This window comes from Myotis daubentonii, chromosome 5, assembly GCF_963259705.1.
Source record: "Myotis daubentonii chromosome 5, mMyoDau2.1, whole genome shotgun sequence".
In the NCBI taxonomy this organism is placed as follows: Eukaryota; Metazoa; Chordata; class Mammalia; order Chiroptera; family Vespertilionidae; genus Myotis; species Myotis daubentonii.
The window spans coordinates 86,436,601-86,508,689 of NC_081844.1; positions in this window are offsets into that span (position 1 = coordinate 86,436,601).

Here is a 72,089-nt window from a genome sequence, read left to right on the forward strand (position 1 = left end):
CAGTGAATGCCACAACATCAGCCCAGCATCACGTGTCTCACTCGTTCACTTTAAGATTTGACATACGAGTAATTTGAGTTACGAGCTCCGTCACGGAACGAATTAAACTCATAAGTCAAGGCCCCATGGTATTAGGCTTTTATTATATAGGATAATTAAAAGTTTGAGAGAAGAGTTACAAAAATACAGAGTTCTTATATACCTTTCACCCAGCTTCCCTTAGTATTACTATCTTACATAACTGTTGTGCAATGATCAAAATGAAGAAATTAATATTGGTGTCATACTAAGTTCATCCACTAAGTCCCCCTTTACTGTTCCAGGATCCAGCCCAGGTGACCAGATTGCATTTAGTTGCCATATGTCCTTGGTCCTCTCCCATCTGCAACAGTTCCTTCCTTAGACTTTCTATATCTTTCAAGACCTTGAAAGAGGTTTTAAAAGTCATGCCCAAATATCGTGTAAAGTGTCCTCCAATTTGCATACTAGGTATTTCTTGGATCTACTTATTACTACTACACTCCGTTCAGGTTGTTACCTGATAATTTCCCACTGATGCCTTTTCTGATCATTTTATTTTTTTTAATATATTTTATTGATTTTTCACAGAGAGGAAGGGAGAGGGATAGGGAGTTATAAACATCGATGAGAGAGAAATATCAATCAGCTGCCTCCTGCACATCTCCTACTAGGGATGTGCCCTCAACAACGGGACATGCCCCAAACCTGGGACCCTTCAGTCCGTAGGCCAACGCTCTATCCACTGAGCCAAACCAGTCAGGGCTGATCATTTTATTTTAAAAAGTAATTCCCTTTCCTTCTACACCATAGGTTTTTTCCCCAACATTCCAGCTTTGTTTCTCTCTACTTCCAAATATCAAATATTTTTTTATTCCCTAATACCTATTTGTTTATTGTCAGATTCCCTCCACTAGAATGCCAAGATTTTTGTGTGTTTTTTTCATTGCTGTTTACCTAATGTCTAAGATACTTCTTAACACATAGGTGCTACTCAAAAAGAGCTTGAATGAATTCAGTGAATGAGCTGGATCTTTTGCTGTTCTTAGGGATCCAGAAAGAAAAATGAGCTTAGAGATGCTGTACATCATGACATAATTCCAAGAAGTTGGATAACTTTTATAAGACACCTCACACATAGTGGAACTATTATTTAAAATATATTTCCTGCTTAGTTGTGAAGGTCCAAATGTCTAAGCTCAGTTTTCTACTGCTTCCTGAAAAAAAATAATTGATAGAATTATGGAAATGAAAACCTCTTAGCCTTTATGACTTCTGTACTTTGCTCAGTAAAATGGATTTCAAATGCAGAAACATTTCACCCTCAGACGGGGCCTTTCAGAACCATTCCCTGACATTTTCCCTCGTGCAAGTGAAAATGCCTTCTGATTCATGGAGATTGGAAACCTGTTAAAAACCCAGGCTGTTCTCAATTACACCAGGAGTTCCATTACATCAGCAAATTATGCAAGACTGTTTTTTACTCCTCTTTTTCATTCTACTTCTTGTCCTTAAAATAGTATTAGAATTTCTACCCAATGTGGGAAAAGGTGAAAGTAGGTAAAACTTGAATCTGATAATTTTATTGGCTGTGTTCATAAGAAGGTGAGAGATGATGTGAGTTAGGAGCCTTGAATATTATCTAGAACTTTACTGCCTAGGGCCAAGAAGAAGAAGGTACAGGGAGAAAGAAGTGAAAAGATTTCGAAATTTAATGTCAGAGAGTCTACAAATTATCTAACTTCCTTGAGCCTTGATTTCTTTACCTACAAAATTACATATCAGCATAATTTACTAACTTGTTCACTTAACAAACCTTTGTTGAGTCCTCACTGTAACATACCATAGGCATGTGTATACGATAGTATCTACCAGGTAGATGCAATTCCTCTCCTCAAATAAAAACATGATAATATGATAATATTTACAAAATAGGAAAATAGAGTCATAGAAGCACAGACGTGGGGTGTCTGGGGACAACAGGGAAGACTTTCTGAATGAGTGGTGTCTGAGGTATCTTAAAAGACTAGAACAGTGGTTCTCAATCTTCCTAATGCCACGACCCTTTAATACAGTTCCTCATGTTGTGGTGACCCCCAACCATAAAATTATTTTCGTTGCTACTTTATAACTGTAAATTTGCTACTGTTATGAATCGTAATGTAAATATCTGATATGCAGGATGTATTTAGGAGACCCCTGTGAAAGGGTCATTTGACCCCCAGGTTGAGAACCGCTGGACTAGAAGTCTTGGCTAAGTGAAGGGACCCTGGTAGACAATAGTAGAGGATATTAATTGCAAAATAATTTAGCAAACATTTACTGTTATATAGCATGTGCCAAGTCCTGAGCTAAGGGCTGGAAATAGAACAGAAAAGTAGTAAGACATGATGATTCGCTTCTTTAAACTGGAATCCCAACTGGGTAGAGACATTAAACAAGTAGTTTCAAAATTATTCCACAGCATTGTGAAAAGGAGCATAAAGAAGGGGTGGAGTCTCTTTTTTTTTAAAATATATTTTTTATTGATTTTTTACAGAGAGAAAGGGGGGGAGAGAGAGAGTCAGAAATATCGATGAGAGAGAAACATCGATCAGCCGCCTCCTGCACATCCCCCGCCGGGGATGTGCCCGCAACCCAGGTACATGCCCTTGACCGGAATCAAACCTGGGACCTTTCAGTCCGCAGGCCGATGCTCTATCCACTGAGCCAAAGCGGTTTCGGCAGTCTCTTAAAGAAGATTAAAAGGAGAAGAACCAGGCTAGGAGGTCAAGAAGGAATTATTTGGCATTTCCTTTACATTTTGACGAATTAGTACAAGTTAATAAGAAATTAACTTGAATATGAAATTATGGAACAAAAAGAGGAGAAACATTTCAGGGATGAGAGAAGATCTGACTTGCTTTTAAAGAAGATGACTGTTGTTACTATGCAGTGAATGGATTGGTGACCAGTTAGAAGATGCAATAGTCCAGGAGGAGGTAACAGAACATTCAACCAAATGCCAGAGGGATTTATGAGGTATATGGAGAGAGAGAGAGAGAGAGAGAGAGAGAGAGAGAGAGAGAGAGAGAGAGAGAGAGAGAGAGAGAGAGAGAGAGAGAAGAGTCTTGGATGACTTCGGTAGATATGACATTGAGCTAAGGAGGAGTAAGTTGAGGTATTGCCAGCACAAAGATTATGAGCTCAGTTATGAATGTATTGAGAATGAGGCATCTGTGAGAGATGTCCAAATGGAAATTTGAGTAGGAAGTTAAATATGCAGGTCTGACCTTTGGAAAAAATATCCAGAAGGAAATATGAACTTGAGGGGCATCGAGGTATAGATGATTGATCTTTCTCATGAAGAGATTATTGAGTGAAAAGAACACAAAGTGTAGGACCTATCCTTGAACAATGCCAACTTTTAAAGGTTACGTAGAGGTAGATGAGCCTAAAAAGGACTTAAGCAAAGCATCTTGAAATGGAGGAGGGAAATTATGGAACATTAAGGTATTTTAAGTAAGAGGTTGTCATCACTGGAGACTAAAAAGGATCCGCTGGATATGGCCAAGTAGATGGTATTGGTGATTCAAGATAGTTAGACTCATGGTTGTTGGTAGGGTATTTGTCATATTAAAATAAACATAAAATAGTGTGTTTAAACTGATCAGAAAATAGGGCATAGGAGAAAAAATAGAAGGCTACTCATTGAGACAGTGTATATAATAGTCTCTTTCTATATTACTATGATTGTATTAACCTACTCTCTCTCATTCTCTTTGAATATATATGATTATAGTATTCTAGTGGCACAGTGCACGGATTCATGCACATTGAAAGGAAATTAATTAGAAGGTGGCAGGCAGGGCGGGACGAGCCCTCCCAGGTTCCCTCCCCTACTGGCCACACCTGGGGCAGTGCCATGGCTCAAAGGGCATCTGCTGAGTGAGCAGGGTCCCTCCAGCAGGTGGGGTTCTTCGGCCTGGCCTGCGGGAATCAGGCTGAAACTGGCTTTCCGACATCCCCTGAGGGGTCCCAGAGTGCGAGAGGGCACTCTGCAAATGCAAGTGTGCAATAAACCAGATGCAGGGCTGACAGTACCCTAACAACAACATAACCCACAGCCGACGGTGGAAGGTGGAATCGCACTCCCTCCTCTCTAGTTCCAGGGTGCATCACCCGAGAATTGCTGCTGCTAAGTCACTGCAGCTCGGCAGTTCCTACGTTGAGCGTCTGCCTCTGGTGGTCAGTATGTATCATACCTACTGGCCAGTTGGATGGTCACTTAGCCTTTTATATAGATACTAGAGGCCTGGTGCACGAATTCGTGCACAGGTGGGGTCCCCCAGGGGGGTGGGAAGGCCAGGATGTGATTGGCTCTCCAGGCAGGACGAGGGATGCCCTTGCCAGCCTGGGATCTGGATCCATTCCACTGACATTTGCGCTGGTTGTCGGGAACCACCTGGTAGCCGCTTTTATATGCTTCCTTGCGGAGCATCTAGGGAAGGGAAGTGGACACAGTGCCCAAGGCCGACTTCCAGCAGGCCAGTGGTGCTGGTCTATCGGTGCCTGGCCCATTCTCCGGAGATTAGACCTGCAGGACTACTGAAGGAGTGAGTGGCTGCCACTGGGCTGGTGGACTGCTGGGATGAGTCTGTCAGCTGAGTGGTGCTCTGGCTGTGGGAATGCACTGACCACCAGGGGGCAGCTGCTTTGTTGTGTCTGTCCCCTGGTGGTCAGTGTGTGTCATAGGTTGTTCAGTCCTGAGGTCGCTTAGGCTTTTATATATGTAGATGTACATATGTGTAACATTTGTGAGATATACGATAGAGTGATAGATATCATTCAACCAATTTGGACCCTGAATTATAACTTGAAAATGCAAACAATCCTATTACTTTAGGTTTCTCTTTCTTATAGAAATAGGTACATTTCTTTGATATCTACATTCTGCACTTACCAAGCAGCATTTGAAAGGATCTTCATTTATACTCAGCAGAAACATTCTTAATGAATGAAGGCAAAAGAGAGATATTCTCAGATGAAGAAAAATTAAGAGAAATGTCAGCTTCAGAGTTGGGAATATCCTTGTAGAATCTTTTGTTCAAGGTAATTAATGAGTTGGAACAAAGGAGTAGCGTCTTGAAAAGAACTGGTGCTTGCAAGAAGGAATGAGATGTGACGACTCCCAGGCAGTACCTTTCCTCACACAGCAAATATCTGCCTGGCCACCTTCAGATTCCCTCAGTTGAGATTTCTCCTTGACTCTTTTTATTAAACTGAAAATAGCCCTGGCTGATGTGCTAAGTGGTTAGAGTGTCAGCCCGCACACCAAAGGGTTGTGGGTCCTACTGTGGTCAAGGGCATGTACCTGGGTTTCAGGTTCAATCCCAGGCCCCGGTTGGGGTGCGTGCAGGAGGCAACCAATCAATGTGTCTCTCTCACCTAGTTTCTGTCTCTCCCCATCCCTCCCTTCAACTCTTTTTAAAAATCAATGGGAAAAATATCCTTGGGTAAGGATTAACAGTAACAACTGAAAATAAACTAAGTACCAGCATGAAAGGAGATGAGCTAAATTAGTTAGAGTACATTTTTCAGCTATTAAGATAATACTGAGGATTAACATATATGTATATGTTTATGCATATTAACCATATATGAATACATAATATTGCAGCATGTACACAAACATAAGTGTGTGTGTTTGGTGAGATTATGGGTATCTTTTTGTCCTTTCAATTATACCATTTTCAAATTTTTTATCAATGGAGAAATACTTTTAAGTATTAAGAAGTAAAACTAGTTTTTAATGTAAAAAAGCTTACTTAAGTCAGTAGGGGACTGAACAGAAGCTCAGAGCCAGAAGATGGTGGGAGAGGGAAAATGTGTCAAAGCCCACAATGAGCTACATAGAAATTTCAGGAACCGAGCTCTGCCTGCCTCTGCCAGGACTCGAGGAAGGCCTGCGATCCCCTAACCTTCAGTCAGAAGCCAGGTTACCCAGCAGCCCTCCTGGTTTGAATTACCGTGCTTGAAGCTGAGTCTTCCCTCAGCCACACTGCTTCTGGCAAGCTTTCATAACACAATAACAGGCTTCGAAGACAACTCTCCCATGTGGGAAAGGTTGTCAGGAAGAATCTATTTACACAGTCACCTGAACATCTTTCCAACTCGCTGGAGCCTTCCCCCAAACAGCATTCTCATTCTTTTCCAGCTCACAGTGGACTGCTTGCTAAGAAAGGATTTACTTTTTTTTTTCAGCTAGAGGCAAACAAGAAACCTTTTCATTAATGTTGATCAAGGTACACTAATCAGGGCCAAGTATTTTGGGAGATGGCTTTAATTTTCTGTTTGAAATATTTTGAAAATTTACTTGGAAAGAGAAAGCAATTAAACCTTGCAAGCCCTGGAAGAGCTGGTTAATAATTAGTAAAGTAATTCAGGTTAATTTAGTTTGACAAGTACTAATTGAGGGCCTACTATGTGCAAGTACTGCTAGGTTCTGTGGGGGACAGTGTACCAATAATATATCCTGGTCCCCAAGAGTTCCTAACCCAACCTCCTGCCTGCATCCCCTTCCTCTGGCGCTGTGTACTTAAAGGACACCATCTGCAGGTTTCAGGACCAGCACCCTGTTTGTGGCATCATACGCGGGTGAAATCATTCCCACAGGTGTAATGGTGATGTCTAACAGTTCTCTGAAGGATGGATACAGAGAGGAGGACGGTGGTGGCAGGTGAACAGAGACATGGCAGTTACTATTACTAAAAAGAGAAGGAGCCATGGAATGAAAACTGCTTAGAGAATAAAGTAACTCATTTCACCCCGATCCTTTCAGGTCCCCGATTTGCTTCAACTTCTAGCACTAACACAACTCTTCATCATTTACATTTGAACACTTTTCACCCAAGGAATCTAAACACCAGTGTATTCAAATATGAACCTATACACATGCAATTACACCCACATGCCATCCTGTATGAAGACAATATATAGCATAAAAATGCAAGGAAGGAGGATTTTTACAGTAATATACCTGTGTGTAAAATAAACATAATTTTAAATAAAAATGAGCTGAACAACATCGCTATTGTAGACCACAACTAATACTATTTGGGGAACATTTTTGGAAGGATCTGAATGTACTCTGGTATAAAAGGAGCCAGCTGAAATAGATCTTAGGTTGCAAAAGGCATATTTCCTATTTATTAATATGAATAATCACAGTCCCACAAATATTTGTTGAAAAAATTAACAAAATCTCAGACATATGCCGAAGCAATTTCTTCACTGATACAGCTCCTAGGGCATTGGGAACTAAAGAGAAAATAAACAAAAGGGACTACATCAAAATAAAAAGGTTCTGCACAGCAAAAGAAACCATCAACAAAACAACAAGAATGCCCACTGCGTGGGAAAACATATTTGCCAGTGTTATCACCAATAAGGGATTACTCTCCAACATTTATAGGGAACTCATACAACTTAACAAAAGATAAACAATCTAATCAAAAAATGGGCAAAGGACCTAAATAGACACTTTACAAAAGAGGACATTCAGAAAGCCAAGAGACATATGAAAACATGCTCAAAGTCACTAATCATCTGAGAGATACAAATCAAAACAACAATGAGGTACCATCTCACACCTGTCAGAATGGCTATCATCAACAAATCCACAAACGACAAGTGCTGGAGAGGATGCGGAGAAAAAGGAACACTCGTGCACTGCTGCTGGTGGGAATGCAGACTGGTGCAGCCACTATGGAAGACAGTATGGAGTTTCCTCAAAAAGTTAAAAATGGAACTCCCATTTGACCCAGTGATCCCACTGCTAGGAATATATCCCAAGAAACCAGAAACACCAATCAGAAAGGATATATGCACCCCTATGTTCATAGCAGCACAATTTACCATACCTAAGATCTGGAAACAGCTTAAGTGCCCATCAGCAGATGAATGGATTAGAAAACTGTGGTACATCTACACAATGGAATACTACACTGCTGTAAAAAAGAAGGAATTCTGCCCTAGCTGGTTTGGCTCAGTGGATAGAGCGTTGGCCTGCGGACTGAAGGGTCCCAGGTTCGATTCCGGTCCGATTCCAGTCACGGGCATGTACCTTGGTTGCGGACACATCCCCAGTGGGGGGTGTGCAGGAGGCAGCTGATCGATGTTTCTCTCTCATCGATGTTTCTAACTTTCTGTCCCTCTCCCTTCCTCTCTGTAAAAAATCATATATATATATATATATATATATATATATATATATATATATGTGTGTGTATATATATATATATATATATATATATATATATATATATATATATATATATGAAATTCTTACCATTGGCAACAGCATGGATGGAACTGGAGAGCATTATGCTAAGTGAAATAAGCCAGTCAATGAAAGAAAAATACCACATGATCTCACTCATTTATGGATAATAAAGTCCATTATAAACTGATGAACAAAAATCAATACACAGGCAGAGCAGCATGGAACAGACTGTCAAACTACAGTGGGAAGGCTGGGGAGGGTTGGGGTGGGGGGGTAAGAGATTAACTGAAGGATTTGTATGTATGCATATAAGCATAACCAATGGACACAAGACACGGGGGGGGGGGGGGGGTAGGGGAGGCCAGGGGAAGGTCAAGGGGAGAAAAAAAAGGTGACATATGTAATACTCTTTGTAATACTTCAAGCAATAAAACAAAATTAAAAAAAATTCTGAGACTACATCAAGACTCAATTTTTGTAAAAAAAAAAAAAAAGGGTGCCATATTTTGAGCATCAAAGCAGGAGCCTATGGTGGCATGTGATCATTATTTTGTTAACCCTGTATTTACTGAGTCCACAGATCTAAAAAGGGTGCTAAAAGTTCATTTCTATATTTGAGTTATATTTCGGTGTCTAGGGCCCCAAAAGGAAATAAAAGAAGCTACAGGTTAGTAATGTGTTAACAGCATAAGCTTTAAACTTTGACAAACTAAGTTCTTGTTCTGTTACTATTGTTATTTTATGAAACTTAAGCAAATTATTTGTTTTCTCAATTCCTCACTTACCTCATAGGTTTTTATTGAAATGAAATGAAATGATGTATATAAAAAGTTTAGCACAAAATCTGCCCCATGGAAAGTATTACACATATGGCAGAAAGCTTGTAGTTAGCATCAGGAAGAACACTGAGTGTAAGAGCAGATGGGTGAGTGAGCTCTTGAGGAATTATCCATACACATGGCTTGTGGATGGAGAATTGAGGAGCTTAGTAGTACCTATAAATAACATGAATTTCATATCATCTCGCCCAATTCTCCATTAATTAAATATTCTAGTTATAACCAGTTTTACCCTCTGCCAAGCCATAATTTCCTTTTCTGTAAAATGAGGATAACAAGTTATAACTTCCTTTCCGTGACCAAGTACTATGTAGCAGGCGTTGTGTTAGGATCTTTACATTCATTGTTTTACAGGACCCTGAGATGAGCCCAGGAAGTGAGATTTATTAGCCCATGATAAAATGGAGCTTATTGTGCACAGCTAGAAGGTAGTAGAGCTGAGATTGGAACTGCACCTCACCTGAGTCAATCACCCAATTTTAAATACCCCCATGTTACTAAGAGCCTCATGAGAAGGATTAAGTAATGGAAAATACTCAGTGCAGTGACTAGTAAGCACTAGTTATCTTTTCTCACCCTGACTCTTAGCAAAGCTTTCAAGCCACCTCCAAGGGTGTCCATGTGAACATCTTGCCTTAATGCTGGGACCTCAATCATCAGATCCTCATGCTGTTTCCTACTAAATTTACTTTTGTAGATCCACTAAAAGCTAAATTTTGTGAAGCATTTTAGTCATCTTACACTCCCATGCTATCCTCTTAAACTTTTTCAGCATTGTACAGTGGGGCCTTGACTTACGAGTGTCCCGACTAACGAGTTTTTCGAGATACGAGCCTTCTCTCGGCCGATTTTTTGCTTTGAGTTGCGAGCTAAAATTCGGGTTACAAGCCAGCTTCAGATACCCCACCGCTAGTTGGCGCAGCGAACGTCACAGTGAACGCCACAACATCAGCCCAGCATCATGTGTCTCACTCATTCACTTTAAGATTTGACAGACGAGTCATCTGAGTTACGAGCTCCGTCACGGAACGAATTGAACCGGTAAGTCAAGGCCCCACTGTAGACGCTTCCACTGAACACGCTAGCTCATAGCTGTGCCATTGAGTTGCCTCTGAAGGATCTCCAGAGGCCTCTTGGTGAGGGACAGACCACAAAGGTACACAGGGGAGGTGTGTGCAACCTCAGTGTTTGTTCCATCCCCAAATAAAGCCTGACAAAGGAACATCTGCTATCACTTTAGTACCCATAGGGAATACACACACACAAACACAGAAACATGCCTTACACTACAATTAAAAAGGCAGTATCTTCTTTCAGCAAGGTTATTTCCTTGGTCTGCTTGTTTGTTTCTTTGAAGGGGTGAATTAAATGAGCTTTTCTTCTTAATGGCCCATGGAATGAAAAACTTTACTGCTTACATGTTGTATTTTGCTTAAGCAGTCAGTTAGCACATAAGAAATCTAACTCTGTAGTGGAAACAGCTGCCATTTGTAGACCTGCACTATGTACAGGTAATTAAGTAAATGTTTTATATGATACAACAACCTTATGAGAAAGATACTATTACCATCTTATCTTCCCAAAGAAGAAAATTAAATCACTTCCTCATAGCACACAGCCAATAAGGGTCTATGTGACCCTGCAGTCTGAGCTGTTATACTCACTGAGTCCTATTGTATTACAACATTAGATATTTTATATATTAGTATACATGTATATATTGCCAAATAGTATTCTATAATGAGTATACTGATTGTTCTACTATTGTGTGTATTTCTCTTTCACATTTCCAGTTTTATTGCTGAATCTATGAAAAATAAACTTTAAAAATAAGGTATTATATTGAGTGTGTATTGCATGCTGTGCAATATTCTACATCTACATAACAATTCCTTTTACTCTTACCCCAGCCTTATAAATTATGTATATAATTTGTCCCCATTTTATAGATGAGGCTACTGAGATCTGGAGAAAAGCAATGACTTGTCCAAGATTGTACAGATGAGTTAGTAATAGATCCAAGACTTATACCAGGTCAGTCTAACTGCAAAGCCTGTGCATTGAACCACACGGTATACTGACTGGAGTAGAAAGGCATGGAGACGCCGTTGCACTTCCAGATTGAACCTGCTTAGCCTTCACACTGTCCTGTATTTTTCCTTTCCCAAAGGGTATACACTGTTTCAACACGTTATGTTCACTCTTACAATAAAAAAGTAGGTTTTCTCCTCTCAGCAGGTCTGTGTGTGTGTGAGAGAGACATAAAGATATAGAGAGAGGCACATTTCTTTATCTGTCTTAGTAATAATCAGGAAACCCCAGGCCTGGCTAGCCTTCACATACACAAGTGGAAATTTTGAAAGAAAAAACATTTTGCTGTTTTTCACTGCCTCACCTTTCGTTGCACTCTCAATTGCTCTTGCTCTAGGCGTTGGCCAACCCCATGGCTTCTGTAGAGAACTGACTTATTGTAATGCACAGTCCCATTTCCTCCTGTCTTATTTGGACCAGGTATGCACTCACTGCTCTTTCTTCTCTCCTTTTCCATTTAGTTTTTCACATTAACTGCTAGTTCATAATGTGTTTCTACTGAGGTAGGACACATCTGGAAATGTCCAGGAAGGCTGATAAGAGCTCACAGGACAGCCATGGATGTCTGCCATCACTTGAGATTCTCCAGGGATTTCTGCCCTTAGAATTCCACTGGCCCACACTTCCTGTCACCTCATATAAGTTCTCCCAACAGCATTCTTTTCACTTGTCACAAAGATAACCAAAAGCCATTTGTTTAAATGGATAATTGAAGGCTTGGGATGCTTTTGTCCCAATATGAATAGCATTTTAGGATACAGTGGCAGGAATGATGAATATGGAAATAGAACTTCTCAGTCCTATTGTGACTGTCTAGTCATAAAATTTGGCCCCTCTCACCTTCAAATTGGAGATAAGAACACCTGTTTAATAAGCTTCATGGGGTTTTTGACAATCACTTTCATTTATGTGTAAGAAAGCCTTCTGGGCTTATGAAGCGTTTCTAAATAGTACCCCCGCTAGACACACTTTACACTCTTTAGTGAGGACAGAGATCAGTGAGAGCCCCAGTCAGTGGGCTGGGCACTGCTAACCACACAAGCCATCATTGAGTAAACAGCATTTACTGAGCACTTGTGATATACCAGCCACTTCACTAGGTGAAAAAGGACAGAGGGGAGTAAGATACCGTAACTCAATCAGAGCCTGCTATGGAAATCTGTTCCATGCTGGCCATTGTGCTAGTTCTGGGCACACAGCTGTGTAAAGCTATGTGGTAGAGCTTACTGGAAGACAAGAAACAAAACTTAAACATAATGAAATGGGGGAAAAAGAGAATTCTAGGGCAACACATCAGAGAGGGATACTTGATTCAGACTAGTGATGTAACCATGTACAACGATAGCCATAGAAAGTTGTATTAATTTCTTAGGGTTGTTGTAACAAAGTCCCACAAACTGGGTAACATAAAACAACAAAATGTAATGTCACAGTTCAGGAACCAGAAATCTGAAATCAAGGTGTCCATAGCTTGGGTTTCTCTGTAACCTGAGAGAGAAACTGCTCCATGCCTGTATCCTAGTTTCCAGTGGTTGCAAGTAGTGCTTGGTGTTACTTGACTTGTAAATGCCTCATTCCAATCTCTTTGCCTTCTTCTCTGTGTCTCTGTATGTCATTTACTGTCTCTTATAAAGACATTCTCATTGGATTTAGTGCCTAACCTAATCCAATATAAATCTCATCTCAACCCTTATCTTACTTACTTCGGCAAAGACCCTATTTACAAATTAGGTTTTATTCTAAGATTTCAGGTGGAAATGAATTTGGGAAGTGGGGGACATTATTCAATCTACTACAAGGGAGTAGGAACAATTTTAGAGAATAAGTAATGGAAGTGCATTCCAGCACAGAGAACAGAATATGCAAAGCCCTAGAATGAAGAAAGAGTATGACACACAGAAGGAATTAAAAACGAAAGTCAGTGTGGCCAGAGCAAGGAGGGCAGGAGAGAGTTGAAAGCGATAAAGATGAACAGAAAGGTAGAGTCTGTAAGTTCAGCTGAAGGATTTAGGCTCTTTTCCCTGAGAGTAGCAAGAGACAATGATGTTTCAAGTAAAGATTGACATGATACATCTGTGCAGAGAATCAAGTGTCAAAAGATAAGAGGACAAGAGTCTAGTTGGGAGGATGCTGTTTGAATGGTGGCCTGAGTCATAAGAGTGGCTATTAAGGAAAACAAGTAATGTATTTGGGGGAGAAATAAGAGATTTAGTTAAGAAGGACTTGCAGGACTTTGCAATTCAAAATGTATCTATGTGAAGTGATAAAGATTAACTAAACTTATTGTGGTAATCATTTTATAATACACTAGGGGCCCAGTGCACAAATTTGTGCACCTTGAAAAGAACTGTGGCCCCGAGGCTGCAGAGGGCACAGGGGCGGATCTCAGCCCATCCTCCATGCCCCTAGCTGGCCCCTCCCGCCACAGCCCCTGCTCCCCTGTCTGCAGGCAACCCCGCTCCCACCGCTGCCACTTGCTGACTGTGCTGGGGCTGGTGCCATTAGTGGGTGTGAGGGGCGGCTACTGCCCCGATCGCCCTCAGGAGCTTGCACACACTGACAGCACCGAGAGATCAGGGCCAGTGCTGGCAGCAGGTGCAAGCGCCGGGTAGGACCACGGCACGCAGGAGCAAAGAATTTTCAGTAACCACCAGAGGCTTGTCCCGATGGCAGCGACCAGCACCCCACCTTGGTCTGGTGCTCCTGCTCCACCATCCCACCTGCTGCCGATGCCCGCCATGTTCCTTATGCGCCCGCCTGGTGGTCAGCGCACGTCATAGCAACCAGTTATTTGGTTGTTCTCCCGTTTGGTCTATTTGCACATTAGCCTTTTATTATATAGGAGGATACAATAAATCATTCTGTAGTATATCTTAAACTAATACACCATTGTATGTCAGTCATATCTCAGTAAAATTAGAAAAAGGCAAGAAAAAAAAGTAAATTTTTACAAAAAGGACTGGAGGGGGCTTAAGGGAAAGCATGGAAGTACAGATTTTTATATGCTTTAATTAATGAGAAATTTTTACCCCATTTCCTAATAGCTGACTAAATTCCCAATTGATTTCAGTGATTTTTCTCAGAGATACAATGTTCATTACAAAATGTGACAATATTGGGACATTTTCTTTAGATACTCCTGTGTTCATTTGAATTCTTTTACTTCTAAGAAACATTAACTGAAGATTAACTAATGTAAAACAATCCTACATCATAAAAGCATAATATGCAAATCAACCAAACGGCAGAACGGCAGGTTGGTGGGGGGAGAGGGGGTACAGGGCCAGTGAACAGGTGGTGCCAGGCCAGACAAGACAATGCCAGTGGGCAGAGGGAGGGGACGACAATGGGGTGGGTGGCGGCAACCAGTGGTGGGGTGATGGGGGCCAGCGCCATCCCCAGATAGCCCACCAGGTTGCCTCTCACAGAGGGAGGCCACCGACGGCGGGGGGTTGACTCAGGGCAGGGCCGGCCACTCACTGTCCCCAGATTGGCCTGCTGGGGTCGCCTCCCATAGAAGACATCCCCTGAGTACTCCTGAACTGTGAGAGGGCACAGGCCAAGCTGAGGAACGCCCCCCCCACCACCACCACCACCACCCTCCCAAGTACATGAATTTTCATGTACCAGGACTCTAGTTAATAAATAAGGAAATTTATGTACTCATGCTCTGAAAAGTGGTCAGGGGCTTGCCTAGACCTCATGATTTAAACACAGAATCTGCATTTTTTCCCTCTTTGTCTAACCCTAAATTCCACTTTTCCAGCCTTGTGATGGTGGGAACAATGTCCCAGAACAAAGTCTACCTATTCTAACTTGGGTCTTGTTTCTATCCCTGACCCAATCCCTGCACCGAGTGAATGGAGTATTCTGTTAGACCTTGATCATGTGCCTGTGCCAAAATTTGGGAATAAATAAGTCCATCTGAGCCTCATGACCAAGCAGATTACTACAGAATGATAAGAGAGGATTCCCCAAAGGAAGCAGAGAAAAATATTGACAAAACTTACAGGTATTCCATACACACTGTGCAATGGTTCCAAGCAAAAGCAATTATCTTAAGGCAGAGTAAAGATAATACCCTGAATTCAAAACTGATTCCATTAGTTGCTGCTATTGACTAAGTCATCTGTCCATCATCCTTCCATCCATTCACTACATGTTTATGAAGCATCCACTTAGGGAGTTAAGGAATTCAAAGTTGAATAATGTGATTTTTGTCCTCAAGTGGTTTATGATAAAAAACAGAAGATAGCTATTTCAAATACCTGTTTAGGTAGAAATTAAGCAAGACACAGATACACTATTAATACAGAATAATTCAATTTTTGTTTAATGGATAAATTCAATGGAGTGAATGAACAAGCCCAACCTGCTTCTTTAAAATTTTATTTTCAAAAAAAGGGGGGGAAGGAGACAGATGCTTCACAACTTCTAAGTTAAGTCAGAATGAAATACTCAATAATGGTATAAAAAATGAACTACTAAATATTAAATATAAGGTGAATATTCCACTTGAGAATTCAAGAGCAATGTTGTGAAGAAAGTGGCATTTCAATGGGACTTAAAAAGAGTTTCAATATCTAGAAGATTTTTTTAAGCTTAGGGAACACTGAGAATAATAAGCAAGGAGATATAAAATTGTTTGAATAGTTGAAAAAATGATAGGTGACCTGGATGGCCAGCATACAGGATATCTAGAGGATTAGAGAAAAGATATGACCAGAAAGAAGTTTCAGAGACAAATTATGAAGGATTCTTTGGAATCCAGACCAAGGAATGGCAACTATTTTCCATAGATATTTTGAAGAATTTACAGTTTGGGGGCAAGAAATTTAATAATCCATGAAATAATCTGTATTTCTAAGATAATTCAGAGAATAATAACTGGTACTCATAAGGGCTATGGTCCTCCAAAGTCACTTCAACTCTTCGGACCATTCCATTTAGCTTCTACATTTCTTGGGAGAAATTAGGCATTTTAAAACATGTAAGAAATTAATACCTATTTTCTCCGGAGAAAATAGACTTTCATTTTTAAGCACTTTAGTACTAAAATTACGTTTTAGAACTGCCACCATTCCTAGAGAAGAAACCAAACCTCTGGGATCTCCAGTCTACTTTGCTTCAGTTTATTCAAGACATTCGGTCGCAACAAGGTCAAGGAACACAAAGTCATAACACCTTTATGTTTGGACCCAATGCCTTTGGTGGAAATCTCGGACCCTTTTAGCACTCTCGGAGCTTCTGGTACGTTAAGTAAACTTGTATTCTATCAGTTAGTTTGCGACTACATTTATTCCATTTACACCTATGTTAAACATGCCCTCATTCACACTTTTTTTGTGTGTGTCAGAAGATGAGAGAAATACCAAGGAATTTGTGATCTCAAGTATAGGAAAGATATCTTGAAAAAAAATGTACTTTGGGACAAGAGTTCAAAGACATTGGCATACACCTGTGAGTTCACACAGACACACATGATACACAAAAAAATCATTAGAACCACAGACTCATGAACAGTGGCATTTCTCCATCTGCACTGGTGACAACATGATTTATATAACCATACTACCTCTTCCCTGAAGCCACAGACAGCCCCCACGCGAGATGTGATCCTGTTGTTGGCAAGTGGGGTGTGAATGATAAGCCCTTTGAATGGAAGGTGCCAGTTCTCACTTTGGAAGGTCTTTCCCACACAGCTACCCTGACCAACCCACACATTCTCACCACCATAAGGAGAAATTCCTAGAGTGTTAAAACAAGCAGGAACTTTGTGGACAATGACATTCTTTTTTGATGTAGAAAATAAGATCACTGGGATGTCATTCCTTGTTGGTCAATATTGACAATAAAGCTACTAATACTGAAGAATATAATCTCTTATATGTGAACAGCACTTTATAGTTTATGAAGCATCTTCAGGCCTAGTTGCACTTCGAGTTCTCACAAATCAATGAGGTGATATTTGTTAGGTCGGAGAGAGCCCAGGATCGGATACATGCAGACATGTGATGAGACAATGGACTTCCCCTGGGATTTCTCACAGATCAACGTGCCAGACACAGATACCAGCTTCTTCTCCCTGAATCCACGTGCCCTGTCCTGGGGGTACGTGGGTCTCCCGGGGACGCAGAATAAACCTTTTCCTTTCCTTTCTTTTCTGATTCACTGGACTCTATTTCTTGCGCCGCCTCCTGAGCCACCTAACCTAACAATATTTATCATCCCCATTTTATACATGAGGAAAATAAGGCTCTGAGAAGTTAAACTAACTCATCTAGGGCCAAAGCATGAGCAAGAGTTAGGAGTTGAGGCAACAACTGTGATATTCTGAGTATTAGGCCACAACGCAACCCTACATTACATTGCCTCCGAAAGGATTTCCACCAAATGACCCCTTGTTTGGTGTTTGTTATTATGATAAATTCTAAAGGAGAATTCAAAAAGATTTCCTTAAGCTCCTAGGACAGTGATGACGAACCTATGACACGCGTGTCAGAGATGACACGCGAACTCATTTTTTTGGTTGATTTTTCTTTGTTAAATGGCATTTAAATATATAAAATAAATATCAAAAATATAAGTCTTCATTTTACTCTGGTTGCAAATATCAAAAAATTCCTATATATGACACGGCACCAGAGCTAAGTTAGGGTTTTTCAAAATGCTGACACGCTGAGCTCAAAAGGTTCGCCATCACTGTCCTAGGAGATCAGGAGGTTTGCGTTTCCACTGAGTTCAAGACTGTAGAGGAGTGCCCCTGGTGTAGCTGAAAGTGCTGTTTCTATCACAGCAGAGCGAGGATATAACTAGGGCAGATTCTTCTTTTTCCTACAAGAGAACCACTTAGAGCAGCAGTTCTCAACCTCTGGGTCGCGACCCCTTTTGTGGTCGAACGACCCTTTCACAGGGGTTGCCTAAGACCATCCTGCATATCAGATACTTACATTATGATTCATAACAGTAGCAACATTACAGTTATGAAGTAGCAACGAAAACAATTTTATGGTTGGGTCACAACATGAGGAACTGTATTGAAAGGGCCAGAAGGTTGAGAACCACTGGCTTAGAGACTCCTCTTGTTCATACAGCTGCCATTCAGATTTCCACTTGATATTAGCTAATTTGGCATGAACAGAGATAATGCAATACAAACACCGTAGGCTATGATGGTAAGTGTTTGGTTTAACAGAGAGCAATTCCAAGTGAGCCACAATTTAGTTCCAGCAACATTTGATGCAGGAGTTGGGAGAAGGAAGAGATGAGTGAAGGCTGAAGACATCTAGAAAGGCTTACAATTAATCTTTACAGAAAGATGAAAAGCTAGCACTTTCATGGCACATAAACCTGGGCCCATGAGCCCAGCACAACCTTTGACTACCTGTGACCTTGGGTGAGCCACTGAAATTTTCCAAGCCTCCATTTTCTCTGTAACATGGCATCGCCTATGTCTTAGGGGTGATGGTGAGAACCCGCGGGGTAAAATATCTCAAGTTCTTAGCGTAGGGCTTGGCACAGAAGTGTTTCTAGGAGGCTTTCATAAAGGGTGGGATTTAGACTGGCCTGGCTGGATGGGTAAGGTGTGAGGGGCTGGCCCATGTGGTATGCATGCTGGTTAAGCAGAGAATACAGCTGCACAGCTCTGTATCTTGCCCTGGCATCCTGCTTGGCCACAAGTTTGCTTGGGCTGACTGGCAGTCTTGGAGGACATTGGCAGAGAGGTGTGAAAAGCTCTGGGCTGATTGTCACACAAGGACATCAATGTTTGTAAATGGGTGCTTTAGAGACCACAATGAGCCTCACCCAAGCCTGGGCTCCTGAAAGAAACCAGTGGAGTGCTTTGAGGCCAAACAATGCTTTTGAGGCAGTGATGGCTAGAAAGGGGAGACAAGCTGGCTCCTTGAATAATGCCAGAACTTTTGGCGGGGATGTGCAGAAGTCTCTAGGGTAGATTCTTTTCCTACAAGAGAGTCAAGTAGAGAGTCCTCTTGGTCATACTACTGCTATTCAGATTTCTATCTGATATTAGCTAATTTGGCCATGAACAGAGATAATGTAGTACAAGCACTGCAGGCTGTGATTATGTGTTTAATGACCTAAATGAGTGCCTTATTGAGGATGAGTGCAGCTTTGAAAAAGTTGGTAGAGGAAGCTAGAGAATTGCATTTGTTTCCTAGGGATGCTGTAACAAAGTACCACAGACTGGGGGGCTTAAAAACATAGCATTCACACATGCACACACCCTTCTACTTAACCTGGACATTCATCTTTAGCCAAATATTTAATCTCCCCCCCCAAAAAAAAAGCTTTAAAATAATTTACAAATCATGGAATTACTGAAATTCTATGGGTTTGAAGGAACAACTGAGGGAAATAGTCTAATTATTCCACTTGGTGCTTCATATGCCTGGCTTCCTCGTGTCTACATCAATGATTTTCAACATTTTTCTTCTCATGGCACACATAAACTAATTACTAAAATTTTGAAGCACACCAATAAAATATTATTTTGCTGACCTGATTAAAAATAGGTATAATTTGATTCATTCACATCAGATGGCTTTTGTTGGGTTGGTTGTTGTCATTTTTTTTTTAATTTGACAATCTAAGGGAAAAGAGGTCAGTGCCCCTGACTACATAGTCAGGTATTGCATGTTTTAAAATATCTTGTAGCACACTGGTTGAAAATCTCTGATCTACATGAATACTTCCAGTAATGGAGGCCATTCATAGATAGTCCAATTTATGTTCTTACCACTGTCAGTGTTAGAGTTGTTATATATAGGGAAAAATAAACTTCTTTTTATTTTTTCATTCATTCCCTCACTCACATGTATTTATAAGTATCTTACCATGTGTTAACCACTGTACTAGTCCTTAGAATAAATATGAAGATGTTGCAATATAGTAGTGGATAAGAGAAGCAGTTTCTTCCACCACAGTGCTCGGGGTGGCTGTAAAAATAGACATTTGTGTACATAACTGCAAGAAAAGCACTGGAAAATAGGTAGATGGTACCACTAGAACTAATAACTGAGGGACATATGACGGACACGAAGGGAGGAGTGTGAAGTCTGAAGAATGAATAGGGGTCAGACAGTCCAGGGAGGAGAGCCAAGGGGGTTCTTGAAGAAGGAAGGGTGGTTCCAAGCAAAGAGAAAAATATACCTAAAGATTCCAAAACTGAATATGCTGCTGAGATTGCAGCATGAAATCACATGGACCCTTGAATGTCAACTTTCTCAAAGAATTCCACTGTGGCTGAAGTGAAGACTAAGAAGCAAGGCGATGTGGCTATAGAGTGAGGGGGAACAGGATTAGTTAGGATATGTGGGCCATCAAAGACAAACTTTATCTAAAATGATGTGAAGCTATGGAAGAGTTACAAGCAGGGGTGAGGCATGAATTGGAAGGGAGCAAAGTGAAGTGGGTAGATCAGTTATGAGGCTGTGGTAACAGTCCAGGTGAGAGATGAAAATGGCTTAGACTAGAGTGGTGGAGAGTTGAGATGGAAACTGAAAGATTACAGAGAGATTGGGGAGGCTGAACCCAGTCATTGGTGCTAGTTCCCTTGGCTGGATTTCACAACATAAGGCGCTTTACATCTTCACCTGACCACACTTCAGCTCATTGAAGACAGGCATTGCTACTCCTACCCCCTGTGCCAAACGGGGCTTATCCAAGCAGCACAGCCTGTAAATTGCCATTCATAGCCCATGGTCCGACATCCTCTTCCATTCTAGTTATGGTAGTCCAGATACATACTCTCTCAATGTCTGTTGATGGCTATCTCATGGTGCCTCCAACTTTTACAACTCAACCCTCAAGTGGTAGAAAGGGCCAAAGAATGATTGCTGGGAGAAGAAAATCAAGACTAAAAAATTAAAAAAAATAATCAATTGAAAGGTTTAAGAACCAACCATGTTCTATTAAACTTGAAGCATGTTTTGGGAACCAGATTATATAAATTGAACTTTTTTGCACAATAAAATATGACACAAAGATTAATCAATAGATTTAAAACATAAAAATGGTTTTAGAAAACAGTGCTCAGTGAAGCAAACATTATTCCTGTCTTAAAAGATGGAACTATACTTTTGTGATCACAGAAGCGGGTGATTTCTGAGAGCAGAAGCACAGCCAGGCCCATCAGAAATACCAGTCACAGGGACACATTCATTTTGAACCAGCATATTCTGTTGACATCTCCCCAGGAGAATGTATGAGAAACTGACATTAACTTTAGATCTAAGTTGAGACTGCAGCATGAAATCATACGGACATTCAGCTGTTATCTTCCCCCAAAGAATTCCATTTTCTATAAATTGCAGGGAACCTAACACACGTATTAAAATTTACTATGGTTAAGAGAGAGTCAGAAAAAAAAGAGACAAATGTTGCTTCCAGTATTAACATCCATTATCACCTGGTACATATTTTGTTCTCTTGGGGGCATTACCTGACACAGATTTTCACGCCAACCAAAATGTTGCATTTTCAATGGAAATATATAGCACTTGTCATATTCAACCACAGAGAAGCTCTGGCTAAAATGAAAGAAAATCCAGTTCTGTGTTTCTTTTCTTTCTTTCTTTACTTGGTGTTTGCCTTTATCCACCAGCTCTGCCCAGACACCCATCAGTAACGTTGACAGAGTGTCTACTTTGAGCAAGAGCCTTGAAACCTGATGCTGTTAAGTGAGAGGCTCTAGGGCAGTGATGGCGAACCCATGACATGCGACATGCGTGTCAGAGGTGACACGCGAACTCATTTTTTTGGTTGATTTTTCTTTGTTAAATGGCATTTAAATATATAAAATAAATATCAAAAATATAAGTCTTTGTTTTACTATGGTTGCAAATATCAAAAAATTTCTATATATGACATGGCATTAGAGTTAAGTTAGGGTTTTTCAAAATGCTAACACGCCGAGCTCAAAAGGTTCGCCATCACTGCTCTAGGGCCACCTGAGAAAAACCCTTTGTGCTCCATGAGCTCAGCTGTCTGTCAGGCCACAGTGTGCCCAAGAGCTCTCCAGGAGTGAAAGGCTGTAACCTGCTATTTAGTTCTGCATGGTCATTTCTAACTTTGTCCTAATAGTCTACATGTATCCATCATTATCGTATCATAAAGAGTCTTTTCACACATAAAGAACTAAATGATGAAAATGATTTTTACAAGGTAGAAAGATAAAAGAAGGAATTTTTTAAAAAGGAGGGATTAGGCAAGAGAGAGAGAGAGAGAGAGAGAGAGAGAGAGAGAGAGAGAGATCAGCATAAAGGCATTATTTAGATTGAATCAAGACAAGTTTCTGAAGAAGTGCTATTAGGAAGACACCCAAAAGATGCTTTTATATGTCTCTGTGTTAGAGGGACTGATCTACTGAGACCATTTTGTCTTTTAAATCTCAATTTAAATGCCATTGCTGTAGCTGGGAATTCAGTACCTAGAAATTAAAAAATATTTGTTTAATGTTGTTATGTGAGTATAAAGTTCCCTATAAACTTTATACTCACATCAGTTTTCATGTCTTATTGATGATTTTTACACATAGTATGTGATTAATAATGGTGATAATTTCAGCATTAGAAATCAACATTTAGAAAAAAATATGCAGGGTCTCTGCTTCCTACTAAATGTTCCTCAAAGCTTATAGATTAAAACAAACAAACAAAACACAAGCCAATGAAATTTAGAAAAGTACGTGCACAAAACAGTATTTAAGATTAAAAGAAAAAAAAATGAAAGTAGCAAATAAGGCCTTTGTCTAAAAACTGCCAATAATGATCCTTCATCCCTTACTCTACGATACTGAGTAGAATTACTTCGGCTTTTAGAGGCAAATCCCTGGAGTCTTATGTTCATGGCTGGCACAGACCGAGTAAAGTTATTGCAGGTGAACCTCCTAAATTCTGAATACAGCATTTTCCCACTTACTCCCCTCTCAGGTCTATAAGGTAATGGGAAAGAAAGAAAAAGGAGGCCGTTTGAATACTGGGTTCATTAAAAAGCAACAGATAAAGTCAATGTTACATCTTGAGCTTAATCAGACATAATGGTACTTTTCTTGAGCTATAGCAAAGAAATTTCTCCAGAATTCTCTAGGTAATAGCCTAAGCAGGGACAGAAAAATGAAGGCATTTATTTAGAAATGGTGGCCACCTACCACAATAACTAACCACACTGATAAGCAACCTAAAACAAAGGGATGTTTTCTAACATCTAGTTAGTGAAATCTCATACTTTAAACATTGGATTGTATATCAAAAGACCATGATCCTCGCTTCCCAAGAGACGGGTACTGTGTTGAGAATGTAGCTTCACATTGCTGCATGTCCTTTTCCCCTACAAATGCAATGTAATGCTCCCTTATGGAATAGGTGAGAAGAAACAACAGAAAACATGAAAATGTGGTATTAGTATTGGGCAAAAGATTTACTTCCAAAAATAAATTATGGCAAAAGTGATGGAATGTCACTCCTGGGACTAAGTTATAAAAGGCTGTGACTTCCATCCTGCCTACAATGTCTTTCTTGTTACTGCTCGCTATCACTTTGATGGAAGTCAGCTACATTATTGGAGATGTCCATGTAGTAAGAAACTGAAGACAGTCTCAGGACATAACCAGGGAGGAACTGAATCCAGCCAACAGCGTAGTGGGTCAGTTCAAACTGGGTAAACACCTTTTGAGTATTGAAATAACACCACCAACCACCATCTTAATTGCAGCCATACAAAAGCCCTGACCCAGTGGACCTAATTTATCCATGATTGGATTTCTGACTCACAAAAAGTCATGAGATAGTTTAAGCTGCTAAGTTTTGGGGCTCTGTTGCTCATTAATAGATACCTAATATAATCTTCTAATTGTAGCTATATTTGTATTATATAGTCATTCACTCGTCAAATATTTAATGGGTATCTGTTCTTCTTTCTGCCAAATGCTGTGTTAGGTAAGACAAATCAGAGAGTAAAATAGGATGAAGAGAGAGTAAAATGTTACTATTAAGAAACAGGGTCCAAATTAAAGTGTATCATAATGTATATGTTTTTATATTACTTACATTGTTTACTCAACATTGTTCTAATTCGCCCATGGTATAACTTGTAGCCATAATTTGTTCTTTTAAGTTACTACACAGTAAGTAGCTTATTAAATAAATATACCACAATTAATGATTACATTTTATTTGTGATGTATACTTTGGTTGGTTATGTTGTTTTTATTATGTATTTTGTTTTCTAATAGTTTGTTTAGGATATTTATTCATAGGTTGTTGAGAGAGAAGGAAGTGCAGTTTTTATTTCATGTACTATCCTTACTTGATTGTTCTCAATTCCTATCAACACTTTTCAGTTAATTTGAAATACTTGGGATTCACTACATTTTTATTATCTAAAAGAAACTGTAGGATTTCAGTTGTATGCTCATTTAAAGATTGGTTGAACTCATTTAGTCTGATATTTTCTTTGAGGGAAAAATTTTAAGTATTCATTCAATTTAATAATCCTATCTAATAAAACAGAAAAATGGTAATTGGCGTACGATGATACCCTTTTCATTGGCTAATCAGGGCTATATGCAAATTAACTCCCAACTAAGATTGGCAGTTAACTGCTAACAAGATGGTGGTTAATTTGCATATGTAGGCACAATGCAGGGAGGCGAAAGGGAAAGCAGGAAGAAGCCCCCTGCCACTGACAGTGATCGGAAACCCAGGGGGGAGCTAAGAGCTGGGGGGCAGGGCAAAGGCGGCCCTGGGGCCGCCTTTGCCCTGCCCCCCAGCCATGATCGGAGAATCAGGCGCCTTTGCCGCCCTGGCCAGTGATAGCAGGAAGTAGGGGTGGAGCCAGCGATGGGAGCTGGACACGGTCGAAGCTGGCAGTCCTGGGAGCTACGGGTCCCTTGCCTGGGCCTAAAGCGAAGGCCACGATCGCGGGGCCGCTGCAGCTGCGGGTCCCCGCTGCCCGGGCCGGACGCCTCAGCCAGAGGTGTCCTGCAGGGGCAGGGGCGGAGCCTGCAACCGCGGGGAGCTGGGGGTCCCCTGCCCAGGCCTGACACCTCTGCCGGAGGCCTCAGGCCTGGTCAAGGGGCCGATCCGGTGATTGGTGATCGGAGGGTGATGAGGGTCAACTCCTCTGGCTGAGGCATCAGGCCTGGGTGGGGGGCGGAGCCGGGGATTGGGGGGATATGATGGGCCCCTTGCCCAGGCCTGAAGCCTGGGTCAGAGGCGTCAGGCTTGGGTGGGGGGTGGAACAAGCGATCAGAGGGAGATGGGGGTCCCTTGCCCAGGCATGATTCCTGGGCCAGAGGCCTCAGGCCTGGGCGGGGGCCAGAGCCAGTGATCAGGGGGAGATGGGAGTCCCCTGTCCAAGCCTGACACCTCTGGCGGAGGCATCAGGCCTGGGCAAGGGGCCGATCCTGCGATTGGAGGGTGATGGGGGTCAACGCCTGAGGGCTCCCAGTATGTGAGAGGGGGCAGGCTGGGCTGAGGGACACTCCCCCCCCACACACACACCCAGTGCACGAATTTCGTGCACCGGGTCCCTAGTTATATAATAATTTACAATTTCTTTTCCTTCTTGAATTAGTTTTGGTAAATTGTATCTTTTAGAATTTCATTTCATCCAAGTTTTTAAATTTATTTACACAAAATAGCTTCATATTTTTTAATTTCTACCGTATCTGTAGATGTATCATGTTTTTATACTTTTTATTAATCTTACCAGAGTTTAATTTTATTAGTTTCATCAATATAAAGATTATCATATCTATTGGTCTGATTTTATTTTGCTTTATTTTCCTATCTTTAATATGTTCTTCCTTTATGTTTATTCTGCATTTTCTTTTTAGTTCCTTATACTGAATCCTCAGTATATCCATTATTCATTTTTGGTTCTCAGCTCACAATCACCCTCCCTTTGCCCTACTTTTAGATGCTGGAGCTGGATTCTACAAGTTAAACTTCTCCTTCTCCTGGCTCTATGTTATGCTCTGACCAAAAGGGACACTACAAGGATCGCAAGCCTGGAGGAAGGAGAAGCTACCTGCCGCTTTCTGTTTCTCCACAGTAGCAGGTGGACTGGTGCCTGGCTGGGCCTTGCAGCATTCCCAGTAATGTTTTCTCCAGTTCCACATACAGCTGATCTCTTTGGATAGGATTCTACTCTGCTGTTACCACTAGCATGGCAAACATGCAAAGTATCTGCAATCAGCAGACTCTAACTCATGGTGCCTTTTCTGTGTATATGATATATTATTTTTTGACAGTGAGGTCATATTTCTTGGGAAAGCCTCTGTAGGAAATCATTGAAACCTAGGCTAAAGTTGGATCCCCCAGACCAGTGGTCAGCAAACTCATTAGTCAAGAGCCAAATATCAACAGTACAATGATTGAAATTTCTTTTGAGAGCCAAATTTTTTAATTTAAACTATACAGATAGGTACATTGTTATTAACTTAATTAGGGTACTCCTAAGGCTTAGGAGGAGCCACACTCAAGGGGCCAAAGAGCCACATCTGGCTCACGAGCCCCAGTTTGCCGACCACGGCCCCAGACAATGTTGCATTTGATTCTGCTAGTTACCTGAAGTTACTGCCTACTTGGAATGATCTGTTTAAGATGATTTCAGTTGTAGGAGGTACAGGAATTGGGAGTCTAAACCTAAGTAAGGTCAGTTGGCGGTTTACTAATCTCAAGGGATTATTTCTTCTTCCCTCCAACCAGTACCAAGGTCAAATGGGACAGGGTTACATTTGAATTCTTCTAGGTGGTGAATTTATTTGTCACTTACCCACACTTTGAAAGAGTAGCCCTATCAGTCTCCAGATTGATATTGGAGTTTTCTAACATGTTTTCACTTTATGCTAGCCCTAGACTTTATTTCCATCTTCTGATTTCCTCCATAGCTTTTTAACAGAATCCTAAGTCAACAAGGTTTGTCTCAGGTAAAATTCATTTTAAATGCCAGCTTACTTCCCAGGATTCATTCTTTTTCTTTTCTTTATATGTCTGCTGATTACAGTAACTTTGTATTCTTGCCACACCAGTGGTATTTTTTAAATGTATTTAAAAATATTTTATGCACAGGTTTTAGTTGTTTTCATTTGTAAAGTAATAGAGAATAATCAATCCATCAAAGGTCCAGAAACACGTTTTCTAGGGGTTTAATTTGTATTACCAATCCTTACTAACATTGCATCCCTCAGAACTCTTGCATTCTATAAACCTGTGGGAGCAAAGGGACAGCTGAGTAAGGGGAGGGTAATGCCCAGGTCCTTCAACCTGCATAATAAATACTTTTACATTAGAATTCACTTGGAAAAAAAGTGTTGTGCTGGGGGAAAAAATGAAAACTGTCCCAACCATTATAAGGCACCTCAGTATATACTGCCTTACTGAACTAAATTAAGTTGAGAACTTATTATTTCTATTATGTTTTGTGTGGGCTTATTAGAATATGAAATCTGTGAAAATGATCCTCAGGACTATTTAGATAGTCAGCCTTGGGCTCCCCCTCTGACTTCTCCATTTGTTGAAATGTCCAATTCACTGGTGTGTTCTCTAAACCAATAATTTAAAGTGTGGAAATGCCTGGAATGTAACAATGAAATAGATCAATGTTTTCTAAGTTGTCCTGTCTTTGAAGCAGCACAAAAGCAGTTTCATCTTGTAGGTAAAACAGGTTTGGTTTACAAACTGAAGAAAGTGTAACAAAGGTGCACATTAAACCCCCTGGGTGGGAAACATACAGTCAGCATTCTATTGAAATTCTTAAAAGTCTCCAGGCTGATTTGGCATCCCACAAAGGACAGATTCCTTTGGGAGGACAAGGCAAAGGAAGGGGAAATAGACCCTGTGCCTGCTGCCTGTCTCCCTATCTAGGATACAAGTGTTGCTTTTATTTCTTTATTTTTTTAAAAGAATATATTTTATTGATTTTTTACAGAGAGGAAGGGAGAGATATAGAGAGTTAGAAACATCGATGGGAGAGAAACATCGATCAGTCGCCTCCTGCACATCTCCCACTGGGGGTGTGCCTGCAACCCAGGTACATGCCCTTGACCGGAACCGAACCTGGGACCTTTTAGTCCGCAGGCCGACGCTCTATCCACTGAGCCAAACCGGTTTTGGCAAGTGTTGCTTTTAAATATTTAAGATTAGAACATCAAAAGATAAAAGATAGCCCCTAAATATATTCAGAAAGAGTGGAAGGAAACTTTTACATAAGTTCAGTGACTCAGTAATGAGTGCGTTTTAGAAGTTATTTCTTAGGATTTGATTTGCATAGAGACCCATTTATTTAGGAAAGCATCAATAAACAGGATTCTAGAGAACAGCATCAACTCAATCAGGTCTCTGGGACTGCTGTGTCAATGGTTACCTGACCCCTGTGCTCCTGTCAGAGCATAAATAGGTAGAAGATACTTCAGAGGATGCACCACTAGAGCAATGCCATAGTGGAGCAGCGGCCAGCACCATGGACAGAGCCTTCCCTTCTACCCTGTGCAGAATCTGTGAGCTGCTTAACTCTTATCAAGCCTCAGACAGAGGGAGCCTGGCCTGTCCAACAGCCTGTAAAGTGTTTAGAATGTAGACTTCAGTTGGAAAGCTCCTAAATACACAGTGTGTGTGGGGTGTACAGAAAATATTATAGAGTAGATGAGATTAATGTATAGAATGACATGCATCAGTGTGGTTAAATCTCAAAAAGGTTAAATGGAAACAACAAACAACGTAAAACTCAAGTTGCACATAGCTGATACTATTTATGTAAAACCTGTAAGGCTCATAATAATAGTTTATATTGTTTATCAATATTCCTGTGTAGTAAAAGTTCAAAACACGCTTGTGAGTGATTCACACCGTCTTGAAGATAAATGGAAATGTTACTCTCTTAGAGCACTCACTCAGACATAATCCTTCCTGCATTTATATTCTTCCACCATTTTATTTATAGAGATTACACCTGACTTTCTTGTGAGAGTTTTTGAAAAACCCTGTATTCACAAGATTTACTGTATTATATCATTCCTCTCAGAAAGTGTGATGGAGCACAAATGACCAATTTAAGTGACCCTATAAGACCCTCATGATTCTATAAACACTGGATAAAAGTAATGTATAATACCATTAAGTTAATTCTAGCTGGATAAGCAGCTAAAACAGTTTCATCTACTAACTTATTTACTTGCTTATCCTATACTAGAGGCCCGATGCACAAAATTTGTGCAAGAGTAGGCCTTCCTTCCTGGCTGCTGACACCGGCTTCCCTCTTGCATCAGGAACTGGGCTTTCCTCCAGCACCCAGGACCCGGGCTTCCCTCCAGCCATGGGAAGGCACCCGGGACCCAGGCTTCCTTCCAGCCACCGGCAGGCATCTGGGACCCAGGCTTCCCTCCGGCCATGGGAAGGCACCCGGGACCCAGGCTTCCTTCCAGCCACAGGCAGGCACCCGGGACCCAGGCTTCCCTCTGGTCACTGGTAGGCACCTGGGACCCAGGCTTCCCTCTGGTCACTGGTAGGCACCTGGGACCCAGGCTTCCCTCTGGTCACTGGTAGGCACCTGGGACCCAGGCTTCCCTCTGGTCACTGGTAGGCACCTGGGACCCAGGCATCCCTCCAGCTGCTGGCAGACACCCAGGACACAGGCTTCCCTTGCAGCCCTGGCTTCGTCCAGAAGGTTGTCTGGAAGGACGCCCAGACTAATTAGCATATTACACTTTTATTATTATAGATTAGAAGCCCGGTACACGATTTTGTGCACCAGTGGGGTCCCTCGGCCTGGCCTGCAGGATCAGGCCAAAACCAATTCTCTGACATCCCCCAAGGAGTCTTGGAGAGGGCACAGGCCAGGCCAAGGGACCCCACCGGTGCACAATTGGGGCCAGGGAGGGATGCAGGAGGTTGGCTAGTTGGGGAGGGAACACTGGAGTACTCCAGGGCATGTCCGGCTTGTCTTGCTCAATTCTGATCAGCTGGACCCCAGCAGGAAGCTAACCTACTGGTCCAAGTGTCTGTCCCCTGGTGGTCAGTGCACATCGTAGCGAGCAGTTGAATGGCCTTAGCACATCATTAGCATATTATGCTTTGATTGGTTGAATGGCTTACTGGACAACCAGACACTTAGCTTATTAGGCTTTTATTATATAGGACTAGAAGCCAGGTGCACAAAAATTTGTGTACTCGGGGGGGAGGGCGGGTCCCTCTGCCTGGCCTGTGCCCTCTTGCAGTCTGGGACCCCTTGGGGGATGACCACCTGCTGGCTCAGGCCCACTCCCCGGGGGATTGGGCCTAAGATGGCAATCAGACATCCCTCTGGCAGCCCAGCAGCCCTCGGGGGATGTCCACTTGCCAGCAGGGAGCAGGCCTAAACTGCAGTCGGACATCCTTAGCGCTGCTGAGGAGGCAGGAGAGGCTCCCACCACCACCGCTGTACTGGCAGCCATCAGCCTGGCTTGTGGTTGAGCAGAGCTCCTCCCATGTGAGAGCACACTGACCACCAGAGGGCAGCTCCTGCATTAAGCATCTGCCCACTGGTGGTCAGTGTCATAGTGACCAGTCATTCCCAGTCTTTCTGCTGTTAGGGTCAGTTTGCATATTACCCTTTTACTATATAGGATAGAGGCCTGGTGCACGGGTGGGGGCTGGCTGGTTTGCCCTGAAGGGTGCCCCGGATCAGGGTGGGGGTCCCGCTTGGGTGCCTGGCCAGCCTGGATGAGGGGATGATGGCTGTTTGCAGCTGGTCACACCCCCTTCAGGGTGGGAGTCCCCACTGCGGTGCCTGGCCAGTCTGGGTGAGGGGCTGAGGGCCATTTTCAGGCTGGCGGGTGACTGAAGCTCCCAACCTCTCCTTTTTTTCTTTTTTCTTTTTCTTATTCTGGGATTTATTTACCTTCTATGGCTGTCACTGGAACTGAGAGCCAGCTTTAGCTCTGAGGCCAGGCTCCAGCTCTGAGACCTCGGCTGCTGAAAGCAGTTATCTGGGTTTGTTTGGCTTCTATAATTGAAACACTGTTGCAACTCCAGCTCTGAGGCCCAGCTGGCTGAAAGCAGGTTTCTGGGGTTTGTTTAGCTTCTGTAATTGCAACATTGTTTCTTCGAGTGCAGCTCAGAGGCCGGCAGCAGCAGGCGGGGAACCTTGGCTTCCTCCATCACTGGAGCAAGCAAGCCTCCTGTTTGCTTCAGCTGCCTAACTGCAGGCCGCCATCTTGGTTGGCAGTTAATTTGCATATCTCGCTGATTAGCCAATGGGAAGGGTAGCGAAGTTATGGTTAATTACCATGTTTCTCTATTATTAAATAGGATAATAAAAGTTGCTATGATGCGCACTGACCACTAGGGGGCAGATGCTCAATACAGGAACTGCTCCCTACTGGTCAGTGTACTACCACAGTGGTAGTTCCCTTGGCTGACTGGGATGAACAGCTGCTCCCACTGCGAACCATGGGCCAATGGGCAGGAATCCACCAGCAATCATTGCCTCCTCACCCCAGGCCCCTCCTCCTCGCTCCCTGCCACCTCCTCTGGATGCCTGCAGGCCGCACAGCGCCTCCGCTGGGCTTGCAGAGCTGACGTCAGAGTCTGGGAGGCGGTTGTGGTTACCCTGGTACTGAGACCTAATCCGCTGCCTCTCAGTGCTATTGTCCCTGGGCCCAGCCCCGACCAGGTCCCCTGGAGAGGCGAATGCTCTGGCTCCACTGAAGATGCCAGACCAGGGAGCAGCTGCTTAGAGGGCGGGTCCACAGCCACTCAGCTGACCGGGATAAGTGGTGCTCCAACAGTGGGCTGATCCCCACAGGCCACGCCCCCCCACCAGTGCACGAATCCCGTGCACCGGGCCTCTAATTCATAATAGTATAGAACAGTGTTTTTCAAACTGGGGGTTACACATCATTAGTGAGTCATAAAGTCAATTAAGTGGTTCACAATGAGCATTAAAAAATAATAGAAAAATAAAAAGGATTAGGAAAGTAGAGTATATGACCTACAGTAAAGGCAAGAATTATTTTTTAAAAATATATTTTATTGATTTTAGAGAGGAAGGGAGAGGGAGAGAGAGATAGAAACATCAATGATGAGAATCACTGATTGGCTGCCTCCTGCACGCCCCCCACTGGGGATCGAGCCCGCAACCCAGGCACGTGCCCTTGGCCGGAATCGAACCTGGGACCCTTCTGTCCACAGACCGAGGCTCTATCCATTGAGCCAAACCAGCTAGGGCAAGAATTATATTATTGATGTTTAGTTACAAAGGTGTGTGTTTATTAGCATTTATTGTGAGTAAATGTTATGTTTTTACATAGGCTGTGGATAAAGAAAGTTTGAAAGTCAGTTATATAAAACATGTGGTGCATTCCTGTCATATATCCAAGCCCATAAAGGAATGTGACATGTTACTTCTTAAATTACCCACCATTTCTACACTCTGTAAAGATCCAGCATTTTCTTAGATTGCTTTGCTTTCTCCACACATTTGTCACAAGCACTGCATTTAGATTTCTCTTAGAAATATAAAGCTTTTGTCACTTAATGTGGGTCGTGAGCATTTGGGCATGATGAACTATAGAATCTGAGATGACAACATTGCTCACTGACATGTTTAAGGATCTGTTTCTCTTCTGATACCAACCCCAAAGCCTGAGCAATTCAATCCATGCCTAAGCAAAATAATACATCGCCCTGGTTTGTGGCTGTTCAGTGCTTGGGAATAGTTGCAACCACAAATACAGAATTTTCCAAGATACCTTGTGGAACTTGTCAGATTATACTTATAATATGTCTGCATGGCTGATGAGTGAACCCATTCAAAGCAAAAGACTGTCTTTTTCTTATTATATTCCCAGCCATGATGAGCACTGGCTCATAATGAGTGCTTAGTATTTATTGACTGAGTCACATTTGGGGAAAAGCCTAATTGAAATAAGAGATTAGAAATGCCCTTTTTGCACATTTTCAGCTGTATAATCTAGTTACCATGATTGTTTGAAGGATTTCTTTTAAAAATTACCATTAGAAATTTCTTGGTTGGCAATGCCTGAAAATTACAAACTGATTCGGAAAAGCTGAAATTAGAAGACCACTTCATAGCATCACTGTCTGTGTAATTCCATTGCCATCTACCAAATCCTTCTTTTCCCCAAATCTTTTAATCTTGGCAAAACAAGAAAGATAAAATGGCCTCTAGAACATCTCTTTCAGTAAATTGGTGTCCCAGTATGACACATCAGAAACTTTGGGTAATAAACTACACCTAGAGGGAAGAGGGAAAAGGCAGACTTATAGCCAGTTAGGTGCCACAGTTAAGGGCATGTTTATGTCTTAGACATAGACACTGAAATGTGGTTATTAAGAACTAGGACTGGAGAGTAAGACAAACCTGGGCTTAGATCCTGCCTGATTCTGCCACTTCCAACTGTGAGACCACTGGGATAATTACTGTAACTACATCGAAGGATTCTTGCATGGATGAAATCTAATACAGCATGTAAATAGTTTGGCATATTTACTGGCACATAGTAAATGCTCAACACAGATAGTTATTATTTTGTTGTAATTACCATTATTACTGTACCCTGAATTTAGCAGTGATCCTACGCAGACTTATTGGTCAAACCAGCCTCAGAAGACCAATATGAATACCCTTTGTATAAGAATTTATAAGTATTGCCCTAACCAGTTTGGCTCAGTGGATAGAGCATCAGCCTGTGGACTCAAGGGTCCCAGGTTCAATTCCGGTCAAGGGCATATACCTTGGTTGCGGGCACATCCCCAGTAGGGAGTGTGCAGGAGGCAGCTGATTGATGTTTCTCTCTCATCAATGTTTCTAACTCTCTATCTCCCTCCCTTCCTCTCTGTAAAAAAAATCAATAAAATATATTTTAAAAAAAGAATTTATAAGTATTAACATTTTTTATGTGTCATTTTATATTTGATAGTATTTTATGTTTTGGGAATGAGTCTACCAGAGCACACAAAATATACTCAGAAGAGGAATTCCACTGAATCCAGAACTTTTTGAAAAGAAGGAAGGAAAAAAAAAACACACACACAAGAAAATTAGCAAATGTAGCAATATCATCCTGAAAAAATTGGCATTATTTCAAAGTATTTACTTCATTGCAAGCACCTTCTTTATTGTAAACATGTGCTATAGCAGAGTTGGAAAGTAGAAAAAGGGAAGCCAGTTAGCTCCATTTCACTTAAAAAAAGAAAAAATGTAAAACAGCAGGTGGGGTGGGGTTTCAAAAAGCCCATTATAGTTTAAGGTATTTTTCTTTTCATTCTAATGGACTGAAATCTTTTTGCTAACCCTAGAAAAAAATTAAGAGTATATTTTAATGTACCAAGTCAGCCCTTATAGCAGGGTTGGGGGATGTCCAGCCCTCGGGCAATATAAGTCCCATGAAATCATTTGATCTGGCCCTACCAAGGCATTAGGAGTGAGATAATTAAATGTTTGACCAAATATAGCAGGCTAATTTTTAAGCTGATAATTTTGGATGGCCCATGGATGATGTTATAAATATCCAAATGGCGCTTGGCAGAAAAAGGTTCTCCACCTCTGCCTTAAACAGTAAGTAAGGCGTTAGGAACAATCTCTATAGAGGTCTTATTGCCTAGGCCATATAATTACTTTCTGGGGAGGGAGGAAGCGAGAAGATAGTTCCATCGTGCTGCCAAGCATTGAGGAAGGAGGTATATTGAATACCAGCTCACCTGCAGCACAAGACTTTCTAAAGGGGAAGGACTCCTATCATTCAAGCATTTTGTTAAATGCCTCAAGAGTCTTTACTGGAAATTTTCGAAGCCCAAGGGATGCAACAGAGAATATAAAATATCTAAATATCTAAACCCAAACTCAAATATCTGAAAAGGCCTTGCAGATTAGGAGATGAGTATAAAGGAAATCATTTGTGATTATTTAATTTGTGCCTGTTATATAATTTGTGAATATTATTATTTTCTGAAAACATACTTAAGATACCCTTAGGAGAAAGCATCTGTAGCTTACTAAGTGATCACACTGAGATAAAAACCAACCTATCAAGAAAGAGAAAGTCTCTATCAAGAAAACTCCATCAAGCCAAATAATTTCAGGAAACAGATGCAAAAAAAAAGTTTAGTTAAAAATAATTGGACAAGTATGTGGGTATAGACAGGATTAAAGAAAACTATTAGAAAGTCAGACAGTAGGGCTCCATTATCACCCCTGGGTTTGAAGGGTAACCAGTAGAAAAGGTGTTACCAGACCCAAAAGAACTGGAGCAGTGGAGGAGTGACTGGCTGGTAGATATAAGGGCTGCAGAAAAGTACAGTCACTGCCAACACCACAGCACAGTAGAAGGGCAGGCAATGAAGGAACAAATACTCTACCTTCCTTCCCTCCCACTCTCCAATCTCCTGTTAGTGTCTCCCATTGATTCAATCCAACCAAAGACCAGAGAGCAAAAGAACCTGGGCCATGCAATGCACAGAGGTCAGCCTTCTAGGGACAAACAGCAGGGTAGAAAAGGGCAAGATACATGTGGTGGAGGCAAACTAAGAATAGTCAACAAATCTATGAACTTCTCTTTTTGTCTACAAGCTCTGCCAGAATTAGAACCAAAAGACCGTCCCCCCAACCCCAATAAATCAACAGAATATTTTATCAAATAAAAAGATAACCTGCAAGGTTCACATTGGCTTAGGTCTATCATTTTGGTAGACTTGAGCATTTAGTTTATTCGGAGAGCTTATTTGACTATTTCAAGGAGTTGACTGTTTGCTTACTGGTAACCTTTTCTGTGTTCCTATAGATACTGGATTGACTCCATAAAAGCTATAGGTCTAGATCTATAGGAACTAAGCTAGGCTGTTGAGGACAAGACATTGTGGACATCACTCATTAAGAAAGTCCTTAAGAATCAGCCAACTCAACAGCACTTAACATGCACATAAATACCACCACTCCCTTGCAATTTCAAAGCTACCATGAGGTTTAAAGTTAAGTCTGTTAAAGGTCCATGTGGGCTTCAGGGCACTTCTGAAGATGCACATTACTTTGGTAATAGACTCAGGCATTAAAGGCCCCTAGACCACTGCAGTGCATTTCATTAACCAGATAAGTGACCTTCCTGCTTCCTGTTGCTTGAATGGGCAGCCAGATTCATGAAAGTACTTATACCTTTCCCTATGGCAGAGGTACGCTACAAAAAAGAGAGGGTGGGAGGAGGGAGAAAGCCTGCCACACAAAATGAAAGGTACTTAAACAAGCAGGACCACTATTGCACTCTCTGTAAGACAGATGGTTGCTGTGAGCATGATGTCTGGAAACTGTAGTTTGCCAAAATTAAAGTGGAACATGAAAATGGCGAGGAAAGGAATCTAATTTCCATTTAGAGTTGATACGGGTGGTTGTTGTACAGTGTTCTTTGTCACACCTTCAGGTAATGGATGGACTGGCAATGCTGCAGGGCTGTGGCGATCAAAGGTAGCCAGGGGTGAGAGGGATATAGAATTCATGTTTGCCCAAAGAGGTCTGAGTGCAGACTTGGCCAGAAACACAGAAAGAGAAAAGGCAGGATGCAGTTGTGAAGAAGTAATAAATGGCAATTAAGGGCACCTACATGCAGAATAGGAAATTAGGAGAGGGAGGTTTTCTTGGGTTTTCCTCTGAGGAAAAGTATGGGAGGATGAAGTTGGGCAATGACTGTTCAATCCTTTGTGACTCTTGTAAAGTAGGAAAACTCTTTCGCCATTTATATTTGAAACAAATAACTATGTGCTATTTGTATTACCTCTAAGAACAAATAGCTTGCTCTTGCTACCTAAGCTAATCAGAGGTTTTTGTATTTGAGATCATGATGAGTCTGCTGTTTTGCTGACTTTGACAGGGCTTTTGTCCCAGAAGTTTGGACAGAGTACTAGACTAGAAGTAAAGAGACCCAATATGTATCTTGGTCCTTGTGATTATAAGCTGAGCATCAGGCATCAGATATAAAAAATAGGGTCCTTCAACATGGAAAAGTCTCAACTAAAAAAGTACAGAATGGATCCTCATATCAAACTCTCAGGAAATGAATCATCATGCCTGTGACAGAATCCAAACTGTTGCCCTATTTTCAGCTTCTCATGTTTGTTCACACAGACTTTTCTGGCTCTTGATTCTGTTCTCCTGCTAATAGCCCCAGACTGCATTCCTCTGACTTCACACCCATTCAGTGGTTTGAAGTTAGCATTCTTACAGATGTGTAATTTGAGGCAACTCATGTAATCTATATGTGACTGAATTTAATAATCTGAAAATGCAGACAATTACAGTATCATATAAGGCTGATGAGAAGATAAATGTGCTATAACAAATGAATGAGTCCAAACATAAAAGAAAAAAATTGGTAATTAGATTTTATCCAAAATATAACTTTTGTTCCTTGGAAGACGCTGTTAATAAAACAAAAAGGCAAAGGATTCCAAGAGAGTGTTGGATTCAGTGGTTCTCAACCTTCCTAATGCCGCGACCCTTTAATACAGTTCCTCATGTTGTGGTGACCCCCCAACCATAAAATTATTTTCGTTGCTACTTCATAACTGTAATTTTGCTACTGTTATGAATCGTAATGTAAATATCTGATATGCTATATGTGTTTTCCGATGGTCGCGACCCACAGGTTGAGAATCGCTGGATTAGGTGGAAACTACTGCCCTTCTCCCAGGACCAAACTGGAATTACAATTAAAATATAGAAAAATCATCCTGAATAACCAATTGATGACTAGTATGGAGGTGTAAGAGGGCTGGCTGGACTCCCACATACAGCAGCTAAGTTCCAGAGGGATAGCTCAGCTGTGGGGTTTCCCAATGAGAACCCTGGAGTTTAAACCCCAAGCTAGATTCCCCAGCCCAGGGCACCTGAATTAGGAAAAGTTGTTACATAAAACCTGGCTGTGAAAAGCAACAGGTTTTCTGTCCAAAAGGGAGATGGCCTCTGAAAGGGCCAACACACAAAATTTTGTTTGCAGCCATTCACCTTGGGCTTTGGCAGAGGGACGGCAGAGTGGATTAGAGCTCGATGAGGAAAGCCTGGGGTTGGCGGCTCTGGGGAGAAAGCTGAGGACAGCCACCAGGATCCCTGTGCTGAATCATTCCCCCAGACTGAAAAAGACATCTTTCTCAGGCAGAACTTTTCCATCCATGCAGCATTAGCCTGGGGAAAAGCAATGACTCTCACTCCACCTTGTGAAGATTACGCCCTGCTGAGAACTATAGCAGGAGGTTCATTAAGTGACGGAGATTAATAGACAGCCTTCAAGCAGAGGCAGGTCACTGGGTGCTTTGAGTCTTTGCCTGACCTGCTTCTGGGACTGGGGCTAGTAAAACAAGACCCTGGTGTGCAGCTTGGTCCTTTCCACGTGCACCTGGGCCTAGCAGAGGGAGCCACTGATATTTCCTAATAGCTTTTCTATGGCCAGTCACAGAGTCTGACATTAACCTGCACCAGAGACCCTCCGAAATGGCCTAGACCAGTGGATCTCAACCTGTGGGTCGCGACCCCTTTGGGGGTCGGATGACCCTTTCACAGGGGTCGCCTAGGACCATCGGAAAACACATATATAATTACATGTTGTTTTGTGATTAATCACTATGCTTTAATTATGTTCAATTTGTAACAATGAAATTGGGGGGTCACAACATGAGGAACTGTATTAAAGGGTCACGGCATTAGGAAGGTTGAGAACCACTGGCTTAGACCAATACGCCAGTAGCCAGCTTCAGACAACAGGACAGGATCCAATAAGCTTCACAAGCAGCATATACACAATGAGATATTGGCAGGCACCAACACTCCTGAGGTGAATTCCTCTTTGTGTGATAAGCACCTGCACAGCAGCCTGCACATTGTGTGTGTGTGGGGGGGGGGTTTGAGCCTTATTGTCAGGCAGCTTGAAGATCAAGCCCATGCACAAATGGGCCAATAACAATCAAGATTCAATTACAATAGCAGGTCTCACATAAAACACACAAGGGACATTCTTAAAGCACCCAGTTCTGGTGACCAGGGAGACTGCGCCAAGGGGTCCTACAGATGACCTACTACATAAGGCCGTGGTACCAAGACTGTCATAGCAGATCTACCTAATACATAGAAACAAACACAAATAGGCAGCTAAAATGGGGAAACAAACAAGCCCCAAATGAAGGAACAAAGAGAATTTTCCAGAAGAAGAGCTAAATAAAGTGGAAGTAAGCAATTTATCAGATATAGAGTTTAGAGTAAAGAGTATAAGGATGCTCAAGAGCATGAAAAAGGATATAGATACCATAAAAATGGACCAGTCAGAAATGAAGAATGCCATATATGAAATAAAGAAAACACTGGAAGGAATAAACAACAGGCTTAATAAAGCAGAGTAGAGATCTAATCAGTGATTTGGAAGACAAGATAGGGGAAAAAATCACCTGCTCAGTGCAGCAAGAAGAAAAAAGAGTTTAAAAATGAGGAGAGCTTAGGGACCTTTGAGATATGAAGATTAACAACATCTTCATCTAGGGCAGAGGTGGGCAAACTTTTTGACTCAAGGGCCACAATGGGTTCTTAAACTGGACGGGAGGGCTAGAACAAAAGCATGGATGGAGTGTTTGTGTGAACTAATATAAATTCAAAGTAAACATCATTACATAAAAGGGTACGGTCTTTTTTTTTTTAGTTTTATTCATTTCAAACGGGCTGGATCCGGCCCGTGGGCCGTAGTTTGCCCACGGCTGATCTAGGGCAACCAGAAGGAGAAGAAATAGAGCAAGGGATCAATAACATCTTTGAAGAAATAATGCCTAAAAATTTCCATAACCTGGTGAAGAAAAAAAAGACACAAGTCCAGGAAGCATAGAGACTCCCAAACAAGATGAATTCAGAAAGACCCATACCAAGACAGATCATAATTAAAATACCCAAAGTTAAAGACAATGAGAGAATCTTAAAAGCAACAAGAAAAAGGCAGTCAGTTACCAACAAGGGAGCTCCCATAAAACTGTCAGCTGATGTCACAACAGAAATATTTCTGACAAGAAGTTATAGGCATGTAATATCCAAAATGATGCAAAACAAGATTCTTTAACAAAGGCTATTTCACCACCAGACCAGTATTAGAAGAAATGTTAAAGGGCGTGCTTGAAAAAGTAAAAAAAGAAGAAAACAAACAAAACAGAGTAACATAGTTAAAAAATGAAATTACAATAAATATGTACCTATCAATAATTACTTTAAATGTAAATGGATTAAATGTTCCAATAAATAGACATAAGGTATCTGAATGGATAAGAAAACCAGATGCATGTATGTTCTGTCCTCAAGAGACCCACCTCAGAATGAAAGGTACACACAGACTAAAAGTAAAGGGATGGAAAAAGGTATTTCATGAAAATGGAAAGGGAAGAAAAGCTGGGTTAGCAATACTTAAATCTAACAAAATAGACTTTAAAACCAAGTTTTTAGTAAGAGACAAAGAAGGATTCAACATAATGATTAAGCAATCAATCCAACAAGAACATATACCCCCTTATAAACATTTGTACCCTCAACATAGGAGCACCTAAATATATAAAGCAAATCTTTATGGATATAAAGGGAAAGACTGACAATAATACAGTTACAGTAGGAATTTTAACACCCACTCAAATCAATGAATAGATGTTTCAGATGGAAAATCAACAAGAAAACTTTAGCCTTAAATGACACACTAAATCAAATGGATTTAATTGATATCTTCAGAGGAATCCACCACAAAGTAGCAGAATATACATCATTTTCAAGTGCAAATGGAACATTTTCTAGGATAGATCACATGTTAGGACACAAAACAAGTCTCAATAAATTTAAAAAGATTGAAATCATATCAAACATCTTCTTTGACCATAATGGTATGAAACTAGAAATCAATTAGAAGAAAAAAAACTAGGAAGAAATGCACACATGGAGGCTAAATAGCATGTTACTAAACAATGAATGAGTTAACAATGAAATGAAGGAAGAAATCAAAATACACCTTGAGACAAAAGAAAATGAGACTACAACAACCCAAAATCTATGGGACACAGAGAAATCATTCCTAAAAGGGAAATTGATAGCATATAGGTGTACCTCAAGAACCAAGAAAAATCTCAAATAAACAATCTAACTTTGCACTTAAAGGAACTAGAGGAAAAACAACAAACAAAACCAAAAGTGAGTACCAGTAGACGGAAGGAAATAATAAAGATCAGAACAGAAATAAACAAAATAGAGTCTTAAAAAACAATACAAAAGATCAATGAAACCAAAAGCTGGTTCTTTGCAAAGATAAACAAGACTGATAAAACTTTAACCAGACAAAAGAAAGAGAGAGAGAGAGGAGCCAAATAAATAAAATGAGAAATAAAAGATATGAAGTAACAACTGACACCATAGAAATACAAAGAATTGTAAGAAAATATTATAAACAACTATATGCCAACAAATTGGACAATCTGGAAGAATTAACATCATTAAAATGTTCATACTACCCCAAGCAATCTATAGATTCAATGAAATCTCTATTAAAATACCAACAGCATATTTCACATATCTAGAACAAATACTACAAAAATTTATATAGAACCAAAAAAGACCTGAAATAGCTGTAGCAATCTTGAAAAAGAAGAACAAAGTAGGAGGGATCACAATGCCAGATGTCAAGTTATACTACAAAGCCACTATAATCAAAACAGCCTGGTATGAGCAAAAAACAGGCATATTGATCAATGAAACAGAACAGAGAATCCAGAAATTGACCAAAGCTATTATATTCATTAATATTTGACAAAGGAAGCAAGAGCATACAATGGATTAAAGACAGTCTCTTCAATAAATGGTGTTGGGAAAATTGGTCCGGTACATGCAAAAATATGAATCTAGACCACCAATTTAACTTACACCATACACAGAATAAACTAAAAATGAATAAAAGACTTAAATATAAATAATGAAATCATAAAAATTCTAGAAGAAACCACAGGCAGCAAAATATCAGACACCTTTCATAGCATTATGTTTGTTGATGCTTCTCCTAGGCCAGTGATGGCGAATCTTTTGAGCTTGGCGTGTCAGCATTTTGAAAAACCCTACCTTAACTCTGGTGCTGTGTCACATACAGAAATTTTTTGATAGTTGCAACCATAGTAAAACAAAGACTTTTATTTTTTATTTTTTTAATATATTTTATTGATTTTTTACAGAGAGGAAGGGAGAGAGATAGAGAGCTAGAAACATCGATGAGAGAGAAACATCGATCAGCTGCCCCCTGCACATCTCCTACTGGGGATATGCCCGCAACCCAGGTACATGCCCTTGACCAGAATAGAACCTGGGACCTCTCAGTCCGCAGGCCAACGCTCTATCTACTGAGCCAAACCGGTTTTGGCAAAAGACTTTTATTTTTGATATTTATTTTATATATTTAAATGCCATTTAACAAAGAAAAATCAACCAAAAAAATGAATTCGCGTATCACCTCTGACACGCGTGTCGTAGGTTCGCCATCACTGTCCTAGGCAGTGGTCGGCAAACTGCGGCTCGCGAGCCACATGCGGCTCTTTGGCCCCTTGAGTGTGGCTCTTTCACAAATACCGACTTCTGCGCGTGGTCCACGAAGTTTCAGTCTCACTGTACGTGGTATTTTGTGGAAGAGCCACACTCAAGGGGCCAAAGAGCCGCATGTGGCTCGCGAGCCGCAGTTTGCCAACCACTGTCCTAGGGGAAGGGAAACAAAAGAAAAAAATAAACAAATGGGACTACATCAAAATTAAAACCTTCTGTACAGCAAAAGAAACCATCAAAAAAATGAAAAGGGATCCCACCGTGTGAGAGAACATGTTGCCAATGATACATGGTTAATTTCCAAAATATATACAGAACTCATACAACCTAACAAAAGAAAGACAAACAATCCAATAAAAAAAGGTTAAAGGACATAAACAGACACTTCTCCAAAGTAAAGATGGCCAAGAGACACATGGAAAAAATCTTCAATGTCACTAATCATCAGAGAAATGCAAATTAAAACCACAATGAGATATTACCTCATACCTGCCAAAATGTCTACCATAAAAAAAAATCAATAAAGTACAAGTGCTACTGAAGATGTGGAGAAAAGGGAACCCTAGTATACTCTTGGTGGGAATTTAGATTAATTCAGCCACTATGGAAAACAGTGTGAATTTTCCTCAAAAAATTAAAAATGGAACTGCCATTTGCCTCCCGTGATCCTACTTCTAGGAATATATCCTAAGAATCCTGAAAAACCAATCAAAAAGAATATATGAACTCCTATGTTCATAGCAGCAAAATTTGCAATATCTAAGATCTGGAAATAGCCCAAGTGCCCATCAGTAGCTGGGTGGGTAAAAAAAAGGGGTGGTACATCCCACCATGCAATACTATGCAGTTTGCAAAAAAGGATCTCTTACCCTTTGAGACAGCATGGAGGGACCTGGAGAGTATTATACTAAGTAAAATAAGCCAGTCAGAGAAATATAAGTAGATGTGGAATCTAATGAACAAAATATGCCAATGAACAAAAACTATCCAGAGACATGGAAGCATGGAACAGAATCAGGAACCCCAGAGGGAAGGAGGTGGGCAGGGGGCTGGAAAAGATAAACCAAAGGACTTATATATATGTATGCATAACCCGCGGACACAGGCAGTAGTGTGGTGAAAGCCTGGGGGTGGCGGGAGTGGAGTGGAGGAGGTAATGGGGACGAAAATGGGGACATCTGTAATCCTCTCAAAAAATACGAGACACTTCTCCAAAGAGGACAAACACGTGGCCAATATACATATGGAAAGATGCACAGTGTCACTAATAATCAGAGAAATGCAAATTGAAACAATGAGATATCACTTTACACCTGTCTGAACACTATCATCAATAAACCAACAAACAATAAGTGCTGGCAAGACTGGAGAAAAGGGAACTCTCATATATGGTTGGAAAGAATGCAGATTGGTGCAGCCACTATGGAAAACAGTATGAAGGTTTCTCAAAAAATTAAAAGTGGAACTTTGTTATAACCCATTGATTCCACTTCTGGGTATATATCTGAATAAATACACTAATTTGAAAGGATAGATGCACCTCTGTGTTCACTGCAGTGTTTATTTACAGTAGCCAAGATATGGAAGCAACCCAAGTGCCCATCAGTATAGAAGGGATAAAATCGTGGTACATACGTAGGATGAAATATTTCTTGGCCATAAAAAGAATGAAATCTTCCCATTTGTGACAGCATGAAAGGTCCTAAAGATTATTATGGTAAAATAAATCAGTCAGAGAAAGACAAATACCATATGATTTCACATGTATATGGAATATAAAGAAGAAAATAAATTAACACACAGAATTGGTGGAGATTCACAGATACAGAGAACAGGCTGATAGTTGCCAGAGCAGAACAGGGTAGGGAGACTAGGTGAAAAAGGTGAAAAAATTAAGAAGTACAAATTGTTATTTACAAAACAGTCCCAGGGATGTAAAGTACAGCATAGGGAATACAGTCAATAATATAGCAATAAATATGTATGGTGCCCGGTGCATACAGGAAATATTGTGGGAAACACTATGTGAAGTGTATGATAGTCTGACCACTGAGCAATATACCTGAAACTAATATAAAATGATATTGAATGTAAACTTTAATAAAAAAGACATTTATTCTAAACAAAGGAATATGAATCTGCACTACTGAAGTTTTCCTTTCCCTTTTTGAAGTCCTGAAACTCTTTTCTATTCTGTAAGAAAATAAACCTGAAGCACTGGCCTGAGACATATGTAGCTTTGAATCCTAGCCCCATCATGTGTGAACTTGACACATTAACATTTCTGAGCCTGTTTCCTCAGTGAGACAATACAGACAACTATTGGAACCTGCATAGTAAAGCATAGCACCAAATACATCTTGGCTATTTAGCAATAGCAGCTATTATGATGGTGGCTCATTATTCAACAACTAGGGGCCCGGTGCACGAAATTCGTGCACTGGGTGTGTGTGTGTGTGGGGGGGAGTGTCCCTCAGCCCAACCCGCCCCCTCTCACATACTGGGAGCCCTCAGGCGTTGACCCCCATCACCCTCCAATCGCAGGATCGGCCCCTTGCCTAGGCCTGAGGCGTCAGGCCTGGGCAGGGGACCCTCATTTCCCCCCATCACTGGTTCTGCCCCCAGCCCAGGCCTGATACCTCTGGCCCAGGCGTCAGGCCTGGGCAGGGGACCCCCAGACCCCTCCGATTGCTGGCTCTGCCCCTTGCCCAGGCCTGATGCCTTGGCCAGAGGCGTAGACCCCCATCACCCTCTGATCGCCTGATCGGCCCCTTGCCCAGGCCTGACGCCTCCACCAGAGGTGTCAGGCTTGGACAGGGGACCCCCATCTCCTCCCCAACACTGGCTCTGACCCCCGCCCAGGCCTGATGCCTCGGCCAGAGGAGTTGACCCTCATCACCCTCCGATCACCAATCACCGGATCGGCCCCTTGACCAGGCCTGAGGCCTCTGGCAGAGGTGTCAGGCCTGGGCAGGGGACCCCCAGCTCCCCACGGTTGCAGGCTCCGCCCCTGCCCAGGCCTAACGCCTCAGGCTGAGGCGTCTGGCTCGGGCAGCGGGGACCCGCTGCAGCTTTAGGGCTTCGCTTTAGGCCCAGGCAAGGGACCCCTAGCTCCTGGGACTGCCAGCTTCGACCGTGCCCAGCTCCCATCACTGGCTCCACCCCTACTTCCTGCTATCACTGGCCAGGGCAGCAAAGGCACCTGATTCTCCGATCACGCCTTTGCCCTGCCCCCCAGCTCTTAGCTCCCCCCTGGGTTTCCGATCACTGTCAGTGGCAGGGGGCTTCTTCCTGCTTTCCCTTTCGCCTCCATGCATTGTGCCTACATATGCAAATTAACCGCCATCTTGTTGGCAGTTAACTGCCAATCTTAGTTGGCAGTTAATTTGCATATAGCCCTGATTAGCCAATGAAAAGGGTATCGTCATACGCCAATTACCATTTTTCTCTTTTATTAGATAGGATGTTAAAGAGTCTTCTAAGAACCAAGCACTATTTAAGGCACAGAGAATACAGCGAACTTCATGGAACCCCAGTCTTCCTGGAGACTATAGTCTTTTTGCGGGTAGTTTTTATTGTGCGCTAACAGGTGGCGCAGGCCATTTTTGCTAATTTTTTGCGCAAATGGCAACATTCAGTAAAATTACGATAACTTTAGTTTATTTATTTATACGTTACCCACATTCTACCGCTAGTCTATAAAAAACATATTAATACGTGTCCCGCGCTCTACTACACTGGTAGAACGTATAAATACGTTTCCCGCATACAATGTGTTAAATTGTTGGTATTCAGGTTGCCTGGAGCTGGTGGGGATGAACAGGAGATGTTTCAAGATCATGGGTTATCCCCTCGCCTTCATTATGTTTATTGACAAAGTGCTCTAATAAGACCACATAATCCCAAATTCTCTCACCTTTTAACCTCAAAATAAAGTGATTTTCTCCTGAATAGAGAAACCCTTAAGGCTGGAGAGGAACATGCAGCTGTGGGTGGAACAGCAGGTTACTATCCTGGTGTGGAGTGGTTGTTATTGTTGCTGTAGTTATTTTCTAACCATCTTGCCTACTTGTGATTAAGATGATAATGTTATACCATGCTGACGTTCTGCTTTGAAAAAAAAATGTAAATAGATATTTTCAGCACCTGTACCATTTTTATAAGTAAGAAATTACCTTCCTACACCTGTAGGCTTGGTAGGGCAATAGAGTCAAAGCTGTTTCCTCTTATGTTTTTAATAGTGACCCGGTGCACGAAATCTGTGCACATTAAAAGGGAATTAATTAGAAAGTCAAGTCCCCCCACACCTGTGCAGGCCTCACACTTCAGATCCAGACCCAGCTGGCCCCACCCCCACTGGGCAAGACCCAGACCCAGTCGGCTGCACACCCATCAAGCCCGCACACCTCCTCCCCTCCCCACCACAGTGTCACATCAGCACTGGGTGGGGACGCATGCAGACTGCATCACGTCCCAGGCCAGGAACCACACAGGTAGTGTTATGTCCCTGGCCCAGGACACAGGTAGACAGCTTTACCTCAGCGCTGGCGGGACACACATAGGCAGCATGACATTAATGCTGGGCAGGCCTGTGCATGCCTCAGCTGGGGGCAGAAGTCCCCACCCCCATCCCCGCCCACCAGCTCCTGCCTGCAAGTGCCTCTGTCGGAGCGCTTCCACCTCCAAGGCAGCCTGATGTTAGTGCTGGGCAGGCCTGCGCGCACAGCCTATTGACAGGTCATGACTGGGACACCGTTGAAAGCTAAGTGTGCAAAGAACTGGAAAGTGTATGTCCCTGGCAAGTAAGAAAAGCAGGGATTTAAATGCATAATTTCCAAAAGGAAGTTTCACACATCTCATTATAACGACTGAAATTATATGGAATTTTATTTAGTAAACATAGGTCTTCAATTACTGGATAAGTATGGGGTTAAATATTACATGTATATAAATTAGAGTAAATTAAACTCTTAGGCACACAAGGGAAGGTTTGATATTTAATGCCCTTCTATTGTTAACTGTTTTTTAATAAATAAAAGCATGTTGTTTGTCTTTTTCATGTAAATTCAGTTACATATGTATTAACATTTTGAGATTCAAAATTATATTTCTAAAAATACAAAATAGGAGGAGAAAACCCTCATATGTTAAATGTAATATTCCCTGAGTTGTGTTATTCTGTGTTTTAAATATCTTTATGTTGTTATGTATTTTCCAAGGTCATATCCCAACAATGTGCATTCATAATCTTTATAGTGAGAAAAAGATCATAGAAAGAAAAGTAATATCTGTATAAATTATTAACACATTAAATTCCAACCAAATAACAGTTCCTTTTCAAAGGTTAGAATCCTAAGGTTTATTCATTTTTCATTTAAAAAGGAAGATTAGGAGGGGCTTGAGGGAGTTAAAGATAACCTGCCACCAAACACTTTCCTTTGTAATAATTAAAAATGCTAAAATAGAATTGAAAAGGGAATTACATTATGAAAGCGTGAATCTTTACTAATCTTGATGCCCTTGCTACTTATAAACATGTCTTACGTTATGTGGCCCATGCTCTGGGACCACTGAGCTAAACCAACTCAGCAGATGGCGAGTCCTAGTGCCTCCTAGAAGATGTGCAGAATTGCAGAGTTCGCAGTTTTGTTCATAATTCCTTACAACACTTACCCAGTTGAAGATATATCCTGAAAAAATCCCAGTCCAACTTTATACTTTTGTCTCCGCACAGTCATGAGTCACATTCCCTTTTACACTCCAATGTGTCCTGGTTTAGGACAATCCACTCTGTAGTGACCAGGAGATTTGTTCACCTGTTCACTTTCTGAGCACCCACTCTGGGCCTGGCTCTGTAACAATAACTGGAAATACAAAGGTGAGTGAGATAGTTCCCAGCCCCTGAGGACTCAGGAATGGAAGATCAGGGCAAGGAGGGGAAGGGGAACCACTTAATGACAACAAAAGTGATGAGAGTCCCACAGAGGTCTATGCCATGTGCTGCTGGGATCACAGGGGAGGAGGGCAGATGAATCAGAGGAACACCAGGTTCCTCAGGGAAAGGGGCAAGCAGATCAGCTCATCAGTGATGTCAGACAACAATCAGTTCCACAGAGGCAGGTAGGTCTTTCCCTTTTACAACAATGGATTCATTGGCGTTTCTAGGTGTCAGGGAACTGGTGTGGTAAGGATTAAAGTGGGGAAAACACATAACAGTTTCTGGCTCTTATTTCTTCAGTGGTTATAGCAAAAGATGCTCTACCTGGGGAATCTTGAAATAGGTAGAGACAGATAATGTTTGCAGAACCCCAGCCGGTTTGGCTCAGTGGATAGAGTGTCGGCCTGCAGATTGAAGTGTCTAGTGGTGTGCAGGAGGCAGCCGATCAATGATTATCATAACTGATGTTTCAATCTCTTTCCCTCTCCCTTCCACTCTGAAATCAATAAAAATGTTTTTTTAAATGTTTGCAGAGGAAGAATATTCTCCACAAATTACTACTTTTAAAACATAAATCAGATCATATCACTTCCTTGCTTAAAACCCTTCATGGGTTGATCACTGTTCTCAGCACAAACTGCACACTCCTCCACGGCCCACAAGCTCTGCCCTTCATCTGCAGCCACAACTCCTGCTGTTCTCACACCAGCTCACTACGCTTTGACCACCTTGAAAAATGTCAAGTTCTTTCCCACTTGAGCTCTTTTCTTCAGTTCTGCTGTCCCCTCTGCCTAGAGCACTGTTCCCCCGGTAATGTAAAAGTCTGACTTATAGACAGGGAAAGCCCACCTGATAATGACTCTAGCACAGGGGGAAGTGAGCAAAGCCAAGAGGTCAGGAGAGGTGACTCCTGCTGAGGTCACAGAGCACCCAGGCCATCAGCTGCATGAGAAAGGAGACCTCTGCCTGCTTCGCCCACTGCTGTGCCCCGGTGCCTGGAACCCACCCTGCATGCTGGGCGCTGGCCTTTTCCCTGCGGAACCACACTTGTTCTGTTGGAGTTCCCCTGATAAAGTCCCAGTACTACATCACTGCACGCTTCTCCAACTGCAGGATGCACAGCCCCAGTTCTGTGCAGAGATAGGAAAACAGAGTACCCAATACATCTTTCTGGAACATCAAGTTTATTATAAAACTTGAGAGAACCAAATACTTTATTTAATAAGCAGCTCACAAATGTGGGAGCAAAGGAGCAGGGGAGGGAAGGAACCCAGGAAAAAGTCCAGTCTCTGGTCTCATTCAGGTGGGGACTGAGGGATGGACCCACAGTGAGGGAAGTCTCTCCTCTTGACCTCTGGGAGCTGCAAGCAGTCCCACAAGCTCCGCAGGCATTTGGATAAGATGTTTCTGAAGACCACGGTGCTGCTGGATACCCTCCTGATGTGGATCCCGTGCAGAGAATGCCTCGGCAGTTTGCACACCTCCATCATCCACTGGACCAAGTCCTCGCATCTTGCACACACAGTGTGTACTTCTGGCCCCGCTCTCATCCGCAGCTGTTTGCCTCCAACCTCTGGTTCATTTCCCATACCACTGACCGGCCTTTCTGGAGCTCCGCACCTTCAAGTTGACTGTGGCCCTGCTTGACAGTCCACAACTTAAAAAATCATGTTGGTTTGACTTTTGTCCTTTTGAGATGTTTCTTCTTGGTGGATGACCCACAGCAGGTGAATCTTAAAAGAAAATGGAAGGCCCTCCTAGCCACCCCCTGCTGGCCTTGGATAGGGCCAGAGGAATAGGCTGGGGTGCCACCCTCAGGCTGCTCAGCTTTAAGGCGGCTTTCATGGGCGGCTCCCACTGGGGCTCCCCCGTCGATGCTGGTGCTGGTGCTGGTGCTGGTGCTGGTGCTGGTGCTGCGCTGGGTGGTGGGGGAGCCTGCAGGGCCAAGCTGGAGGTCTGCCCTGGGGGTGTCTGTCCTGAACTCTGGGCGAGTGGTGGTCATGGTTTCCAGGTTGGGTGGTGGAGTGGTCACCCTAAACCACAGGCAGTTTGGGGGAATAAAAGGTTCTTTGGTCTTCCCATCAAATGGCTGACCAACCTCTTGGCTTGTGGACATGCTACTGGTGCCAGGGGAATGGTAGGGCCTTACCCTGATTTTGCGTCCTGGCATCTTGGTTTTCATCATTGTAAGGATCAGGTATGTGCCCATCGCTCTGTCAAATTTCCTTTGTGTTACTGACTCCTGGATGTCATCCTGCTTAAAGCCGAGGCTCTGCATGATTTCTATTACCTGTGGGTGCAACTCACCCCAGGGCGGCTCGCTGTATGGCCTCAGCTGCTCCTCCTCGCCCTTGTTGAGCCAGGGGTCCTTCATTACATCTTCCAGGGTCGGCCTTTGGCTCGGGTTGACAGTGAGTAATTTTCTTAAAAGTTTTTGAACCTCCCTTGACATAAAGTGTGGTACATAGAAATGTCCACTTACTATCTGCCTCTTCACGTTCACAAAGTTGTCCCCCTCAAACGGTGCCACCCCTGTCAGCATCCTGTACAAGACTACCCCCAGGCTCCATACATCAGTTTTGCGGCCATCATAGGTATGACGCTGCAAGATCTCTGGGGCCGAATAGCAGATGGTGCCACAGAAGGTGTTCTGTTTATGGTCGCTCACTTCCCTGCTAAAACCGAAGTCTGCTAATTTAATGGTCATATCACCATCTATGAGAATGTTGTCTGGTTTCAGGTCCCTGTGGATGATGCCCCTCTGGTGGCAGTACTGGACCGCAGATACTATCTGCCGGAACACGGCGCGGGCTTCTCCCTCGTTCATGTGGCCGTACTTCTCCAAGTGCTCAAGTAAGTCCCCTCCGCTCACATGCTCCATAATAAGAAAAAACTTGTCCTGTGTGGCAATCACCTCAAATAATTGTGTGATATTTGGGTGATTTAAGCTCTTAAAACAATGGACTTCTTGAAAAAATCTAGAGATGCCCTCCCTTTTAATGGCTTTTACAACCACCTGTGCCCTGGTCAGCAAATGCTGGGCCACCCGCACCTCGGCATAGCATCCCTTGCCGATGGTGTGCAGGAGGAGGTAATCGCCAATACAGCGCTCCTTGACAGTGGAATGGGCTGCAAAGGCATTAAACATGGCACCTTCAAAATAAAAATAAATAAATAAAATTAAAAAATTAAAAAAAGGAAAATAAAATAAATAGAAAAAATAAAAATAAAAAAATAAAATAAAATTGAAAAAATAAAATAACAAATAGAAAATAAAAGAAAAATGGAAAAAAAAATTAACAAAATGGAGGGGGGAAAAAGGCCAAAACAAGCTAAGGAGTCCAAGTCCAACAGGTCACCACAAATCAGCTTCCTGGGCTATAACGGACAAAAACCTCAGCCGGGCCAGGGTCTTATATAGGAGTGGTTTGCAATTTCATCACAGTGGCACCTTATGAGGCCAGAGCAAGAAATGGACCAATCATGGCTGGGTGTGGTTTGCAGGTTCATCACAATGGCTCTTTATGAGGTCAGATCAAGAAATAGACCAATCACAGCTAGGGTGTGGTTTGGAATTCCATCACAATGGCACCTTTTGAGTCAGACCAAGAAATGGGCCAATCACGGCTGGGGATAAACCACAGTGGTTTTCTAAGTTTTTGGTCTCATGACCCTTATACTCTGGGAAAAACAAAAAGACAACCCCAGAGAGTTTTGTTTATGTGGGATTTAAATATTGATATTTACTTTATTAGAAATGAGAATCTGTAAGATGCAAGTGCACAAACACACACAACGGAAAAGTCTGACTGATTCTCGTGCTCCAGGCCTCAGTTCAGATGTCACCTGCTTAGAGAGGATGCCCCTGATCCATCCATTCCTACCTGCCTCACCCAGCTGGTCAGGTTTGTCGTCTTCATAGCACTGACCACAGTGTGGCTGATTCTTGTTTACTCTCAGTCCTTCCCATGAAGGGAGGAGCATGACTGTAGTGTTCCCTGTGTCTAGCATAGCGAGTGGCAACAAAACAAGTATTTAATACATAGAAAATTTGGGAGTAACAAAATAAAATATTTCCAACTACTTATTTAATTAAAGTGATTCATAAAAAATATCTGTAAGAAATTCATGTTCTGTCCCACTTAGCTTTTGGGGCAGGTAAGATAGGACAGAGGAGGGCTGAAGTCTGGGTTTCCAGGTATGTGGGCACTCAGTGAGGCTGAGGAAAGGCCAACAGGTAGGAGCCTTGCTGTCAAGATTAAAGGAAAGGATTCATCCCTCCAGTGGTACTTGGATGCAATGAATTTGGATCTACAATGAGATTGCAACGTATTTTTATACTTTGAATATTCATTGACAGATTACATAGAGGACTTCTGAACTTGAGCAGGCCACTCAGGTAAATTTCTGTGCTACTTAAATGAACCATCTCTGTGGAAAAAAGCAATGAGGCTTGTTAATTTACATTTGTAAATATACTGAAATCTCTGGATGAAAGAATTTCTGCAGGGGTGCAAAGGGTGAGGTAATAGGTTGGGGAAAATTGTACCTTTTATGGAGGCAGAGAGGGAGAGGCAGGCTTGAGGGCATAGGAAGAACCTCTGGCACATTATGTTTCAAACCCATCTTTGAAGAAAGGTCCCTACTTTCAGTACATGGAGTGTTTTAATCACATGTATAAGTAATTACTCTAGTGATTACTTCAACATTTACCTCCTAAAGTCTCAATTTGTGTAAAGGTAATCTTTAGAAGGATTACCCTGTGACTTTTCCCTTTACAACACTTTAGTTTGTTACTTTTACCTACATCAGTGACACTCAGCTCCTAAGCATGACAGTCCCTGTTGCTGAGCTGATTTGGACGCAAAGGGGGTTACCTCATCAATTCTATTCAGATGTTTACAAGTTCCAGTAACAGATTAAATAAGCTCAGAAAGGAAAAAAGAGAGAAATTCTAAGAAAGCTGTCAGTCTAAGACTTACTAGTAATTATATCCAATTAGAGGCCTGGTGCACAAATTCGTGTATGGGCGGGGTCCGGCCAGCCCACCCCAATGGGGACGTCGGGGCGGGCTGGCCAGGGGCAGTCGAACTCCTGGTTGAGGGGACAATTTGCATATTAGCCTTTTATTATATAGGATTATAAGAATGGCATTAATAGTTACTTAGAAATAATTCCAACAAAATAGAACATTTTCTGAGCTCTTTCAGCTAAGTAGATACAGACTCAAAAGATAAGACATTTAATGTAAAACTGTCAAGGCAAAAGCCAAGCTCTGGATAAATCTAACTTGAGGTCTCCTCCAGGGTTGGGTGTTCAATCAGGTGAATGAGATACAATTTTGGGGCCTTTTAAGATTAAAAACATAAATTCATGGATCAGTACTTTTTAACCTTGCAACTTAGGGGTTGGGTAGCCATATCTGCCATCGTCCACTCCAGCTAGGCTGGAGGGAGTCCTTGTGGAGATGGTTTTTTCATCACCGTTTCTCCTCTCCGTGCCCTCTACCCATCCAAAGTTTTGGGTGACCATATGATCATGTCTGAGCATTCGGAGCATTATACTCCCGGAGACACAGTGATTGTTTCAAGAATCAACATGGAAGCTAGTAAGAGCCAAGGAGACTGACAGAAATGTATGCTTATGCTTTGACCTGTGAGCATGTATGCCTGGCACTGCGCTCAGTCATCTTGCCACCACCAGGAGCCTGTAAGGGAAGCATGTGAATGCTCAGAGTCGAGGATGACACCATTTGAAATCCTGAATCCAGACACAGAAACACGCCTGCATTTTTTAGTGAAGTGACCCAGTACATTTCTATTTTTGATTCAACTATTTAATTTTGTCTTTTACAACCAAAAAGGTCCTAACAAGGTCTAGGTGAGCTAGAGAACTGATTTATCTGCCAGCAGATGAGCAGTGACCAAGCTTCCTGGCTTAAAGCTGCCTGCATTACTGATTTAGCAATTGTCTGCAATGCATGAGGTTAGATGCACCTTTCCTCAAGGCTTCGCTTTTGAGATTTACAATTGAATTGGGCTAAAATAGAATATTTAGCTATTCAAGCTGGCAGCAGAGACACTTGGTTTGATGCAGCTAGTGGTGCCAATATCAGAATTAATATAATGGTTCCATGTCAAAACAATAACAGGACAAATCACCTGGAAAGGCAATTCAAATACTTAGGCCTTATTGCCACTGGCAAATGGAGCACTGAGTGCCCCCCTGCCTGTCTTAAACTGGCAGCTTTTTTTGAATTTTTGTGTTAGAGGCAGGTTCTGGTGAAGCTAGCTTCCAACCCACTAAGGTTTAGAAATGGCTGTGGGAAATCATTGCTGTCTTAATGGCAAAAATGCTCTTGTAATGGTTTTCTAAGCGGTAATGGAAGCACAATGAAGCTTTTGGGTATTGGCATAAGATGTAGGCCTGTTTGGGAGGGAGCTGTGAGGTCCAATTAGGAAAAGGGGAGCTTCATTTTATCCATTTCTACCTTCAGTTGGTATACTTACTCAACATTCTAAGTGTAAGGCACAAGGGGCCGGGGGTGGGGAGGGATGGTTTAACAGTTGTCTGTGGAGATGCATCTCTGCTCACATGAAGTCCAGGAGAAGGACAGATAACAAACATAAACGAATGAGTAAAAAGATAATGTAATATAGGTAACATAGGAAAACGGAGTTCTGAGATAAAGAATTACAGGGAGAGGAATCTGCTGTGATGGAAGGTCTACCTGATGGAGTAACACTGGAGCTGAGACCTGGAGGTAAGAATGCGCCAGGTGTATAAGGGGTGCAGGACAAGCATCCTAGCCAGAGGCTGGGGTGAGACAAAGGGTGAGGGCCATTCAAAGGCCTAAAAGAAATCCAGACTGGCTGTAGCATAGTGACAGAGGGAGAGCAAAAGAAGAGGTTGCAAGATAATAAATAAAATCAGAAATGAAAGAGGAGAAGTAATAACTGACACCAAAGAAATACAAAGGATTGTAAGAAAATATTATGAACAACTATATGCCAATAAAATCTGGAAGACATGGCTAAATTCCTAGAAGCTTAAACCCTCCACAACTAAATCAGGACAAAGCAGATAATCTGAATAGATAGATTACAACCACTGAAATTGAAGAAGTAATAATAACCAAAGAAACAAAAAACTTCCAACAAATTAAAGCCCTGGACACCCTAGCTGGTTTGGCTCAGTGGACAGAGCCTTGGCCTGCGGATTGAAGGGTCCCAGTTTTGATTTTAGCCAAGGGCACATGCCCGGGTTGTGGGCTCGATCCCCAGTAGGGGACATACAGGGGGCAGCATATCAATGATTCTCTCTCATCATTGATGTTTCTATCTCTCTCTCCCTCTCCCTTCCTCTCTGAAATCAATAAAGAAACATATTAAAAAAAAAAAAGAGCCCTGGACCAAATGGCTTTACCAAACATTCAAGTAAGAACTAATACCTATCCTCAAATTTTCCAAAATAATTCAAGAGGAGGGAAGACTCCTAAGCTCATTTTATGAGGCCAGCATGATCCTAATTCCAAAACCAGATAAAGACACTACAAAAAATAAAATTATAGGCCAATGTCCCTGATGAACATAGATGCTGAAATCCTAAACAAAATATTAGCAAACCAAATCCAGCAATACATTAAAAAGATCAGACACTATGATCAAGTGTGACTTATTCTGGGAATAAAGATTGGTACAATAAATGTGATACACCATATAAATAAACTGAAGGACAAAAACCATAGAATCATATCAATAGATGCAGGAAAAAAGCATTTTATGAAACCCAGCACCCATTTATTATAAAAATTCTCAGCAAGGTGGGGATAGAAGGAACATACAATGTAATAATAGGCATCTATCAACACTAATAAAAGAGAAAAATGGTAATTGGCGTACGAGCTACCCTTTTCATTGGCTAATCAGGGCTATATGCAAATTAACTGCCAACTAAGATTGGCAGTTAACTGCCAACAAGATGGCGGTTAATTTGCATATGTAGGCACAATGCATGGAGGCGAAAGGGAAAGCAGGAAGAAGCCCCCTGCCACTGACAGTGATCAGAAACCCAGGGCCGCCTTTGCCCTGCCCCCCAGCCATGATCGGAGAATCAGGTGCCTTTTCCGCCCTGGCCAGTGATAGCAGGAAGTAGGGGTGGAGCCAGCGATGGGAGCTGGGCATGGTCGAAGCTGGCAGTCCCAGGAGCTAGGGGTCCCTTGCCTGGGCCTAAAGCGAAGCCCACGATCGCATGGCCGCTGCAGCTGCAGGTCCGCACTGCCCGGGCCGGACGCCTAGGCCAGAGGCGTTAGGCCTGGGCAAGGGGCCGATCCTGTGATTGGAGGGTGATGGGGGTCAACGCCTGAGGGCTCCCAGTATGTGAGAGGGGGCAGGCTGGGCTGAGGGACACTCCCCCCCACACACACCCAGTGCACGAATTTTGTGCACCGGGTCCCTAGTCTTCTATAATAATAAAAGCATAATATGCAAATCAGCCAAACAGCAGAACGACCATCCGGATAACCATGCTATGACACGCACTGGCGCAAGGCCAGCCGAGATGGGTGAGTTGCGATTGGTTGGGGGGCCACCCACTGTGGGGTGATCAGAGGGCTCCAGGGAACCGGGGATGTGTGGCAGCAGATGTGGGCAGTGCCAGGCCAAGGTGGGTGCAGGTGGGGGGGCGGGGCCAGAGCTGCAAAGGCCTACCCTTGCTTGAATTTGGTGCCTCGGGCCTCTAGTATATGATAAAACACACAACCAGTATCATACTCAATGGGCAAAAATACATAGTACTGGAAGTCCTAACCTCAGCAATCAGACAAGAAGAAATAAAAGGCATCCAAATTGGAAAGGAATAAGTAAAATTGTCATTATTTGCAGATGACATGATACAGTATATAGAGAACCCTAAAGATTCTCCAAAAATTATGAGAACTGAATTCAACAAATAGCAGGATACAAAATCAACACCCAAAAATCTATGGCTTTTTTATACACCAATAATGAATTATCAGAAAGTAAAATTTAAAAAAAAAAAGGAAGAAAAATTAAACAATCCCATTTATCATTGCAATAAAAAAAATTAAGATACTTAGGAATAAACTTAACCAGGAGGCGAAAGACCTGTACTCACATAATTATAAGACACTATAGAAGGAAACTGAGGAGGACACAAATAAGTGGAGGAATATACCGTGTTCATGGGTACAAAGGATTAGCATCATTAAAATATCCACACCACCCAAAACCATCTACAGATTCAACTCACCTCCTATCGAGATACCAATGGAGTATTCCACAGAACTAGAACAATTGTGAAAGATTTATATGGAACCACAAAGACCCCAAATAGTAACAACAAACTTGAGAATGAAGTACAAAGTTGGAGGAATCACACTACCTGATATGAAACTATATTACAAGTCATAGCAATCAAAACAGCATGCTATTGCTGTCTAAAATAAAAAACACAGAAAATAAAAAGTGCTGATGAGGATGTGGAGCAACTGAAACTTTCATACACTGCTTACTGGAATATCATATTATACAATCACTTTGGGAAAAAAGTTGGCAATTTCTTAAAAGTTAAATATAAATAAAAAATAGGTCTCAGTCATTCTTTCATAAGTATCTACCACTAGAGAAATAAAAACACAGAGAGATTTAAACATGACTGTTCATTTCAGCTTTATTCAGAATAGCCAAAAACTATAAATAACCTAAATGTCCATCAATCAACACTAATAAAAGAGAAAAATGGTAATTGGCGTATGATGATACCCTTTTCATTGGCTAATCAGGGCTATATGCAAATTAACTGCCAACTAAGATTGGAAGTTAACTGCCAACAAGATGGCGGTTAATTTGCATATGTAGGCACAATGCAGGGAGGCGAAAGGGAAAGCAGGAAGAAGCCCCCCACCACTGACAGTGATTGGAAACCCAGGGGGGAGCTAAGAGCTGGGGGGCAGGGCAAAGGCGGCCCCAGGGCCGCCTTTGCCCTGCCCCCCAGCCATGATCAGAGAATCAGGTGCCTTTTCCGCCCTGGCCAGTGATAGCAGGAAGTAGGGGTGGAGCCAGCAATGGGAGCTGGGCACGGTCAAAGCTGGCAGTCCCAGGAGCTAGGGGTCCCTTGCCTGGGCCTAAAGCGGAGCCCACGATCGTGGGGCCGCTGCAGCTGTGGGTCCCCGCTGCCCGGGCCGGACGCCTCAGCCAGAGGCATCCGGCCTGGGCAAGGGGTCAATCCTGCGATTGGAGGGTGATGGGGGTCAACGCCTGAGGGCTCCCAGTATGTGAGAGGGGGCAGGCTAGGCTGAGGGACACTCCCCTCCCACACACACCCAGTGCACGAATTTCGTGCACCAGGCCCCTAGTATATACATAATGGACAAATATGGCATATAATTCCATACAATGGAATACTACTAATCTGTAAAGCTGAATAATCTATGGATGTATACAGTAAATGAGTTAACTCAAAATTATTCTGAGTGAAAGAAATATATATAAAAAGATAACATAGCCCTAATCGGTTTGGCTCAGTGGATAGAGCGTCGGCCTGCGGACTGAAGGGTCCCAGGTTTGATTCCGGTCAAGGGCATGTACCTTGGTTGTGGGCACATCCCCAGTGGGGGGTGCGCAGGAGGCAGCTGATCGATGTTTCTCTCTCATTGATGTTTCTGACTATCTCTCTCCCTTCCTCTCTGTAAAAAACTCAATAAAATATATTAAAAAACAGATAACATAATACAGATATATGCAAAAAAAGAAACTAGACCAACTTACACCATATACAAGAATAAACTCAAAACAGATAGAAGAAAACAAAGGTAATTAAAACTCAGACATCACACGTAGCAATATTTTTATGGATACACTAGAGGCCCGGTGCATGGATTCATGCACCGGTGGGGTCCCTCAGCGCCCTCTCACAATCTGGGACCCCTCAGGGGATGTCAGTCTGCTGGTTTCAGCCCGATCCCTACAGGTGGCCTGGTCTGCAGGGCAGGGATCGAGCTGAAACTGGCAGTCTGACATCCCCCCAAAGGATGTAGTAGCGTATGAAACAGCAGGTGGCTGGGGAGGAGCCCAAGCCCAGGCCAGGCACTGCTCCCACTCATCCTGGCCCTGCAGCAGCTGCTGCCACCGCCTCTCGGTAGTGCTGCTGCAGAGGCGGGAGAGGCTCACATCGTAGCAGCTGTGCTTGCCAGTCGTAAGCCTGGCGTATGGCACCCATCAGTCAGCTGAGCAGCTCTCCCACTGTGGGAGTGCACTCATCACCAGGGGGCAGCTTCTGCGTTGAGCATCTGCACCCTGGTGGTTAGTGCACGTCATAGTGACCAGTCGACCAGTCTTTCGGTTGCTTAGGCTTTTATATATATAGATTGCCTAGGACAGGGGTTCTCAACTTGTGGGTCATGACCCCTTTGGGGGTCAAACGACCCTTTCTCAGGGGTCGCCTAAGACCATCGGAAAACACATATATAATTACATATTGTTTTTGTGATTAATCACTATGCTTTAATTATGTTCAATTTGTAACAATGAAATTGGGGGTCACCATAACATGAGGAACTGTATTAAAGGGTCACGGCATTAGGAAGGTTGAGAACCACTGGCTTAGGACAAAGAAACAAAGAAAAATTTGACAAATGGAACTATATCAAACCAAAAATCTTCTACACAGAAAAAGAGACTGCCTACAAAATGAAAAGGGAACCTATTATATGTGAAAACATATTCGCCAATGATATATCTGATAAGGGCTTAATTTCCAAAATACACAAAGAACTCATACTCCTCAACACCAGGAAGCCAAACAATCCAATTAAAAATGGGCAAAGGACCTAGTCAGTGTTGCTTAGTGGTTGAGCATCAACCTATGAACCAAGAGGTCACAGTTTGATTCCCCGTCAGGGCACATGCCTGGATTAGGGGCTTGATCCCTTGTGGGGGGTATAAAGGAGGCAGCTGATCAATGATTCTCATCATTAATGTTTCTATCTCTCTCCCTCTCCCTTCTTCTCTGAAATCAATAAAAGTATATGTATTTTTAAAAAAATAGGCAAATGACCTGAATAGACACTTCTCCAAAGAGTATATACAGGTGGTCGATAGACACATGAAAAATTGCTCAATACACCAGTCATCAGAGAGATGCATATTAAAATGACAATGAGGGATCACCTCACACCTGCCAGAATGGCTACGACCAATAAATCAACAAACAACACCTGCTGGTGAGGATGTGGAGAAAAGGGAACCCTAGTACACTGCTGGTGGGAATGCAGACTGGTGCAGCCACTATGGGAAACAGTGTGGAGTTTCCTCAAAAAATTAAAAATGGATCTGCCATTTGACCCAGTGATCCCATTTCTTGGAATATATCCTAAGAATTCCAAAACACTAATCAGAAAGAATATATGCACCCCTATGTTCATAGCAGAAGATCTGGAAACAGCCCAAGTGCCTATCAGTAGATGACTGGATAAAAAAGCTATGGTACATTTACACAATGAGATACTGTGCAACTGTAAAGAAGAAGAATCTCTTACCATTTGAGACAGCATAGATGGACCTGGAGACTACTATGCTAAGCAAAATGACCAAGTTAGAGAATGACAAACATCACATGATCTCACCTATAAGTGGAATCTAATGAACAAAATAAACTGATGAACAAAATAGGCCCGAGGTAGAGATGTATGGAACAGGATAACAGATCTCAGTTGGGGGACTGGGTATGCATACAGACCCAGACAATAGTATGGGGAGGCGAGGGCAAAAAAAGAGAAAATGGGAGATATCTGTAATACTGATTAAATTTTAAATTTTTAATAAAATTTAAAAAACTGCATATAGTGTATTATTCCATTTACATAAAAGTCTAAAAATGCAAATTGATATTTATGGCTAAAGGCAATGGGTGGTTGCCTGACTACAAAGGGGTATGAGGATCCTTCTGGGGATGATGGAAATGTTGTGTCTTGATTGAGGTGGTGGTTTCATAGGAGTACACATCTGTCATTTTTAAATGATCCATATGGAAAATGCTGAGATCCTGAAGAAGAGAGCTGCTAATTAGCTATTTTCATTTTACCTAAAAATAAGAGGACCAAAGGCATTCAGTCAGGAAACTGGAATCACATCTTCAAACGCAAGTTTGTTTAAGGAAGAAGTGAGGCGTGTATTCTAGGGCTTGTGCAAAGAAGTAGGTACTGAGGATAATGGTAATGGGCAAAACAGGCCAAGGCAAGTGATTCAAAATCACCCTATGTTTAAAGAACTAAAGGGGGAGCTATTTGCATCCCATAAGTAGAGACATCAGCTCCTCAATTATGATATTCCATGGTACAGACAGGAATTCTATAAAGTCAAAGGATAGAATGAGGGTGTTATATTGTTTTTAATAAAAAGAATCCGCCGTGCCCTTCATACTGCTTAATCTACAGAACTGCCAGCATTTCATTAGAAGTGTTCATTCTCTTTCACTTAGTGATGATGGCAAAATAATGTTCCTGTTTCTCCGTGGGAGGTAGGATGAACTATTAGGGACCCCTCTCCAGGCAGAACCCCAGGTCCGTACGGCTATCCTGCAGAGGCACCTGCCAGAAAACACTCTTGCATTACCTGTGACGCATTTAATGAAGTAAATGGACTGCTTTTAGGCACAGGAAAAGCTACTAAGAAAATGAGGTCAGGGCCGAAAGGTAGGATTTATCAGATCCTTGTCTTCTCCAAACCAGAACTATATCATCCTTACGAAAATGTTCACAATGTAGCTGAAGGAAGGAAGACAAAGTAATTTTTTTAAATGACCTTGCTTTGTTTAGAGAAAAACAAAACTGTGAAATTGTAAAACTCCTCACATAAGTTTAAAAGTTTATATATTATAGAATTTGTAATCATGGGACCTCAAAAATACAATGGCTATCATCAAACTATTGTTAGTGTCCATGGGCTATGCATATATGCATGTATGTTCTTTGGTTAATCTCTTCCCCATGTGGTGGAGGGAGGGGAGGGCAAAGAGGGGGAAAATGGGGGGCATCTGTAATATTGTCAACATTAAAAAATACAATGGCTAAATAATGCCTTATCATATCTCTAAAATGAGATCATGCTTTTACTATGTTTGCAGTATCATAAATCCGAAAGCTGCTAAGAAAAGTAATTTTGTAAGACAAATCTGTCATTTTTGCCTCTCTGTGGTCCTTCCCCCAACCCCCTTATTTTCAAACAAAACCTGCGTTTTCCATGAAACTAATATTAGCTTCATATGCCCTTTGATCTCACTGGTCAGAACATTGCATCCATGGGCCACAAAATAGTTATTGCATCATAAGAACCTGCTAAGATTGACAGTAACAGAGAACAAAATGGACCCAAAATATGGGAAAAGAAGCTCCCTAATGTAATTTGAGTCCCTGGACCCAGCCATGCCTGAAGTGGGGTACCCTGGACTCTTTTTTTTTTTTTTTTTTGCCAGAAACAATAAATGTTCTTCTTATGCTCAAGCTCATTGAGTTGGTTTTTGTCCCTTGAAATCCAAAAGAATCCTGGCTAATACACAAATGCAATTTAAAGCTCGATATGGCATCTAGTAAAGAAGGTTCCATTTTCTTTACTTGGAAGCTCATGTGGAAATATATTCTGATATTGTTTAGATCAGTGTCACTGTTCTTATGAGGACAAGAAAAAAGGAATGAAGAGAGGTGATGTTAATGAGCTGGTGATGATTAAGAATTAGAAATTTTGAAGAACCCAGTCCTTTTATAGGCTGAGAAGGGCTCTAGGAACTACATTAGACCCAGAAGAAAGATAACTTGGAAAAAAGAATTAATCCTCACCGAGAATATGTGTATTGACTTGAGAGAGAGAGAGAGAGAGGGAGAGAGAGAGAGAGAGAGAGAGAAACATTGACTGGCTGCAGTGTACCTGACTAGGGATTGAACCACAATCTAGGATGTGCCCTGATTGGGGAATCGAACATGCATCCTTTTAGTTTATAGAAAGATGCTCCAATCAACTGAGTCACACCAGCCAGGGTGGAAAATTTTTATTGCTAATAAAATCCTGCTTAATTTCCATAGGCATAATTTAAAAATCCACACAAAAACAAACAGAAATAAAACCTGCATGAGCAAAAAAATAAAAATATGAAATTTATGTGTTTCTAATGGTACTGTTAAGTCCCTCCAACCCTAGTACTTACAGGAAGGCAGCAATTTACAGGGCTCTAAAAATGTGCAGTATGTTTGATTAAAGGTCATGCAAATATTAAAATGCTTCTCCAAAAATATGAGACAGAGAAATAAGGATGACCAGCTTTTTTCAGAATCCCTGAAGAATACTTACATTATAAGCCTATTAATGATTCTGGTGATTCAAGTTTTCCCTTAAGCACATGTGGGAAATATATAACAAGGTGGCAAAAGCTGAGAAATATTTTTGGCATCCATCATTGCTTTATGAGCTGCCAAAAGGAGTCCTTGCAGCAAAAGCACAAGCAACAGCACACTTCCCACATTTTACATTACGTAGAGCGGATAACAATGATGCTCCCGGAGCCTGTCCTGAGTTGGCCCTGCCTAACTGTCCACTTCCTACCACACCACCAGCCAGGCCCTCCACACCAGGGGTCGCCAACCTTTCAACCTCACGGGCCACCAGTGGTCTGCGGAACACCGGTTGGCGACCGCTGCTCCACACCAACTCCAGCCACACTGAACTGCATGCAGTTCCTCAAAGGTACCTTATACCTTCACTTCTAGATTTCCCCAAGTCTCCAGAGAAAACCCTTCCTACAGCCCTGGCACCCCCATCAAACACACTGCTTTTATACCTGGCTAACCTTTCTATTTTTTCCTCTGGGAAGCCTTTCTTGACTCTCCTGAGCTCGATTAGGATTCTCTCATTAGCTCCAGAAGAATTCTTTATGCTGACCCCACCTACTCATCACAGTGTCTCGCAATAGCTCGATCACTTTCAGTTTCCAGTGCTAGACTATAAATTCTATGGAAATCAACGTTTGTCTCTCAACACTGCATCCTCTGTTCCTAGAATACACTGGATGTTCAATTAATGTATATTAGATTTTGTTCAAATAATGTTTAGATGCTTACCTCACTTCCAAGGCCTGCGGTGCAGTGGAATGATGGTTGGCCTCACACCAAATATAACCCTCATTCAGCTACTTACCAGTGTGGGGACTTGGAGCAAGTTATAGTCTTCTGAATGTCTCTTCACAATACTGCTATAATGATGAAATGAAACGCCACCTTGGAAACGTTTAGCATTGGCAACCCTTCCACAAATGTTTGTCTCTTTTCCTTATTCCCCTGTCCTTTACTGTGCTCCTGCCTCTGTCTGCCTCCCTGCCTCCTCCATGATGGCTTCCTAGACCTCTACTGTCCTTGCAATTTTCTCTGAATACCTGTGGCAACCTGCGTGGGCCCCACACTTTAGCCTTTCACTCCTAAAAGGCAGTACCTTCTTAAAAGCCCTGTCAAGGTACCAAACATGTAAGTGAAAAAAATACTTATATATTCCAGGAACAGCACATACATTTAAAAGAAAGGCTTAAGAACAAGGTCTCTGGAAGCACGAGGAACCAGAGTTCTGGAACCAATAAAAAAATCTCTCCCGGACCCATCATCACATACTACCATTTTCAACTGTTGAGTTATTCTACTCAGGATTAAAATTCCAGGGAGAGGAAATCTGATTGGTACAGCTTCTGAATTGTTTCCACTGTTATATCAGATGGATTCACCCCTGAATAAGTCCTAAGAGTTGGGGAAAGATTCTCTGCCAAAGCAAAATCAAGATGTACCGCCAGGCGAAGGAAAAAAAATTGCATCGGGCGTAAGAAAACAACCTAACAATAGTTCCAAACACAAAGAAGATCGTAATTATTACTTTTTCACTTGACCTCTCTGATTTAAGTCTCTCAAAATGCAAACTGGCAGCCTTCACAGAGATTTATGTGTGAGCTAATTCTTAAATGTGAGCTCTTGGAAAAAAAAAAAAAAAGCAACACTTTATTGCTTGAAAGAATTTGGACTTACTTTGTGTCTAACACTTAAGCAAAGAGAATTAGCCTCATGCAGCCTCTGGAGGAACCCACAGTGTTTCATTTGTCTAACCGTTCAAAGTGCAATCACATTACCACCACGGGATGCTTCGCGAGTTAACAGCAGACAAGGAGTTTCACAGCAGAGGAACACATGAGGCAGTTCATCATCATTACTTTTTGTAATTATTTGGAGCCAAGTACCTTTCATTATGTTCAGTGGACCTTCCATATCCACACTGCGGAGGCCACCATGAGCACAGTGGGCTGCACCAGGAACCAGAACAGCTGCCTTTTGTCTGGAAAAGAGAGAGCCATGAGTTAGAAAAATTCCCTCTGGTTAGATAGAATCACATGGATGGTATCAATGCGGATGGGTTGTCCTACTTTAAAAGATTCTGCAGTGTGAGATTTTAAGGGACAGAGGAGATATGCCACACGCAAATCTATTCTTTTGTTTTTTTCTGAATTATATCTTTCACATTAATTATACCTTTATCCACATAATCCCATTTTTGCATATTCTGAAAGAAGGAAATATTCAAACAACTTATCAACAAATAAATTATAAGATCTTGCTAAGTGCCACGTATGGTGTTGGGTACCGGGATACAAAAGAGAACAAGACAGATGAGGCTGCTGACTCCATGGAGGTATCATTCTATTGGGAGAAGCAGACAAACAAAGTTAGATAGTGATAAATCCTATAAGGAAAATACAAATAGCTTGTGATAGAGATTCTGAGGTCAGATTCTGAGAAGTCTGGACCACATCTGTGAGATGGTGACAATTCAACTGAGATCTAAAGAAACAGAAAGAGGGATTCGGCCCTGGCCAGGTGGCTCGGTTGGTTGGAGCATCATTCTGTACACCAAAGGTTGCGGTTTCAATCCTGGGTTGGAAGGTATACGGGAGACAACCAGTCAATGTTTCTCTCCCACATGGATGACAGCATGAACACAGGAGCCCTGGCTGGAATATCTGGAGCTAGGCAGGGACTACACATGCATGCACGGCCTAGCAGCCTTGGGAAGGAGTGTGAATTTCATTTTATTCACAAGGAGAGGCCATCAGAGTGTCTTAAGTGGGGGAAGTGTTGTGGTCTGGTTCATACATTTGAAAAATCGCTAGCTGCTAGGTGGTAGGTCAAATTGGAATCAGAAAGACCAGTGAGAAGACTATTTCAGAAATCCAGGTGAGATATAGTATGAACTTAGACTAGAAAAGTGAGAGTAGCAATGCAGAAAAGTAAGTGAAAGATATATTTTTGGTATAAAACAAAGGGTTTTACTAACTGATTAGAGAAGTTGGAGAAAGACGAAGAGTGGGAAAGTAAAAAAGCATGAGCAGGACGGGAGGAGGCAAGGCTGACTCACCAAACTGTGTTTTAATAACCAGGTGGTTAGTAATGCTATTTACTGGGACAGGGATGAGGTGGAGGAACAGTACTTAGTGGGGATAAAATGGAAAGTGCAGTGTTGGGCTAAGTATGAGATGACTAGGAGACAGCCAGGTAGAGATGTCAAGGACGAAGATGAATACATCAACCTTGTCTTTGGAATAAGGAGTGTAAAAGCCTATGGGGAGACCTCAAAAGCAGCATGGAAATGTTTTGAGAATTGGCTATACTGCCTGCTATGGTCTGAATGTTTGTCCCCAACCCCAACCCCCGAAGGTGATGGTATTAGGAGGCAGTGCCTTTGGCAGGTGCTTAAGAAGGAAGGAATCCTCATGAATGGGATTTAGTGATCTCCTTAGAGATCCCTAGCCCTTTCCACCATGTGAGGAAACAAAAAAGTCTGCAACAAGAGGAGAGCCCTCACCCAGCCGTGCTGGCACCCTGATCTCAGACTTCCAGCCTCCAGAACTGTGATAAATTATTGTCTGCTGTTTACAAGCCCCCAGTCAGGCTACTTGTTACAGCAGCCCAAATGGGCTTCAGCATCTCTAGGACCGTTCTTTAACGTTATTTAGTTGTATTTAGTTGCATCAGAATGAGCCAGAGCTTGATAAAGATTCAGATGCCTGAGCCCCACAGGTAGGACCAGAATCTCCATGCTGGCAGCTGGGATACGCATTTTAACAGCTCCTCAGGTCATTCTAACACCTTCCAAAGTGAGGTGTGTTTTTTTGTTTGTTTGTTTTGTTTTCAGAAAATTTTACTTCTTGATGCATCTTTCCTTGGAATTGTGAGACATACAGAAATTCTTCAAGTTCCTGGTTCAGTTCTCTGCTCTGCAGAGACATGAGAAGAAACCAGTTGGAAGGGGAAGGCCACGGGTCCCCTGGCATCGTTCCACTGCCACTTCCCATTGTGAACCAAAGTGGTTGGAGGACGTAGGGGAATACGTTGTGCCTGTTATTTTTATCAGATCTCCTCAGGCCCAGCCAACAGTTAAAGTAATATGAAGAAACACTGCCATTCATTGACTCAAAGATTTACAGCTTTGAATCATAGACTGTTAGAGCTACAAAGGATCTTGGAACCAGGCTAGCGGCTAAGCCATCAGGATCCCACCTCTGCTGCAGGGTTCACCTCCTGCCTTCTGCACTTACTAACTGCACACGCTTGGGCAAGTTACTTCACATTACTGTGTCTCAGTGTACTTCTCTGTCATTGGGTAAATAACAATACCTAGTAGAGTAACGAGTGATACAAAACTACCCATAATCATAAAGACATATTAATTTTCAATCCAGAAAAGACCATACATATCATTCAGTACACCCACACTGCGTAAGAAAGGAAACTAAGCCTCATAGCTAGTTTGGTGGCAAATGAGACCTTGAGCCCAGGTTTGCACTACCTTTGGTTTGTTATGTACATAGTCAGTGTCCATTTCTTTATGTCAATCATAAATCAGTTAGGTTAATGACCATTTGCTGATATTTATTCATAAGGTTTTTTTTTAAAATACCTTTCTACACTGACAAGAAAAGATCAGAAATGCTTTCAGAGGATTCTCTGGTTCCATACACTGAGGTTTTGCCTGTGAAGCATTTGCCTGTTGTGTGGTTGGGCCAAGCACTCATTCAAGTTGGTTTCCAGAAGCATTTTAGAACAAGCAGGGGACACAGAAAGGTAAGCATGTGGTGACCAATTTAGAAAACCAGTGTTGGTTTGCACTGTGTTGGGACCATCAACCAAATAGGTCTGATGCCCATTCTGTTTGGGAAGCCACAGGAAAGCCAGGAACAGCAACTCCTGTAATGGTGTAAATAATACGCAGGATCAGCTAGAAAGACGGGAGCAGGTGACAAACTGTGCTCCTTTATTTCTGCTTTGAGTGTGTGGGGCTAGTTGTGTGCATTGGTTCTCTTAAGGTCTTTTTTCTTCTTTTTTTCTTCTTTTACTTCCTGGGAATTTTGGTTGGGCTTGCTAATGAATCCTAGAGAAGTCCCATTTGGGGGATGCAATGCATGAGAATGAAAATCAGTTTCTCAGCAGCTTCTGAGCACTGGGCATGCAATAAATGTCACTGGTGTTGCTGTTCGCTTCTGATGGACTGCTCGCACCTTCTGTCTGACAGCTAATGAGCTCCACTAATCAAACCGAGAGGCAAATGCGATTTCCCACTCTCCCCTTCTACCTGAGAAGGTGAGGGGTTCTAACCCTCCCGTGGCAGACTGACAGCACTGAATAGGAGCAGAGTAATGAGGACACCTGGAGGGTTAATTAAGGTAGAACTCAAAAGTTGTTTTTAAATCAATTTAATTAACCTGTGAACTCTTAAAATTAGAATATGTGGCAACTAGAATGAAGGCACATTTTACTTTTTACTTCATCTAGGAAAACAGAAACGGAGCATGTTGCTGGGTAAAAAAGAATGGAGAGAGTGTTAATTACCACCCGGACTTTTTCAAATCTATCTTTATTCCCTGCCTATCTCAGAATGGCTGGCTTCCATTCTTGGAGGAAGAATCCGTAGCATTAACATCTGGTGTTGTCAATCACCCAAGGTCTGTCAGCACCCTTCTTCACCAAACGAACATGGTAGAGTTCACCTCTCATCATGATTAAGGAGGAGTGAGACAGAGAAGAAAGGCAGGAAGCACAAGGTGAAGAGGGCGAGTCTCAGGGTCTAGGATCAGACTCTACATACTTCCTAGCAGTTTGGCCTTCAGGTAATTATTGAACCTATCTCCACCTCTTATTTTCTATCTCTTTTCTCCCCTCTCTGAAATAGGATTACCAATAGCATATACCATAGGAGATTGTGAGAATAATTGAAAGACACAATGCCATAATGCATGTGAATTTTTGAGAACAGGGCCTGCAGTATAGTAAGCTCTCAATAAATGCTGCTTGTTGGCAGGGTTGTTTTGTTGGTATTTGTTTTGCTTTCTTTTAACATGAGGTCCCTGACACCTGGAAATAGAGTCCCACTGATGGGATGCGGGGGATCCCTTAAAATCCCCTGAAAATATATTCCTGTCTTTATACCACATGTGAATTTCTTTATGGGGGAGAAAGTTCCGTTTTCAAGAGCTTCTTAAAAAAGGTCTGTGACCCCAGTATGATAAAGAATCACTCCTATAACACATCAATTTCAAAGAGCTCATCCCATCTGTTGGAGCATTGAGGCCAATACAATGAAGCCACAATTGGCCTACCTTTTACCGATTCTGGGCAGTAAAGGCTCTTGCCAGCTGCTCATCCTGAACTCCTTCCATTTTTCTTCCTGGCCCAGCCTAACACAACTGACAAGAGCACACTCCAGCCGAAACCGGTTTGGCTCAGTGGATAGAGCGTCGGCCTACAGACTGAAAGGTCCCAGGTTCGATTCCAGTCAAGGGCATGTACCTGGGTTGCGGGCACATCCCCAGTAGGAGATGTGCTGGAGGCAGCTGATCGATGTTTCTCTCTCATCGATGTTTCTAACTCTCTATCTCTCTCCCTTCCTCTCTGTAAAAAATCAATAAAATATATTTAAAAAAAAAAAAAGAGCACACTCCACACCACCCTGAAAATCATCGTGACACTAGGAGCTGGAATGTTTGACATGCGACTTGACTGGGAAATGGAAGGAAAGCCTAGAACTTAAATCAGTGTGGACTGGAATAGGAAGTGTGTGCCAAGTAGGAATATATACATATAGTAGATGATAGGATCTAAGTTAAAACAGATGATTTTTTATAAAAAAATTAGTAGTTATATATTTAATGTATATTAGGTAAATACAGATGTGATGCTGAGCATAATAAGATCTTATGATGCTAATACTTAGTACTGGGTGTACCGGTTAATAATAGGGATTTTTTTCAATAGATGGAGTTACACATATGTTGATACATATGCGATTTGATATGTATGCTATTTTGTTGTATTGACAACAAGCTTCAAAACTTCATATGTCAAATTTGCTGAAGGTGTTAACATCATAGATATTTTTACACTTAAAAATGTTGAATTTCATGCCAAAAAAAGAGCATTTGTGGGAAGTTATAATTCATTATTTTGAAAAGTGCTGCTGAATACTTCGGAAAGCTTATGGTGAACATGCTCCATCTCAAGATTCTTGTGAATGCTGGTTTAAATGCTTTAAAAGTGATGATTTCAATGTGAAAGCCAAAGAATGTCCAGGTCAACTGAAAAAGTTTGAAGACCAACAATTACAAGCATTATTGGATGAAGATGAGTGTCAAACTCCAAAACAACTTGCAGAAAGATTAAACGTTGCTCAACAAACAATTTCCGATCATTTACAAGCAATGGGAAAGATTTTAAAGGAAGGAAAATGGGTGCCACATCAACTGAATAAAAGACAAATGGAAAGGGAGAGAACCAAGATGGCGGCGATATAGGCAGACGTGTCCCAGGTCGTGTCCTGGAGCAAATGGAGCGAGCAGCTGAAGCTAGTAACACTCACACCGAATTGGCGAAATTGCTCAGCTGGTGAGAGGGTTTGCAGCCGGAAAGAGCAGAACTCCCCTGGAAAGGTAAAAAAAAAACCAGGGATTTGGGCAGGAAAGTTTGCCAGACCTCTGAGCCCAGAGAGTCGGAGGGAGACCGAGTGGCAGACAGCCGCGTCCCTTGGGACAGGCACAGCCCCTGACGGGGGAAAGGAGAACTGCGGGATTCCTGGCGCCGCCAGGGAAATTGAGAGCTGGGTTCTATGATCACGGAGGACTGAGCCTAAAGGGGGCAGCCTGAAGAGCTGACCTGACCATGCAGTCCCGGTAAGAGAAGAAGCTTACAGAAACCAAGCCTTCCCCGTTTCCGTGGCCGGCGTTTGTTTGTTTGTTTTCACTGAATCCTGTTCATGGGACA